The 60,948-nt window shown below is 64.3% G+C and overlaps 5 protein-coding genes across 10 annotated transcripts in view; 3 read left to right on the plus strand and 2 right to left on the minus strand.

The window, feature by feature from the left end:
- The window catches only part of RNF126 (ring finger protein 126), a 10,723-nt gene extending 2,984 nt beyond the window's left edge, over window positions 1-7,739 (minus strand). For all 3 annotated transcript variants that reach the window (XR_010886608.1, XM_067313011.1, XM_067313010.1), the window contains exons 1-4: window positions 7,664-7,739; window positions 3,048-3,106; window positions 1,441-1,504; window positions 652-893 (exon numbers count right to left, since the gene is read on the minus strand). Coding sequence is in view for 2 of the 3 variants with exons in the window: in XM_067313011.1 (XP_067169112.1) it covers window positions 652-893; window positions 1,441-1,504; window positions 3,048-3,106; window positions 7,664-7,738 (440 nt within the window). In the remaining variant the exon portion in view is untranslated. The remainder of the gene's footprint in view (window positions 1-651; window positions 894-1,440; window positions 1,505-3,047; window positions 3,107-7,663) is intronic.
- A 10,419-nt stretch (window positions 7,740-18,158) lies between these two features.
- Window positions 18,159-27,940, plus strand: FSTL3 (follistatin like 3). Its single transcript, XM_067313012.1, has 5 exons — window positions 18,159-18,281; window positions 22,121-22,306; window positions 24,969-25,184; window positions 26,354-26,581; window positions 26,758-27,940. The coding sequence occupies exons 1-5, from the start codon at window positions 18,215-18,217 to the stop codon at window positions 26,808-26,810; spliced, it is 750 nt and encodes a 249-aa protein (XP_067169113.1). The 5' UTR covers window positions 18,159-18,214; the 3' UTR covers window positions 26,811-27,940.
- Window positions 27,941-29,731: 1,791 nt separating this feature from the next.
- PRSS57 (serine protease 57) lies at window positions 29,732-32,036 on the minus strand. Its single transcript, XM_013944977.2, has 5 exons — window positions 31,958-32,036; window positions 31,470-31,623; window positions 31,104-31,248; window positions 30,293-30,553; window positions 29,732-30,188 (listed from the first exon to the last, which is right to left on the minus strand). Exons 1-5 carry the CDS (start codon window positions 32,025-32,027, stop codon window positions 30,009-30,011), a joined length of 810 nt encoding a protein of 269 aa, XP_013800431.1. The 5' UTR covers window positions 32,028-32,036; the 3' UTR covers window positions 29,732-30,008.
- Window positions 32,037-33,449: 1,413 nt separating this feature from the next.
- PALM (paralemmin) lies at window positions 33,450-48,143 on the plus strand. Of its 2 annotated transcripts, XM_067313008.1 has the most exons (9): window positions 33,450-33,531; window positions 42,255-42,303; window positions 43,633-43,713; window positions 43,806-43,936; window positions 44,752-44,884; window positions 45,237-45,258; window positions 45,446-45,508; window positions 46,533-46,664; window positions 47,575-48,143. In XM_067313008.1, exons 1-9 carry the CDS (start codon window positions 33,527-33,529, stop codon window positions 48,138-48,140), a joined length of 1,182 nt encoding a protein of 393 aa, XP_067169109.1. In that variant the 5' UTR covers window positions 33,450-33,526; the 3' UTR covers window positions 48,141-48,143. The 2 variants fall into 2 exon arrangements, with proteins under 2 accessions (XP_067169109.1, XP_067169110.1); XM_067313009.1 differs by lacking the exon at window positions 46,533-46,664.
- A 4,075-nt stretch (window positions 48,144-52,218) lies between these two features.
- Window positions 52,219-59,938, plus strand: MISP (mitotic spindle positioning). 3 transcript variants are annotated; one of them, XM_067313001.1, is made up of 5 exons: window positions 52,219-52,442; window positions 54,584-56,828; window positions 58,031-58,242; window positions 58,784-58,822; window positions 59,256-59,938. In XM_067313001.1, the coding sequence occupies exons 1-5, from the start codon at window positions 52,242-52,244 to the stop codon at window positions 59,340-59,342; spliced, it is 2,784 nt and encodes a 927-aa protein (XP_067169102.1). In that variant the 5' UTR covers window positions 52,219-52,241; the 3' UTR covers window positions 59,343-59,938. The 3 variants fall into 3 exon arrangements, with proteins under 3 accessions (XP_067169102.1, XP_067169104.1, XP_067169105.1); XM_067313004.1 differs by lacking the exon at window positions 52,219-52,442 and adding an exon at window positions 52,714-53,135; XM_067313003.1 differs by lacking the exon at window positions 58,031-58,242 and having other exon boundaries at window positions 59,256-59,339.
- The last annotated feature ends 1,010 nt before the right edge of the window (window positions 59,939-60,948 follow it).

The following is a 60,948-nucleotide window of genomic DNA, read 5'->3' on the forward strand; positions in this document are numbered from 1 at the left end:
GAATTAGCGTTTGTTAGCTCCCAGCCCAAAACCCTGACATGGAAGGAGTGGCTAAATACTGCTACATTGTCGGGGGGGAAAAAGGCAAAACAATTTCCTGTAGCAAAGGCAGCTGCATCTTACAAACTGATTATTCATTGCTAAAGATAAGTTTGAATATTTTATCCAGAAGGGGATGATTTCTGATAAAGATGGCAAATTGCCTCTCCAGCATACAATTAAAGAAATGTAAGTCTTATTCTCCAGTGTTCTCTACTATTTCCTTTCACAATTAATACAACATTTTGGTAACATCTGATCATGACCAGGGAATGCTTTCTTACTGCAGGTTTATGGGTAAAATCTCCCAGCCATACTGTAGTCTAGACCACTGTGCTCAGGTAAAATAGCCCCTACAAACTGAACACAAGAGCTTGAGCACAGCTCTAGTCCTAGCTGAAGTTTGACCATCCAGAAGCAAGAGTTCACATGGGACAAAGCTGGGCATCTATGAAGGACGGTCAGACTGGACAGCTCTGCTTGGGAGCAGCCCTTAAGAGACTAGTCCTCACACATTTGAGGAAAAGAAATGGACTGATTCCAGGCTAACTCACATCAGTGAAAAATAACTGGGCTTCTGATCCCCACAAAGACCTTGGAAGCTGTTCTCACCCTTCTAGCGTGGGAACTCCCTCGTGCCTGCCAGCGGCACGCCGTGTGGCAAGACGAGCTCGGGGCTGCCTTGCACCGTATCTATGCCGAGACTGATGCTCTCGCTCCCTCCGGTTCTCAGAGTCCCTGTTGTCTTCTGATTGCACATTGGACCCAAAAGGAAACTCAAAGCTGTCATCAAAAATCCCAAAGGCAAATTGGCCATAGCCCTGTGGCAAGGTGAATAAGTGCTGATCCACATTCTGGGAGGGAGAGAATTCAAGGAGCAGATTGTAATGAGAAGAGAAGCAGCTCTTAGCTTTTACTACTGGCATTTCACCAGCCTTCCAACAAAGATTAGTCTCTTCAGATCCCCAACAGCTCACAAACCTTGGTTAACACAGGTGATCAGTGCACACACAGAAGTAGCTTAGTGATGAACAGACAACATAGACTGAAACTACATAAGAAAGTAGGAAATAGTCACTGTCACTTCCCTGGTTTCTCTGTAGCTGCTGCATGTAACTACTGCCTTTTAAGCTGAGGCTACTGCACAGCAACACACCTAGACAGCTCACTAAATCCCAGCTTAGCCCTCTCACAACAAGAATAAGGTACAAGGGATGGTTCTATTAAAAAAATCGTACAGTAGAAATACTACATGCAGAGTTTCAAGAGTGGTATGTGGATGATATTAATATATCCTTCCCTCAAATGTTGTCAAAATCCAGGGAACATTTAAACAATCTACTAATAGAAAGTACTTCAACGGCAACAAAGAAATTATTGGAGGAGGTAGAGAGGACTTACCTCGAAAGGATGCCTGCTCTGATCGCTGGTTGATGTGGAGGAGCTGGTCTCATTGTCAGTGTTCCTGAGAAGCGTGAAGAGCATTAGTAAGCCTCAGAAGGGTACTATGGAAAGACTTTCCCAGCAGAGAGGATCAAGGGACACAATCTTGACATGAAAAGCAGGCACCATAGCAGCTCAGTTATAGCACACACTTTTACAGGAAGCGACTGATTCGTTTTTGCACAGAGCCAGGGCTAGAGGGACCTAAAAAGTCTGCCAGCCTAACTTTCTCCCCTGTGGCAGGATCAGCTCCAGCCAGTCCAGATGCTAGCCTGTCCTCAGCTGCTGATTTTTTAATTGTCCACATCAATCTTCATTTCACCTCCCTTGCAACCCTCATTTTCCTACAACTTCATCCATCTCTTCCAACCCTTTTAGATTCTGATTTCACAAAGCTACAGAGAGTTGTACAACTACAGTGTCAAGCAAGGATTCCCTGCACAATCCACCTCAAACGAATCAGCTAATCCTCTGGAACACCAGGAAGGATTTAAGGTACAAACCCTGAACCCAAACACGCTTAAGCCTAATCTTGGATCAAAGGAATTTCTTTCTTGCAAAGTCACGCAACCAGAGAAGGAAATGGGACAGATTATTAGGAAAACCCTTAATACTGTTAGGCTTCTGCTTTTGGAGAGCTGTAGGAGCATTTACTCCTCAGTATCTAGACCTATACTTTGACATTAAAGACAACAAAAAACTAAGGTTCAGAGATTAAGAGATTCTCCCATGGTTACAGCAAATGACCAGTACAGTTAGGATTAGCTAGGATTGATTTCCAGCCTCTAGTAATCAGATGAAACATCACCTTTTCAGTACAGAAACCTAAGTCTGTAAAGACTACTGCTCTCCCAGCTTTACGAATGGTTGGTAGGCAGCAACATGCATCTGATGGACATCCCACGCGGTTCAGTAAGCCCTGCACTGAGGGCGTGCCAGCCTGACCACATGCTGCTCAGCCCTCACACCATTCAGAGCCAAGGTCCAGCAAACGTGCCTGAAGCATTTTAAGACGATTTTCCTACTGCTGTCCACTCTGACACTGTTGCAGAGAGAAGCACCATTGCTGAGTCAGCAGTAAAGCACATGAACGTAGATCTCAGCTGCTTCAGTGCAGAGTCCAAAGGCTTGGTCAAAATGTAGCCCTGTTAGTACTGTAAACTAAGATATCGAATTCTACACTGACACATACGTACACTCTCCATTCTGCAGATCCTTCTTTTCAGACAGTTATCGCTACACAATAACCCAAAAGGGCTAGAGCTACCACATTCCATGTGGAAAGCCTCTCTGCCATCATTTTTTCTTTTAAATCAACCCTTTCCTCCCTGCATTTACCAGCAAAGTATGACACAGCATTCCCATAGCTGAGGTACCTATAGAGGCAAACCATGCAAATTAAGCACTACGGAACCATAGTGAAGAAAGATAAGCCAAATACTGGCCAGCAAAAGTAAGAATAGTGTATTTAGTATGTGGCACTGTCTTTTATCTAGAAGAGGAAAGAAAACAGAGCAAAGCAGACTAGGTTGCTCTAGCAATAAAATTTGGGAGCAGCACATTACCTTGGCTCTTCGGGAAGTTCTTCAATAAAACCAGATTCACACCTTGGGCAAATATAGTCCTATAGGAGAGAAAAGACTGAATGAGAAAAAAGTCTCATGTAAAAGCCACAGAGTGCCTTCAGTGTGATGGGATGGAAAAGGAGCCCTGTGGTCCATTCTCCCAATGCTACTATTAGAGAGAGCACAGTTCTGAGCACTTAAAATGATCTCCAAGAAGCCAGGCACACAGAACAACAGTTTCAGAAGAAATTCACATTGTCCCAGACTATTTCACAGATTGACTGACTGTTCCCTGAATTGAGTGGGCTTAGTTATAAATTCAGCAATAGCCTCCCTAGCTCACACCCTCCCAGAGCATGTTTCAGTTCATTAAGGCAGGTAGAAGGCTGCAGGAATTCTTAAGAAAGGAATTCAGTCCAGATGAAGATACTTCACAGAATGATTAGGTAGAGACAGAGAACCATCTGGCTTTCTCCATAGTGCAGTACAATAAGTTTTAAATCCCGCATAACGCTATTTTAAGGGTAACAGCTTGTCCACCCAGTGCAGATAGGACACCGTTACTGTAAAAATCATATTTAAAGATACTTCTATCATCTGTATTACTTAGTATAAATGGCAAGCAGAGCTTTCACAGCAGAGCCAAAAAGACCCCAAAACGCTGGTATTTGCCTTGACCAGACTGGTGAGGGAAATTATTAAGCCAGAACCTGTTTGGAACATGGCTTTAGAAAGATTTGGATAACACCAATTAATCCCCAGTATAGACAGAGCATTAGGCAACTTTTGATGTAGTTCTGGGTGAAATGAAAGCAAAACCACCAGCTTTCCCAGAAAGGTAACACTCAAATACTAGTTTTTAAATAGCTGGGTGTTTGTATGTCTCCTCCCATCCCCAAAAAAGAGGCCAGACTCTCCTAATGAAATAGCAACAAATGGAATTACAGTATGGGCTAATTACAGCATCACTGTCACTTAGGAAGAATTAAATGGAAAGCTATTACTAATAAAGTCTGGGATTCACACCACACAGACTTCAAGGAGACACAAGAGGGTCATTCTGCAACACAAAATACCAGAATTTTACACTCCCACGCTCAACGTTCATTACAGAGAGCTACTGCCATATTTCTAGCTTTTAATACTTAAGACCGTATATTTTATAATAAACAGCCTGTCTATTCAGATGCAGGAGTCCTCAAGAGTTTGCTACTGTTGCTTTTCTCACAATTCTCAACGTTAGCGAATAATTCATACTTCATGATCACACTATCATAGTGAGAAGAAACTCTGAATGCGTAAGAACACGAAAGGAAATTACTTCGCCTTTCAGCAGAGTGTGGTCATTGCACTTGACAAGAAATAATGCCGTACAGCACAGCAGCGTTGGAACAGGAACCAACATATCCTGTACCTAACTTGAACCAAAGTTAAGGTGGAACAGTTAGTGCGGGCAAAATATAACCGCCCAAACCCTGGGCAAGACACAGGACCCAATTCCGCTAAAGCTAAACTCAGTATGCTAGAGATTTAACAGCCTCTAAGAAAAACAACCCCCCCCCCCACCACCACCACCACACTGGTTCTCTTTACTATTTTTATGTTCAAGATTGTAATATGCCCTAAAACAAACTTAATGGATTCCCAGAAAGAGGACAGGATGCAAGTCACATGAGTTTACTTTGATAAGACATATGGCACTCTTCAAGCCAACGCAGTAAAAACTGATGAGCGCCAAGCAAAGCACAGTGGCACTGGTGATCCACTTGATACTGTCCCTGTCTGCCCAGGAAGATAAGGAATTAGCAAGACACCATCCAGTTATACGTCCTAGAAAAGGACTTAGGGAAGTTGCCACTCCCTCTTCCACGAAGAACTCTTTAGATTTGCAGTTGCGAAATAACTAGGTCTACAGAATTTACACAATGTTTGATTTCAAGAACATTTCTACACCATCCAAATTCCTCTCAGAGCTGGTTATTGGCGCACAAGAACAGCTGTGTAGGTTACAGAAAGTTAATTCAATTTCCTCTGCCTTTGAAATAAGCCCTTACTATTTTACTGAACATTTTAGCAGCACACCACTGGGACAAATTATTATGCTAGCCACACTCGAGAGAAATAAGTGATTTACTTCTCTCAACTCTCCTATGTGAAGGAGACTTTTTTTGCTTACAGACAACTTTGAACATAGTAATCAGCAAATTCTTTTGCAGCTGGAACAGCACAAATGTCAAAGTTTGCTGCTTCTCAAACAGTTTGAATCATTCCTTTTGCAGCATATGCCATGACTTCTCCAATATAGTAACTCAGTCTGCAATCAGTAAGTGAAACCAAACTAACTGGGTCCTAAATAAGTTCATTGACTATCAATCAACTAAACCTGAACCTACAACAAAAGTTGTTTGCTCCCTAACACAGTTCAGTACATTCGCTACCAGATGTGCTCTGCTGGCATATCCAGGTAGGGTGTTTAAACAAGGGTGAAATAAAAGAGGTTGTTCAAACAAAGATAAATGACAAATGTGTCTAGGATTCAGCCTTCAGCACCTCAGCCACTTTCTCAAGCCAGTCTGTTTATTTAGCAGGAGCATATTGACAGTTTTGTCCTCATACTTAAATACAATGTTAGATGTCGGTAGATGCTAAATACAATGTTACCATCAAGGCCTCCCCTCACCCTAAGCAGCGAAACTGATCAAGGGGGTGAAAGGAAAAATATCACGTCACAAAAACAAATTCACAGTGAAGGCTAACCAATTGCTCTGGTAGAGAGACATCTTTAACTCACAATCAAGCTATTGCTTGACTTTTAAAATGAAATAAATGATAAAATGGAAAAAATATTATGCTTTATTCTAACAAGATTCTGTCAAATATCTCAGAACAAATAAAGACTCAGAAACAAAGGCAGGGCTTGTTAACTTCATAATCAGATTTAACATCTTACAACATTTGGTAGACTAGCAACAAAATCTAGTCACGATCAACACGATCAGTTATTTTCCAACAGCCAGCGTTCCTTTTCTACACTCACCAGGAAAATATGAGTCTTTACAAGTAGGCAGCAAGGTTTTTACTCAGTGATTAAAGTAAACCTGCTCAAGCACTGCTACTAGCCTATGAAGTGCTTCTGCATTACTAGTGGAAATACTGTGCGCATATCATTTGTGTATCTGCCCATTCCTATGTCTCAGAAATTATCACTCATGAAACTTTTCTCATGTTTGTTTAAACCATAGTGAAAAATGACAAAAAAAAAGAAAACCTCTCATTATCCCACAGATTCAGTTCGTTCCACACAAGGAAGTGGATAATGGTGTTTTCTTAGTTTGGAGAACTGTCACACAGATGACCCTTTCAGTCAGCTGGAGACACACTGGATGAGAAAAGGCCACGGACTTGGATGGGGAAGGGCTGCTAGAAGCGAGTACCTTGGGAGAGGCATCCCACCAAATTTGCTTTAAGACAGCTTTTGGTTAATGGATCCATCCTTATAACAGATGCCTTTACAGCACACACTCAGTAAAACACTGCAGCCCCCAACAGCCGACAGCCCCCAGCAGACAGGCCTGGTGGGACCCCCCAGCAGCACACGCCACCCCACTGCCCTGCTCCCAGCGCGGCCCTTCCCGCTCCCTTCGTCCAGGCCTCCCCGCGGCCTTCCTGCGCACCAGGAAGAGGAAGAGGACACGGACACACACCGCCGCGCCTCCCCGCACTCCTCCAGCGCACCCCGTCTCTGGCTTCGCCGGCTGCTTTCCTTCGGCCCGAGGCCCCACGGCCCCCCACTACCCCCAGGCAGCCCCCCACAGCCCCCTCCCAACCCCGTCCTGTTCCCTACCCCCCCCATATTGCCTCACTCCAGGGCTCCCCCCTTCCCTCGCTCAGAGCCAGGAACCTGCCCTCACTCCAGAGTCCCCACCCCCGAGTCCCCCACACACTCAGAGCCCCCAACCTCTCTGAACCCCCACCCCTGAGCCCTCCAACCTCTGAGCCCCCACTCCTGAGCCCCGCACTCCCTCTGAACCCCCACTCCCGAGCCCCCCACCCCCTCTGAGCCCCTCAACCTCTCTGAACCCCCACCCCTGAGCCCCGCACTCCCTCTGAGCGCCCACCACCGAGCCCCCCACCCCCTCTGAGCCCCCAACCTCTCTGAACCCCCACCCCTGAGCTCCCCACCCCCTCTGAGCCCCCCAACCTCTCTGAACCCCCACCCCTGAGCCCCGCACGCCCTCTGAGCGCCCACCACAGAGCCTCCCACCCCCTCTGTGCCCCCCACCCCCTCTGAACACCCACCCCTGAGCCCCCCCACGCTCAGAGCCCCCCAACCCCTCCGAACACCCAGCCCAGCCCCCCGGCCCCCCCTCGCCCCCTCCTCCTCTCACCCTCAGCCCCGCCCACCTCAGACCTCACGCTCAGCCCCCCCTCGCCCCCTCAGCCCCCCCCAGCCCCCCGCCCCGCGGGCCCAGCCCCTCCCCAAGCCGCCCCCCGCCCCCTCAGGCCTCACCCCCACGTGCCCGAAGGGCCGGGCCCGACCCCGGCCCTCGCCCCCAGCCCCGGTCCCGGCCCCCCCGGGCCGCGCCGGCCGCGGACGGGCCCCCGTCCCCACTTACGGGCAGGCGCGGGGCGATTTCGGCCGAGCAGCAGTGACAGAAGAACCGTCCCGGCTGCGGGGAAGCCTCCGCCATCTTCCCACCCACCCCCCCCCCGCGCCGCCCCGCGCCGCCCCGCCCGGTGACGCACGGCGGCGGCGACGGCGGCCGAGCAGGGACGGAAAGGGCCCGCGGCGACGGAAACGCGGAAGAGAAGAGGCGGGGGAGGGCAGCGGGGGGAAGGGAGGAGGGAGCCGCTCTGGGGAGGCGGGGCGGGGGAAGGGGCGTGGCTTTGAAGGAGAGGGGCGGGGCGGGGCATGGGGGCGGGGCCAGTAGGCTATATAAGGGGGCGAGGGGGCTGTTTTGCCGCCATTTGCTCTGCCTGCAGGGCCTTGTTGCGGAGGGCTGGTGCTGCCCCGCAGACCCCTGTCCCGTGTCGTTTCCTTCCCTCCGTTCCCCCCCCCCCCCCCCCGTGCCTGGTGCTGCCCCCATGGCATCGGGGCCCTGGTGGGGTCCATGTCCACCGCGCTGTGGGGCTGGGGCTGCCCCGCAAACTGTGTGTCCCCACTGTGGGGCCTGGGCCTGCTCTCCCTACTGTGGGGGCCCAGGCGCAGGCCGGGCTGTCTGGTGGGGCCTGGAGCCGTTCCCCACACTGCTGGGGCTGTGCCGCTCGATGGAGCTGCACGGGGGAGGCCGGGCGGCCCCCGGCTCGGCTGTCCCCGGGGCTCGGGCCCCCCACGTGCCAATGGTCCCACCACAGGCCCTCCTGGGTCGGCAGGTCCGGGGCACTTCCGAGGTGACGTCAGCGAGACGGGGCAGGCGGGCTGGGGCCTGCCAGCTGCGGGACGCTCCAGCTTGAGCCCCGTTTCGGGGAGAGATTTCCAGGCAGGCTGGCATTGACGTTTAGCCCAAAGCTAAAATTCTGGGAATCCTTCAGCCGTCATTCGCTCGCCCGGGCTGGGGCTCTCTGGCAAGGGAACGCGTTCGTGTCCGGGACATGAAGCTCATGGAGTCACCTGGGAGATAAAACAGCCTTGGAAGCTTTCCAGGGAAGAGCCATGGTTGGGCCACGGCGCCTGGCTGCGCAGCCGAGGGTTGTCTGGCCTGTCCGACCCCCAGCTCTCCCTGCGCGATTCCTCATGTTTTCTTCCCAGGGGATCTTGCCTGGGTAGAGCTGGAGGACTTTGGGCGGTTGCCTGGTTTTTCCAGGCACCTCGCAGCCCAGTTGCAGCAGGATCAGCACGTATGCAACGGGCTGCCAGCGGCACGGACCGGCGTGCTCTGCCCTGGATGCCCTTTGCGCCCGCTCCGCCCGGGAAGCGGGACGGAAATCCCACGCCGTGCCAGCGATGGATGTCCTGGCGAGGGAACGGAGGATCCGCTCCGGCCTGTTTCTCCACTTTCACCCATATGCTTTTCCGTTTCCATGGCAATGGCAGATGCTGGCCTGAAACTGAATCCGGTGCTGCCATTTGAGCGATGGCCAGCGCCTGGGGTCAGGAAGCACAGGGAGGAAAATGTCACGCTGCAGTTGCTGATATTTTGCAAAGACAATTTATCAAGTGGTTGCTGTGCCCTGGGTCCCTGTGGGGAAGAACCTGTCTCTCCTGGCCTGCGTCTCTTGGGCTCGGGAGTCCCTTGTGCCAGGTGCTGCTCGCAGAGCATGAAAAGAAATTTTAGTCGCATACTCAGATCCCTGCTTCTTTAACCAATAAATCCAAAAATATTTCTGGGGCGGCTCTGAAGACCACGTGGTCTGTGAGGTTGCGGGGTTCAGGGTTGGGGGGTCTGCGAGGTTGTGGCGTTGCAGGGTTTTGGGGGTTGCAGGGTTGCGGGGTTCGAGGTTGGGGGGTTTGCGAGGTTGCAGGGTTGCGGGGTGCCCGCTGGCCCATGGCACCAGCCCTGCTTCCAGCAGATGGCATCTTCGGCCCAAGTTTGCTTTTCTTGCTTTTTTTTTAGAGGATGAGAGAAAACTGGGAGGGCGTTTTGTGAAGCAGCTCTGACTCCTGAAAAGCAAAGCTCAGGGAAACCTTCCTCCACGGATTTACTCTCTCCACATTTGTAAGTATAGGTGTAAAAGCAAGAAGCCAAGGGTCGGGGTATGAAATTTTAAACTGGAAATGGTCGTGTAACAGCTTGATAACTGGTCAGCAGTTTCTGGAACTGTTTAGTAATTGCGTAGAAACTTCGACTGCAGAACAAATTTGCAGTTGTTTAGTAACTGATCAGTGATCCCGGCTGTTGATAAGAAATGTTAGCAATGATTTGCGACCGATGAGGAAATCTGCAACTCTTTCTTCTTTGCAGGAGGTGGGTCTAGACAGTCGGACGTGGTTCAATCCCAAAGCCAGACGGAGCCGCACGGCTGCCCGCAGAGCGGAGCCCATAGCCCCAGAGGGAGCGTTTCGCACCCCGAAGGGAAGTTCCCTTTGACGCTGAGGACGTGCACTCGTTTCTCCTTGCTCTGCTTCACGGTCTGAAGACAAGTCGCCACTTGATCAAATAGATGCTTGGTGCATGTGGAATGAGGAGGGAGAGATCCGGCTTCACTGACTTTGTCCCTGTGGAATTCCCTGACGCGGGAAGTGCGGATGCCGAACAGGGCCGTGCGCGCCCGGATGCAAATGGCAGGGATCGTTAACGCACGTGGTTGTTACCAAAGGCCCAATTTCGGTGACGTGGTGACGAGGGCTCTTGCGGAGCCCCTTGGCCAGCGTCGATGAGTCCATTCAGGGCCCGGCCGTCCCAGGCAGGGGGCTGGCGTTGCGGGACTGCGTTGTCGCGGACAGGTTTTGACCCTGGAGAGGGGATCTGGCAGAAGGGCCCGTCTCTGCGGTGCCCCAGGCAGCCCCGTGCCCATCCGTCGGCTGCAGGGATCCCTCTCTGCAGGGGGACTGAGGCTGATCCGCGACGGGGCGCCTGGGGCGGGCGCACCTCTGTCTCTGCCGCAGCTCTGGGAATGGGGTTTCTGGGCTCGTGCTTGGCTCTCCCCAGCCTGCCCAGGCTCACAGGGAGCCTGGATCCAGTCAGGAGAAAATTTGAGTCACCTGAAGAAGCCAGGGGCTGGGATGACTTTCCCACGGTGCCGCAGAAAGACGCGAACTGCACCCTGTTCAGAAAGGACTGACGAAGAGGTGACACCTCCTGAGCGAGCCACGATTCATCGCCAGGCAGAGCCTCCTCCCCGGCAGCCGGGCCGGCAGCGCCAGCACCGCTCAGCCAAAGCAGCGGGGAAGGAGGGAGGGTTTTGGCTGAGGGCAGCGGAAAATACCAGGAGCCTGTTGTTGTCCGCGGGGACGGATGGGCTGAAAGGCTTCTCCGGAGGCCGTGCGTCGCGATCCCACCTGTGCCCGGCGCAGGAGGACGATGCCCGCGCCCCGCAACCGGGCTCGGGGAGAGGAGCCCCGCGGGGGGCTGGAGCTGGGGCTGGGGCAGAGCAAAGCTTTGCAGTGGGGCTCAGCATCCCGGTGCCTGTCCTAAAGCCAGTGGGAGGAGGGGAGCGGGCAGGAGTTTCACGTGGGAGCCGTCAAGGCCGCGGGTGCCCGCCAGCCCCGGGGCAGGGAGCGCCTCGCCGGCGGCACCTTCCCGGGCCCCGCTGCGGCCCGCCACCCGCCGTCGCCGCTCGCGGCCACCCGGGCCATGGGCGTTGTCGATGAGCTCATGTCCCCAGACGTTACTTAATGCAGGCGATGCCACCATGCCAGGCGGCTGGCGGGGGGCGGCCGCAGCTGCCGGGGCGGGCAGGAGCCCTGCGTGTGTGTGTGCACGAGCGCCCGCTCCGACGGGGAAGCCGCAGTGCCGCGCGGCCAGACGTGCCCCGTGGCACCGGCCCAGCGCCACGGCGCCGCGCCAGCTGCGTGGGGCCCCGTTTACGTTACGCGGAGGTGGTTAGCAGGCAGCGGAGCCCCCCCGCAGGCGCCGGGGCCTTCCCCATGCGAGCGTGCCCTGCAGGGAGTAACAAAAGCTCGGGATAAAATCCTCCCGACTCCTGGATTTGCTGACATGAGATCTGCAGTGTTTAGATAAATCCCAGACATGCAGATGTTATTCCACATAGACATCACATTGCACAGACGCGTTCCCCGTGGCGCTCCCTCCCTGTCTGCGCCACGCTCGCCGTGCTCTGCCGCAGCCCGGGGGCTCTCGCTCGTGTTCCCCATCAGCACGGAGGGACGGATGGGCAACAAGAGCCTAAAAAGAGACCCGGCTTCCCGGGGCCAGTGCAGTGAAGGCTTTCGGCAGATTCCCGGGTGCCTTTGGGTTCAGTTTCCATCTCTGCTACCAACATCCCGTGCGACGTTGGCAAGTCGTTCTCTGAAACGTCTTGGCCTCTGGGCCATTAAGTGACCCTGGGTTTCCCCCCGGCCCCTCGCGCTGGCCCGGGCTCCCCGGAGGCGATGCGTGGGCAGCTCCAAGCGCGGGCTCCGTCCCGGTTCAGCCTCCCAGTCCTTGAAAGCGCCAGCGCCTCGTGGAGCCGGAGCCTTTCCAGCGCGCCTCCCGCCAAGGGAGAATAACTGGTGCAGCTGGTCTCCCCGCTCCCCTCCACCCCAGATTACATATAATTGCCTATTTTAATTAATAAATTGGAGGCCACTCAAAGGAAAGCGGCAAGATGTGTTACACACGCTGCAGGGGTTGTCTGCCAGCCCCGAGCCAGTCATGTCACGGCGGATTTGAATCGCTCTCCCTTTGAATTCGCTCGCAGGCGGATGAGACGATTCGCACCCCCCACCCGTCTCCGGGACCGGCTGCCGGGGCGGAGGCAGGCTCGGGGCTGGCCCCCGCGGCGCTCGTGCAGCACCGGGCGCTCGGCCGCGGCGTGTGCCGGCCCGGCGGGAGCCCACCTGCCTCCGGGAGCCCGCCACTGCCGAGCCGCAGGGGGAAAGTTCCCGGTCTCGTGAAAGCGCTTTGGGGCTCCACCAAAAATTTCCCTTTTTTTTTTTTTTTTTTTTTTTGCTTTTTGGATTCCTCACTTTTCTTATGCTTAATTTAAACCATTTTTTTTCAAGAGAAATTTTAATGTGAAAAACATGTTTTGTTTTTCTACTAGCTGCAAGCCCGGGCTATGCAAGCAATCAGGCTCCTTGTCTGGGGAGAGCCCTGCCGGGGCTCTGCGGGAGGGACCCTTCGCCCCCTCCGTCCCGGTCCCGCGCCAGCCGTGGGCAGCAACAGGCCCCGGCGGCGGCTGAGCCTGCATCCCGCAGCCCTGCTCCGCCGGCGCGCTGGCCCTGCAGCGGAGCCGGGCAGCAGGCACAGCCCTTCCTCCGCCTCGCTCCCCGAGGAGCCAGAGCCGCTTTAACGACCCAGGAGGCTTTAGCGAGTTTCGGCTCCTCGGGACCCGGTTCAGCCCCACGCAATTTCATTACGTTTTACGGAGCTGCCAGCTCTTCCCTGGAGGCTTGCTTTGGTCCCGGCCTTGCGCCGCGGCAGAGGAAGCGTTTACGCTGGGGAAACCGCAGGGCCGGCCGGCCGCTGAGTCACGGCTTGTTTACACGGCGCGCCTGCGAGAGCCGCTCGGGAGCGTGTGTCATGCGGCGGGGAGCCGGCCGCGCGGTGTCGCCGCCCGCGCCGAGGTCGCCAGGCGAAGGGGAGGCCGCGCGGGGAGCAGCCCCTCGCCCGCCGCGGGGCCGGGTGATCCCGCAGGGATGCTGGGCTCCGCGGCGGTCGCTGCCGCCTGCAGCATCCTGCTCCCGCGGGGCGAAGGACCTGGCTTGCTCGAGGCGCGTCCTCCCCCCGGCCGGGACGCGCCGGCCCGTCCGTGTCATGCGCCGCCTCCGTTCCCCTGCACGCGGGTGTTTTGTCGTTAAGGCAGCCATAAATCTGCGTGTTCGCCGACGGCGGCGACGGGAACCAGAGCCAGCGGCGAGCCGCGGACGAGAGACGTCTGTTCTCGCACTCCATCGGGCGCGAGCTGCCCCTCGCCGGCAGCGAGAGCGGGGGCCGGCAGGACTTCCCCGCTGCCCCCCTCGTCCCGCTTCCGCACTGGGCTTTGGTCACCTCCGCTCCGGAGCGCCACGCTCAGCCATGTCCATCCCGCCAGGCTGGTGCTGGGTCCTTCCCAGTCCCCGTGGCCGGGCCGTGAGCGCAGCGGCACCGGCAGCCCTGCTGCCCACCAAGCCCGGACCGCTAGCTGCAGGATGCGGCGAGGTCCCGGGCTGGTGGTGGGGACACCAGCGACGGGAGAGCAACGCTCGGCTCCATGCTGGAGCGGGGACACGTCCGCTCGGCCCCCAGGAACCCGGCCCAGGACGGCCGAACGCAGAGGGATTCCCCGGGATGGCCAGACCCCCGAGCATCCCCTCTCGGACGCGGGAGAGAGCTGGGAATGCAGCACCGAGGAAAGAGGCTGCGGTGCCGGGCAAAGCACGGAGGAGCAGAGCCGCCCGGGGGCCGTCCTGGAGGAGCAGCTCGCGCCCCGGCCAAACCGGAGAGCTTCACTGATCGAATTACTGGCTGCCTTTACAGGGAGCGGGGTGCAGGCAGCAAAATAGATCGAGACGTTAATTAAGCATTTGGCACAGTGCCTCGTGAACGCTTACCCGAATAATTAATTCAAATTGCCCGAGATGTGAGCACTTCCACAACACCCTGAAATCTGGCGTGAAGATCACCAGCAAACAGCAGCATGTCAGGCTGGAGGGGGGGCTGCAGGACGCGGCACTGGGCGCCGTGTCGTTTAACCTCTTTACCGTCAGTAGTCTGGAAGCCGAGGTAAAAAGTGCATTAATTTAATGCACGGTTTATGGTGCCTTAGGAGCCCGAGCCGAGAGCCTGGCCGGGGAGAAGAGGTGCTGCAGGAAAGGTGCCTCGCTGCTCCCCAGCCGCTCGCAGGGCGCAGCCGGGGCGGGAGGGCATCAGCAGCAGGGATGTGAATTCGATCAGGAGCCAGACATGCAGCGTGATCAGATCTGGAGGGCAGGTCTTGGGAAGATATGCAGCTCCCGCCCTGCCCGCCTGCGTTTTGCAGAGATGGAAGTGTCCCGGTAACATGAAACGATTGCTTGGTGAGGAGAATCCAGCTCAGCAGTTCTTGGCATTTGTTCCCGGCTTTTCATCTTCAAAGCTCCTTGCGAACATTAGCTAACTAATCCCTGCAGCCTTCCTGGGAGATAGCGCAGGATCAAGCAGAGGAGCATTATCTCACCGCAGCAGATGGGGAAACTGAGGCACGGAGCAGTGACGCTGCTGCCCCCGGGGCGCGGGCGAAGCTGCGTGTCAGAGCTGGGGGTGGAGCGCGGCCGCCCGGGCCACGGAGGTGCGGGTGCTCGGCTCCGCCGCTCTCTCCCCAACGCCGGTGATGCAGCCATGAGCAATAAACATCTCTCTAATTCGCCCTGCTCGAGTGCTGCGGACGCAGTGCAGAAATCCAGCCCCCTGGGCAGAGCCACCGGCCGCCCCGCTGTGCCCAGGCAGACGCTGCACGCCGTGGGGCCGCGTAGCCGGCACCTCCCGCAGCACCTGTCCCTGCACCGCCCTGCACTTCACGCCCATAGCCCACAACGCGCTTTGCAGGAGGTTTGCAGAGCGGGAAAGTGAGTCCAGAGCTAACGGCAGGGCGGGAGCAGCCCGTTGCTCCTGCCGGCGCTGAGCTCTTTGCATGCACACGTGGCCGTCGTCGCCCACTGCGCCTCTGCCTTGCGGAGCCCAGGACGGTTCCCAGCCCATGCCACGCTCACTCCGGCCTTGAGCAGGAGTTTGCCCCGGTCCAGGCCTTGCTGGGTGCACGGTGGGGTTTGGTGCCCCAGTTCAAGCAGAGACCAAGCGGGCCCCATTGCACCGAGCCCGGCTCGGACCCCGGCAGTTCCTGGGTGACGATGCCGCTTCTCCCGGCCCCATCTCCATGTGCCAGCTCTGCTGCTGACCCATGGCAGGTTGGTGGCAGCGTGTTGCATCAGAGAAAATGCACCATCCTGGCCGGTTCTTGGGCTAAACCTCAGCACATTCCCCCAAAACCGTGCAGCCACATGGCCTGCCGGCTGCATCACGACAACAGCAGTCTGGAGTGGGGCTGGGTCACAACAGAGGAGCAAATTCCTGCTGCAAATCCCCCCGCTGGTGGCCTCGATCCCCCCCCGGGCACTTGCAGACACTCCTGTGGCTCTTTGCAATGTCTCCATTTGCACGGGAGAAATGCATGAGCCGGTGCGACTGGGAGCATAACGGGTTCCCGGGCCATGTTTGCTTTGCTCCGGGGGGAAACTGCAACTGAAAGATGTTAAGGGACTTGCCTGAAGCCTTCCAGCAAATCCACAGAGTCAGAGTGAAACCTCTGCTCTTTTGCCTCTGCTCTGACCCTGGGCTCTTTGAGAAACACTTCTCAATTGAAAGTCTTGTTGCAAATTGCATCTCTAATTGGTTCAGCAGAGTTTAATTAGCCTGAACTGATGGGAGACATGAGATTCGCTCCTTAAAGGAGCCCAGCAGTTTAGGAGGAAATAAAAGCAAACCGGATTGGGTGGGAGGGGGCAGTTGGCTCTTGAACCTTGGCCTGAAGCTGGGCTGCAGACCAAACTGTACCGGGAAGCTGCCTGACCCCAAGCAATGCCAGTCCCCGGCCGGGAAGGTTGGGCGTGAGGCTGCCGCTCGCAAAGAGCGGCTTTGTGCCGGCTCTGGCAGCCCAGGCCCCTCATCCCCTCCCTGCGAAGAGCTCCCGTCTGGGGGCGCGTTTGTGCCCTGAACCCGTCTGCCCTGGCACACGGAGACCAGACACGTGCCACTCTTCTGGCCTGCCAAGAACGGGCTGCGCTCGGTTTTCCCTGTGTAACTGCTGCGGGAGCAGGGCTGTTCCCTCCCGGGGTCCCAGGCTGGCTTCTCCCTGCTCTCCCACTCCTGGTGCTGCTGCTTTGGCTCATGTTTATCGCCCCGTTCGTGGGAGCAGAAGGGAGCCAGGCAGCTGGATCGCCCGCGCTCGGAGCAGACTGGTTGGTTGAGTTTCGCCCCCGACTTCGCCTGGGAACCGGCCCTGGCTGCCACCCGAGGAACCGCCGCGGGCATGTCGCTGCGCTGCCCCACACCTCGGTCTCCGCGGCAGTGCAGCGGCACTTCCCAGGGCACTTGGAGCTGGGGAAAGGGGTTCCCGGCCCCTCCGTGCAGCAGCAGCGCCCGGCCCCACTCCCCTCCCAGCTCCTCCAGCCCCGCATCGCACCAGAGTGGGCAGCCCAGCTGTGCGCACGCTTCCAGATGTGGCAGCGCTTGCTGCTCCGGAGAGCGGTACGGACCCCTTCCCCGCCAGAGCTGGCCAGTTGTGCAACGCCGCTGGCAGCCAGGGAAAATCCCTGCTTGGCCTCTGCAAAGCTCCTCCGGCAGCCTCGAGCACGTGAGCGAGCGCATCACTACCCGCTTTCTTATTGAAATCCAGCTTGAGGATTTGGCTTCCCAGCCCTCTGCCCTTACATGGGCAATTGGCTGGAGAGGACACGGAGCGAGCCAGGGTCAGCATGGCTGGGAGCACGGAGGAAGGGAACAGGAGGCCACGCTGCCCGGCCAGGTGGCCAGCAGCACCCCAAGCCAGCGCGGCCCTGCGGCTCCTGGGCCCATTCCTGCCTTCCCTGTGGTTGCAGACACTTCTCCTTCCTCCATGGCAGCACTCGGCTGCCCCGACCCCGTGCACACCCTCCATCCGGTCCGGTGGTCTCTGTCACCAAAGCCCCGTGGTTTGCACCAATGCACGCGGAGGGGAGGACATGGCAGTGCCAGCAGGGACGTTTGCTCGGTCCGTGCTCTCTGCTGGCGGCGCACGCCGCTCCTGCAACCAAAGCTGCATCCAGCTGAACCCCGTGCCAAAGCGGGCTGTCACGCTGCACAGCACCGGCCGGGAGGAAGGAGGCCGCTGCCGGACCAGCGAGGTGGCGCAGGGCCCCAGTCGGTCGGGATGGGGCCCCTCTTCTGCAAGAGCCTGGCTTGGGTCTGCGGAAAGGAGCGACCTCAGCAGAGGCCAGTGCAAAGGGCGAAGCGCTGCTCAGCGCATGCCGGCAGCATGCACGAGGCTGAGGCTGCTCCCGGTGCAGCAGCGGCAGCCGGAGCAGGGTCTGTGCCCACCCCGAGCGGGGACCGAGCCAGGCCCTGCTCTCCCTCCTCCCCTCGCGAGGCCGTGTCACACCAGGGCTCGCGCTGCTGGAGGAAACGGGACCCGTCCGTGCCTCAGTTTCCCCGATGGCAAAGCCGGTGGGAGCCGTGCAAGCGGGGCCTTCCCACAGCAGCCGCGCGCTGGGCTCGCCCCCTCGGTCACCCCTCGCCTTTGCCCGCGGTGACGTGCGCCTCGCACCCGTGCTCTGGCCCCTGCGCCCACCCCCGTGCGTACCCGCTCCCCCCCCAACTCCCCATCCTCACTCACTGTCAGTGACACCCCGCACTCGCACCCTGCTTCCCCTGCTCCCCGCGCGACCCCCGCTCCGCTCCGCGCCCCCCCGCCGCCGCCGCGGCCCGCCCGCCCGCCGCCCCGCCCGGTGATTCACGCCGCCCCGCCGCTTTATAGCGCCGCGGCCCCGCCGCCGCCGCCGCGCAGCAACAGGTCGCCGCGGCGCAGGGCCGGAGCGCCCGTCCCGGTCCGGCCCGTCGCGGCCCGTCGCGGCCATGCCGCTGCGGCTGGCGCTCTGCCTGCTCGCGCTCTGCAGCCCCGCCGCCGCCGCCGCCGCGCACGGTGAGTGCCCGGGGCCGCGGCCCGGCCCGGCGCAGGGGGGTCGGGGCCGCCGGCAGGTGCTCGCGGCGGCGGCGGCGCCCGCCCCGGTGCCGGCCCGGCCCGGCCCGTCGCGGCGGCGCTGCCCCGCTGCCGGCGGCGCGCTCCGCTCCGGTCCGCTCCGCCCCGGCTCCGGGCGGCCAAAGTCCGGCCGAGCCCCGCCGCCGCCCCCGCTGGGCTGCGCGGGTTTCGCCCCGGAGCCGGCTTCCGCGGCGGGGGAGCCCGGCACGGCCGGGGGCGGCAGCGGTCCGGGGTGCCCCCGCTCGGGAGAGCCGGGCTCGGTGTTCCGTGCCGCCCGCTCGGGGCTGGAGGCGGCGGAGCTGCCGCTCGCCTGTCGCCGCCCGCCGCGGGCTCTCCGCTGCCCTGGGGCCGCAGGGCTGCGCGCCGGCGTAGGACGGGCAGAACCGGGCTCCGTGGCCGGGTCGCGGCTTGGGTGGGGAGTTTGCAGCTCGGGCCCCTCCCGGTTCGGATGCTGGTGGCTTTCGCGGTGCTTGGGAAGCGTCCGTATTCTCCGGCAGCCGTTTTCCCGTGGGGAAGCCTGTCCCGGGCCCCTGTCCCGGCCGGAGCTCCGGCAGCCGCGTCCCACTCAGCCTGCGGAGCCATAGCAGCTGCCTGCCAGCATTGGCTTCTCCCGCAGCAGCGCTGGTTCATCTTCCCCCTTGCGTGACCGTGCTCACCTCCGTCCCGCAGGCAGGGACCGGGGCTCTGCGCTAGCAGGAGATGCCCCCAAGGGTGGCAGGGGCCCTGCCAGCCCCTCGCGGTGCTTTAACCCCTGGGATCGCGTTCAGCACTGCCCCCGCCCACAGGATTTCCGCTTGCTGCTTCCCCGGGTCGCGTGTCAGTGCTGAAGGGCCCCAGGCCTGAGCCCCCCGCGTTACCCCCAGCCGGAGCCGGTCCTTCGGGCGCTGCTGGAGGCACCAGCTCGGCGGTCTCGCTCATTGGGCTGCCAGCGCGACCAAAAGGGTGGGATCCCGGAGCCCCGTCCTGCTCGCGGGGCAGGAGAGCTCAGCCAGCCCCGGCTGGGGCAGGTCCCTCGCTCCGCGGGTCGGCCGAGGTGGCGGGGAGCCCACGCGCCGCAGGGGGACGGGCTGCGGCTGTGGGCTGCGCCGGCCCCTACAGAGCAGGGTGTCCCTGGGGGGCTCCTGCCCCTTAGGACCCCGGATCCCGTCCCCTTGTACGGGAGCCCCCTCGCTGCCAGGAGGGGAGAGCTGGGCGCCTGGAGCTGCTCAGGTCGTGTCCCCCTTCGGAACAGAAATCCTCTCTGGCAGCTTTCCCGGGAGCATCGCCTGCACGTGGAGCAGGGCTGCGCACTGCTGCACCCATTTGGGTGGGAGAAGTGCTCCTTCTGCAAACTCTCCTGCCAGGTGACTTCTGCCGAACGTTTTGGGGCTCCCTTGCAGCACTAGGCGCAGAAGGAATATGGGAATTGCCTGTTAGCATGAACCCGGGCGCTGGTGTAAAGGCAGGAGACTTCTATACGTGGCAGCGATGGGGGACTTTGTATGGTTTGAAATTTTTTTGTTTTTCTTAAAACACGCGAGCAGCTGACCCACTTTTTGTTGGCAAATGATTCTGCGAACGAAGCTATTTCAAAGTAGCCAAAGATCCCAGAAACCCCCGTTTGCATGTTATCAGACTGAAAACTATCTCCTGGGCACTGGAAGTGCCAGGGAGGCATCTGGTTCTTGCTGGGACTGAGTTTGAGCAGCATGGGAGGGCTGGCACGGCTCCATCCCGGGGCCCGGGTGGAGCAGGCTCCGCCACCCCTGGGATCCGGGCTCCGGTTTTCCTGGCACAACATGCCTCGCCATTGGGATGTCCTGGGGTGTTTTCATGGGTTTTGTGGCTCTCTGCCAGCTCTGCTCCGCAGGGCATCTCCCAGTGGGTCTCGGGCACCCGTGGGAATGCTGCGGAGAGGTTTGGGGCCGGGGTGGAGCTGCTGAGGAGGGGGGACTGCAGCCGCTCGGGGACGAGGCTGGAGTAGGGCGCTCCGGCTCGGCCGTGTGCGGCAGCCCCCGCGGGTGCTCCCGTGCCCCGAGGAAGCTGTCGGTGCAGAGGGCAGAGCGTGTCCCGACTCCCGCTTGCTGCGCAGCATGCTTCTGGGGACAGACCCAGGCGCATGGCTCGGCCCATCATTTGGGGCACTTAGCTTGCTTTTTGGATCGCCTCCCGTTTCCTCCATGCCTTGCCTCTCTGCCTCCCCTTCATCAGCATCGTTTGCAATGTTCAGCCTGTAAACGTAGCTTCTGTAACAAGCCTGTAAGAGAAACCAAGAGAGGGAAAAGCAAGAGAACAGCAAATGTTGCTGCAGAGGTCCTGGGCCTGCCCTTCATCTGGCTTAAATGGCTGTGGAAGGGGCGCGAGAGAGGACGCGGCACAGACCCAGCTCCTCGGGCAGGGCAGAGCGCAGCCCCACGCACGCCGGCATCCCTGAACGCAGGCGCCGGAGCTGGGGTTCGCACGGCGGCTGGTCTCGGCTGGGGAGGTGCATGGGGTCGGGCCCGTCCGCGGAGCGGGGCTGCTCTGTGCATGCAGCTGTGCCGTGAGTGCACGGTCCGAAAGCGGCACACAGCCCCTGGGAGCTCAGTGCAGCGGCGGAAATCGTGGCCACGGGGTATTGTGGAGGGAAAATGGGCTTGAAAGAGCAGTTAGCCAAACTCTTGGAGGATAAACCCGCGGGTGGCAGTGAGACGGGCTGGCCTGGAGGTGCCTGGACCACGGGTTCTTGAAGCCCGAAGGCGCTGGGCCGGGGAGGGCTGGCTCCATCCGCGCCTGCTCCTATGGTTTCCATAAGGAGCTGCCGCCGGCCATGGCAGGGCTGTGCTGGGAGCCCTGTGCTTTTGCCCAAACTGAAATCGGGCCCCTGGGAGGGAGGGGATGGGGGACCTGGGCTCCAAGGCTGGTGCTGACGTCGGCTTCGGAGCAGGGCAGATCCGCAGCTCGGAGAGGAGCGGCTCCGGCCCCGCGCCAGCCTGAGGGCAGGATCTGGCCCTTCCCCCATCCCTTTGCATCTTTACCCGTTTAGCAAACCTCAAATGCAGCTAATGAGAGCGTAAACCCAAATAAGCGTCACAAGAGGCTGGTTTGCAGAGGCGGAAATTGCAAAGGAATCACTCACAAAAAAAAAAAAAAAAAGAAAAAAGAAAGAAGAAATGATTTGCTCATGAGGTTAAGAAACAAACAGGCTTTTGACTCAGTGGGATCAGATGCCGATGGGCTGGCTCCGTCCCCAGGGGCCGGGTCAAGTGCCCCATTCTCACGTCAGCCGGCTCCTCGCCAGGGCGCTGCGTGCCGGGGTCCCGCGTGGGGCGGCGGGCGGCCGGTCCCGCCGGCGCTGGGGCTGCCGCAAAGCCCTCGCCCTGCAGCGAGTGCCGCCAGCCCGGCTCTGCCCCGTCCTCTCCGCGCTCCGCTCGCCTGGGCGAGGCGATAGCTGGTGCCTCCGCGCGGTCCCGGCGCAGGGGCTGGGCAGAGCTTGGGAGCCCGGTGGGCTGGGAGAAGCCGGGCGGCCCGCAGCCGGTGGCGTTGGGAAGCCGGTGAAGGGCTGCGGAGCCGCTGCGCTGCAAAACCCCGCGCTGCATCGACGGCCGGTGCAGCCGCCCGTGCGGGGCAGGTGGGAGCCGGCGCGGAGCCTCTCTCGCTTCACCCGCTCGTCCCCGCGTGGGTGTCTGCTCCAGCGGGGCCGGCAGCGGGACGCCGCTGGGGAGCACTGCAGCCGCGAAGGGGCCGCGGCCAGGGTTTTGCCGCCCCCCTCGTGCGGGGAGCGTGGTGCCGCGAGGCCGCCTCATCCTCTGCCCTCCCCGCAGGTGGGATCTGCTGGCTGCAGCAGGGCAAGGAGGCCAAATGCACCATGATCTTGAAGACGGGCGTCACGTGGGAGGAGTGCTGTGCCAACGGCAACGTGGACGTGGCCTGGTCTAACTACACCTACCCCGGCAACAAGATCAGCCTGCTGGGCTTCCTGGGGCTGGTGACCTGCCACCCTTGCAAAGGTGAGGGCTGCCGCGGCCGCGCTCCTCCCGCGGGGAGCAGGGCGCCGCGGGCCGATGCCGCGGGGCGGTGGGGCGCAGCCTTGCTCCCCGTCCCTGTCCCTGCGCACGCAGACGGGCTGCGGCGGCGCCAAGCTCGGCTCTCGGGGACGGTGCACTCGGGGACGATGCTCTGAGCCCGCGGCGGGCGGGCGGCACGGGGACGTCGCCCCGCTGGCGTTCCCGCAGCCGCAGGGCAGATGCTGCAGCAGGGCCGGGCTCGCGGGGCAGCCGCCGTCCCCAGGCGGCTCTTCGCTTTATGCGTATTTATCTGCTTATTCCCCTGCGGCGCAGAGCTGTGTGACCCGGCTCCCCGTCCCCAGTTTCCCTAGTGCCCTTCCGAGATCTGGCCAAAGGGGAGTTTCTTTATTTTTAAGGAAGAAATCTATTTCTTCCCCTCCGCTCCCCCTTCCTCCTCCCCACGTCTCCAAGCGTGTGTGTGAAATGGCTTTATATAACGGGTAGCTCCAAAAATGGAAACGCTCCAGCTGCGAGTTCCAGGCCCTCCAGATGTTCGGGAGCGCGCCAGAGGCACGGATCCCCTAGCCACACTTGCGTGGCCTTGAGAGAACATGCTCGAGGACCTGCTGACCACAGTAGTCAGGAGCAGGTCTTTGGAAGGTCACTTCGTTATTTGCTTAAAAAAAAAAAAAAAGCTCTTGGCAAAACAGCTTATTCCAGGCACTCCGCACCGCCCCGGCTGCAGCTCCGCTGGCCGCAGCTCCCCGGCGGGGCCCGGACCTGACCCTGCGGCGGGTGAAGGCCGGCGAAACCTGCCCCTGGCCTCGAGCCCCCTCCGTGTGCCAGCGCCGGGCAGCGCCAGGCCCCTTTTCCCGGGGCTGGCCGGGGTCTGTCCCGGGCCGGGGTGTGCGGGGAGCCCCGGGACAGCGTGGAGCAGAGTGGGGATACCCGCGGGAACGCTGCTGCGCTGGGCCAAGGGAGAGGCACCTCCCCGCCCTGCCTGTCCTGTCCAGATGGAGCTGGTGCTGCTCGCTCCCCGCCGGGCTCCAGCGAGCCGGAGGCCTTGGAAAAGGGCAGGGAGGATGACTTATAGCTGCGCTCGCGCTCCCGGGGCCGGGAGGGGTTACTCCGGGATAAGGCGGGCTGCAGCCACCAGCCCTCGCGCCAGCAGCCGGGTCGGCCGCGGCGCAGGGGGACGGTGCTGGCCGGGCCCTGGGGGCTCCTCTGCCGGGGAGGCGAAATTCCTGCCTCCAGCTGCCGGGGACGCGGTGTCCCCGTGGCGGGACCCGCTGGGGCAGAAGAGCCGGGCTGCCGGCGCTGGGTCCCGGCTGCGTGGACCCATGGCCTCCCTCCCTCTCCAGGACCCTGGGACGGTCCGGTCGGATCGACCCTGCTGTGCCCGGGGTGCTGGGAGGGGTTTTGCTCGGCGGGACCCCACCGTCTCCAGCAGCCCCGGGGCCGCCTGCCTCCATCCCGGGGTCTTATCCCACTGCCTCCAGCCCCGGAGCTGCCCTCTCCCAGGAGCTCGCCCCGGCTGCGCTCCCTCTCCCCTCCGACCCGCTCTGGGCAGGCCCCAGCTATGGAAATCAGGAAAGAAAGCAGGAAATAGTCTGTCTCCCACCAGGGAATTTCCCCTTGGGAATGCTGGGCCAAGCAGACGGGGAATTTCCCCTCCTACCCCCACCCCCACTGTCTCCCCAAACGACCCATCTTCTCCGGGGAAATCCCCCTTCTTGCTCTCCAGACCCCCCGCGCGCATCTTCCCAGCACACGCCCTGTCTGCGGGAATCCCTCCTGCCTCGGGGGCAAATCCCCGTCTCGGGAAGCTTCTCTGTCCTGCCCCGCTTCCACCCCACGTCGCTGTTCGTGGGGCTCCGTCCCCGACAGCCAGAGGCAGCCCCAAACCCCCGAGTCTTCGTCCTGCCCCGGGGCTTTCCTGCATCCCATCGAGCCGCTGGGGAGTTTAAGGGGCAAAGAGTCGCTCGGGGGCTTTTGGGATGCCTGCGCGCCTCCCTCCGAGGAGAGCTGCTGCTTGCACACCCGGAGCTGGGGACCGCCCAGGGAAGCCGCCCGCTCGGGGGGACGCCGGGAGCCGCCGCCACGCACCCGGCCGCTCAAGGGGCCCTTTGAAGCCCGGCGCGGGCCAAGGCCCCTGGGACAATGCGGCCGTCTGTCTCGGCCGTCTGTCTCGTCCGCCCCCCGCCCGGCAGCGGCCGGAGCTGCCGCCCGCTGTCGTGTTCGAGTCACGGAGGCCCGGAGCGAAACAGGGCTGGGTATTGTCTGATTAAAGCGGCGCTCCTGATTGCCCAGACGACTCGCAAAGCCCAGCTCCTTCTGGAGGATCTGGGGCCTTACAGAGCCGGATTTTCCATTGCATAAGAGAGAGAAATGTCTCCTTCCAAAGAATAAATACATAGAAATGAATTAGCTGGTGCCGATTCGAGGGCCAGCTCCCTGGCTGGGGTAAGTGTTGGATGACAGCTCCGAGCTGCAGCCAACGACCTGCTCCTTCGCGGAGCTGAGCAGATCCAGATGCTGCTCCGGACGGCTCGGCCTCGGCCTCAGCGGGGGCCGCGCGCCCCCAGGAGACGGCCCCGGCAGGGCGCCCCACGGCGGGGCCCCGGCGCGGCCGCGGTGCTCAGCGCCGCCGTCGCTCTGTCCCCAGAGAGCTGCGAGGGGGTGGTGTGCGGCCCCGACAAGGTGTGCAAGATGAAGCACGGGCGCCCCCAGTGCGCCTGCGCCCCCGACTGCTCCAGCCTGCCCCACAAGCTGCAGGTGTGCGGCTCCGACGGCTACACCTACCGCGACGAGTGCGACCTGCTCACCGCCAAGTGCAGAGACCACCCCGACCTCGAAGTCATGTACCAGGGCAAATGCAAAAGTAGGTTCGCGCCCGCGCCCGCCTGCTCTCGCCGCTTCCGGCTCCGCGTGGGCGCCAGCCGAGCTGCGCCCGCGTGCGACCCATCGGCAGTGACGCGCCTCCCCGAATTGCCTGCGCTCGGCGCCCTCCTGGAGCGCTGCAAGCCCCTGTGACAGCGAGAGGGAGTGCGTCGGGATGCCGACCCCGCTCCCCCCGCCCCGGGAAGCCGCCTCTCCCCGGATAACCCTGCCCCGGGCAGCCCGCTCCGGGAGTAGCGATCCCCCCGTGGCGCCTGCAGCTCCCGGAGCCGCGGCGGCGAGGCACCGCTGCAGGTGTCTTTGCAGGCTCCTCCGAGCCGCCGGCCGCGGCGTCGCCCTCGAGCAGCTCAGTGCTGGCACCGAGCTCTCGCGGCAGCCGCCGGCCTTTTCCGGGGCTCCGCGTGGCCTATCCCGGCTGCCGGGGCCGCGGGGCAGCTCTGTTGCTGGAGCCGCTCGTCAGCGTAACCCGGGTTTTAGCCTTGCTGCGGGCTGGAGAATAACAGTCCGTAAAATGTCACTTACAAACATCAAGCCCCTTTTTTTGTTGTTTTGTTAAAGAGAGCAGTAATCCTCCTTGCCCTGCCAAGAACTGTCAGAATTATTATGATTATTTTTGCCAGCCCTCCTCTCTGAAATGCTTTGCCTGTCAAGCCCTGGACTGCACAGTAAAATTTGGGGCAAGAAATGTGAGTTGCAAACTGGGAATTGCAGATGCCAAGTCTCCTTCCAGTCCGGGAGGAAAATAAGGGAAGGAGGAGGGAAGGCTTTCAAAAGTGTTTATGGCGTCCAGGGGGCAGTGGCAGGTCCGGCCGTGGGGCGCGGGGTCTGTGCCGGGCGCCGGTGTTTCCCGTGCACCGGCTGGGCTGCGCCACGTGGGCTCCCGGCCCCAGCCCGCGGGAACCCGGGGGCAGCAGCGCTGTGCAGTCCTGCAGCCCGGGCTGCGGGTCCCTGCCGGCTCCCGGCCTTGGGAACGGCAGGACGGGATGGAGCTCTGGACCTTCCCGGCTCCTCTCCCTTCCCGCTTCCCGGCAGGCAGGAGGGGCGGGCAGGGGCCAAACCTCCCCGGGCTGGCGGGGCGCCGGGGGCTCGCGGGGCTGCGGGGGCTCGGCCCCGCGCGGGGCGCTGAGCCGTGCCGCCGCCTGCGCCCCGCAGAGTCCTGCTCCAGCGTGGTGTGCCCCGGGACCCACACGTGCGTGGTGGACCAGACGGGCAGCGCGCACTGCGTGACGTGTCGGACGGCGCCCTGCCCCGAGCCCACCAGCCTGGACCATGCGCTCTGCGGCAACAACAACGTCACCTACCCCTCCGCCTGCCACCTGCGCCGGGCCACCTGCCACCTGGGCCGCTCCATCGGCGTGCGGCACTACGGGAGCTGCTCCGGTGAGTCGCGCGGCCGGGCCCACGGCACGGCACGGGATGGGATGGGATGGATGGGATGCTCAACGCCGACGGGGTCCCCTCTGCCGGGGCGCCGGAGCATCGCTCCGCGGCGGCCCTCGCCGGCCCCTTCGCTCAGCCTCTCTCTGCTTTTCCCCCTTCTCTGGCTCCGTTTCCAGCTGCGGCCAAGCTCTCCCCGGAGACGGACAACGCCGAGGAAAACTACGTGTGAATCCCTGCTTGCTGAGAGGCCGGACCCGGGAGACGAGGGCATTATGTGTATATTGTACAAACCATATACCTGATATTTATTAAGATAAAAAGATCCTTATTTATAGCTGTGTATGTTATGCAGTCGCAGGGGGCCCGATTCTCCGCTCTGCCAGCCGGGGAGGAAGGGTGGACGCTCCCGCCGCCGCCGGAGCGAGCCGGAGCCGCCACGGGGCTGCTCCCGCGCTGAGCCGCCGCCGGTGCCGCTGCCGGCGCGCGGGGAGCGGGCGTGCGCGGCGCCGCGCACCGGGCCCCCGCTGCACCACGTGTCCTTGGCCGGCAGCCCCGGGCCTATTTATTTTTGGATGGAATTCTTGGTACTCTGCTGACGTTTCTGGCCGGGCCCGCGGTGTCTAGTGGGAATCTACGCTTTATCTTTCACTGGAGGGATTCAGCCACAGCTGCCAGCAGCAGGAAACGCAGCTCAGGGCTGCATCAGATTTGAGACAGATAGATATATTTTTATATATATATATACATATATATATGTATGCTATTTTTTTCCTAAAGTTTTAACATATATATGTTGAGGCTGGTTTTAGCTTAGGTTTCCCAGGCACGTCCAAAGCCGGCTCGCACCCCTCGTGGGAGCCGATGCCCCGGGGAGGGAGCCAAGGTCCCGCGGGCCAGGCCCTGGGGGCCGGTGGTTCGGGACCGGCTCCGGGGGCTCCGCGCCGAGCCGCCTCCGTCCGTTCCCGCAGCCCGGGCGCAGCGGGGCCGGTGCGGGGCGCTGCCTGGCCCCCGCTCGCCTCCCCGAGCCCCCGCTCTGTCCGCACCGTCTGTATTTATTTTTACTCCTCTCTCATTTTGTGTGTGTTTCGCGACCTGTGTAAATACCATCTCGTCTCTGACACCAAGGAACTATTGCCTTTATATAAATACCATATATATATATATATATATATATAAAATATATATATATATAAATACTGTATTTTCTATTTTTGTATGATTGTGTTCTGATTCCTGAGGCAGACGCTATGGGGACATACGCATTTCCTACTCCACATTGTTAGGGGCATTTTACGGCTGTGTTACGATTTGGATTATAATTAAAAAAAGAATAAAAGGTGCTCTGGGTCTGCTTGTCTGGGGGCTCGTGGGGGCGCCGGCGGGTGAGCAGGTGAACGCGTCCCGGCTCGGCCGCGCCGGGCGGCACCGCAGCCCTCCAGGCCCCCGGCAAGCATCTGGTTCAGCTTTGCGCTGGGGAATTTCCACCCCGGCCAAGTCTCCTGTCTGAGCAGCGGAGAGAGAGGAAGGGGGAGAGGGGGAGAGAGAGAAAAGCCTGACAAGCGGCAATGCAAATCAAATATGTTCCTAATATCAGTGTGCCGTAAGGGTCTGGTATTTCACAAAACAATTCCTGCGATTAATTGAGTCCTGATGTGCGACGCGTCCCCGCTGGCGGAGTCGCGGGAGCCCGGGGCTCCAGCTGGGGAGCGTGCTCGGCGCTGGGGAAACTGAGGCACAGCGGCGGGGTCACTGCTGCCCTGCGGCACGGGCTGCGGCGGCTGTTCCCGAAACACCGCATGAGCCGGGCGCTTCCTTCCCTCCGGTGTCCGGGTGCTCTGGGACAAGCCAGGACACGGGCCGACTCTCCGGCTTGCTGGCCGGCGGGACGGTCGTCTGTGCAGTGTCCCCGCGGCCCGGCAGCGCCAGGTGTCCCGGCGGATGCTGTGGTCGGTGCACCGCTGCACCCCGCAGCGCGCCGGCAGCTTGCCGGTAAAGCAATGGGCGGGAGCAGGGAATGTCCCAAGGGCGACTGGGCGAGGGCCACCGCTTCCCAGCCTCAGCGCTCGCTGCTGGCCAAACCCCTGGCTGGGGTGAGCGGTCCAGCTCCCTGCTCCAGCAGGGCCGGGACTGCTCCTCGCCACCGGAGCACCGAGCGCGGGGAGGCGGGTGAGAGGCCGGGAGCCCCCACGGCCTGGCTGAGCCTCTGCCAGTGCGTGCCCGGGGATCCCCTTCGCCCCGCCAGCGTGGCCGTCAGGACGGGACGGGATGGGACTGGGCAGGATGGGATGGGGTGGGGTGGGGTGGGGTGGGCTGGGGTGGGGCAGGACGGGACAGGATGGGATGGGACTGAGCAGGATGGGATGGGATGGGACAGGACAGGGCGGGATGGGATGGGATGAGTTGGGATGGGATGAGATGGGATGGGACAGGGTGGGACGGGGAGCTTTACCCCGGTGGGAAGGCAGTCCCAGCGCTGCTGCAGATGCTTGGTAGGGTGGTGGCACTCAGATGTGGATCCCAGCTCGGGGCAGGATCCGATCTGGAGGGGGGTCTGGTGCTTCCCTCCTTCCTTCTGCCTCCCCCTGCTCCCCAGCCCAGGCCAAGCCAGCGGACCCGGCCGGGGACCAGAGCGCCAGGATGGCCGGAGAGCAGGGCCATGGTGCGGCGCTGAGCCTGCGTCCCCTCCACCACCTCCCGGGGTGGCCTGTGTCCCTTCTCCCTGTGCCAGCAGCAGGGGAACAACGGGAGGGGAAGGCTGGGAAAAACGATCCCAAGAGCCGGAGGCAGGCAGCAGCCGCCCCTGGCCGGCGAGGGGTTAAGGAGCTGCCTCAAATCAGCCCCCCCCGAGGGGGGGCAGCTGCCCACGAGGCAATTAAAGAGGGGTGAGAGCCAGGGCCTGGGCTGTGCTGGCTCCCAGGGCAGGTGGGAGAAGGGCAGGAGCAGGAGCAGGGTGTCCCGTCCTGGGGGACCTGCAGACCGGCAGGATCGGGCAGGCTGGCGCTGGGGGAGTCGCGTGTCCCTGGAGCTGGGGCTGTGCCACCTCGGAAGGGGGGGAGCGGGGCAGGAGGAGGAGGAGAGGCAAGTGGACAGGGCTCCGGGGACAAGGTTTTATTGAGCTGTTGCGGGGGGGGGGGGGGGAGCAGGGTGCCGGAGCCCCTTGGTGCAGCACGGGGGGCTTCTCCCCTCGCCAGCGGGCAGAAATCAGCCTCCTGCGTTGCCTTGCTGCACCCGGGGAAACTGAGGCAGGGAGGGGGGGCAGAAGCGACATGAGCCCTGACTGCCACTTCCCCTTGACCATGGAAACCCCTGGGGCAGGGAGGAGGGCCCCGGCGTCCTGGCCCACGCCTCAGCTGCCGGAGGCCACCAGGCAGCCGGGATGCGCTCGTGCCCGTTTGCAGCCCTGGCTCCTGCCCGCCCCGGGGCCCCGCTAATGCTTGTGCTGCCCCTTGGGGCACCGGTGCCCTCGCACGGTGCGGAGGACCCAGCTGACGTAGTTGGAGATCTTGGTGTAAACGTCGGGGTGCCTGCGGTCCCCGCACCGCTCCCCGGAGAAGGAGACGATGCCGTAGACCTTTGCCTTGAAGACCAGGGGTCCCCCGGAGTCGCCCTGCAAAGCGCCAAGGCCGGAGGGAGGGAGGGAGGCCGGGCTGCCGCGCGGGGCCCATCGGGGGGCCGCGGGGGCCATGGGGGCCGCGCCGGCCGCGCGCTCACCGTGCAGACGCCCTGCAGCGTGGTGTTGCGGCTGGCCGCGCACAGCATGTTGGGCGAGACGCGGCCTTTCCAGAGCGTGCGGCACAGGCTCCGCTTGACGATGGTGGTTTTGGTCTCCATGAGCTGGGTGGACTCGTCGCCGTAGTTGGACGTATCCCCCCAGCCCGTCACGCAGCAGACGGTGCCGGGTTTCAGGTCGACGTGCGGCAGGGGCAGGCGGATCCGCTTCACGTGCTCGTTCAGCGTGGCCGACCTGTTCAGCTGGGAAGGGAGCCGGGCCGGGGCGAGGGTGGCTGCCTCCCCGTCGGCCCGGCCCGTTCCTGACCCCCTCCGGATGCCACCACACGCGCGTCCCACCTCCCAGGTCTTGCTGAATCGCCCCAGCTCCGGCTTTGCCTCCCTAGAGGCTGGGCGCCGCTTCCCAGCCCTTCCGAACTGGTCCCAGTCGGCTCTAGAGACTGGCTGCCCCGCAGCAGCAGGAGCTGCAGACCCGGCGCGGGGTTGGCGTGTCCTCAGCTGCCTCCATCGTGGCCCCACGGCGCGTGTCCGCTTCTCCGGAGAAGCACTGACATCTAGTGTTGGCTCGCCCCGCGCCCGGCTCCGGCTCCGGCTCCGCGCCGGCGTCTCCCGCCCGCGCCGGAGAGCGGGAACCCTGCGGCAGGAGGATGCCAGCCAGCAGGACCCTCGCCAAAGCCACCCTGTCCCACCGGGCGGATGGCCCTGCCCTGAGCGGAGGGAAGCGTCCCCAGCCCTGCGGCCGGGCCGGTCCGTCCCCAGCCTGGACGGCGGCGTGCCGCGGGGGGACACTCACCCTGAGCAGGCGGATGTCGTGGTCCATCGACCGGGGGTTGTAGTGCGGGTGCGCGATGGACTCCTCGATGCTGAAGACCTGCTGGGACGCCTCGGGCTCCCCCAGATTGTGGGCACCCAGGACCACACGCACTGACGGGTTGCGCCTGCGGCGAGGGGCAGAGGGGCCGCGAGCGCGGCGGGGAGTTGGGGACTTGCACCCGGCAATGGTGGGGTTTGCTCCAGACCCATCTAACTTCCCGTGGTGGCCAAGGTAATGGCTTTTGGGTCCTTCTGCAAACGCGGGCAAAGGGAGCTGTTCCCCATCCTCGGGGGATAGGGATGGGGCTGGTGAAGGTGTGCACCCCACGGGAGGAGCACCGCTCACCTGGAAATGAAGCAGTGAGCTGCTGTCATCACCCACTTGGGCCACACCAGGAAGCCCCCGCAGACGTGCTCTCCGTCCATCTGGATGGAAGCCATGTAGGGCCGGGAGTGGGGTGCCACCGCCTTTCCCCCGATGATCCAGCTCCCTTGGGCGCCTGGTGGGTGCAGGCAGTGTTACCGACTGCCGGAGGCTTCTGGGCACAGCGCTGAGCCGTGTCGTTCCCTTCCTGGCTGCTGTGTCCTGACCACCTCGGCACTACCCGTGGAGGCCAGGGAGCGACTGAGCACCCGCTCGGGCCCAGGGAGGGCTTAGCGAGGCGATGGCAGGGCAAAGCCCCTTCCCCGTGCTGCAGCAGGCCCTCGGGGGGCACCACCGGGGTCAGAGCCCGGCTCGGCTCGGCCCTGACCATTGGGTCTCCTCTCCCTCCGCGGCCATGAGGATCAGCCCGAGCCCCCGGCCGCCCATCCCAGCCCCAGCTCCCCCGTTACCTGCCGGGGCCAGTGCCAGGAGCAGCCCGGAGCCCCCCAGGCTCAGGATGAACAGGCTGGCCGCGTCCATGCTGGCACGGAGCAGGGCTGCTGCCACCTCCTGCGGGGCCGCTCGGGGCAGGGTGGGTGTTAAATAGCCCCGGGGGTGGGAGGGCCTGCGGGCACAGCGCTCGGGTGGCTGCTGGTGGGGATCTGCCTCCTCTTCCCTCCTCTCCGGGTGTTGCTGCCTTGTGAAATCGCTCGAGGGGGGGCTCGGGCCGTGCAGCGGTGCCTGGGGGTGGGGGCGAGGGGGCTCCCGGCCCCCTGGGGGGTCGGACTCACTGTCGCACCGGCGCTGCCGCAGCCTCCCTGGGAGCAGAGAGGCTGCTTGCCGGGAGGAGAGCGGATTAAGGAAGGAAGAGAGAAAGCAGAGTAGCTTCCCGAACATCCTGGCTCCTCTTGTGCCTTAAGCTGATCAGGATGAAGCCTCTCTCCTCTTGGCACAGTGTGAGCTGGGCCCAGCCATGTCCCAGGGACATCTCCTACGATTTGGGAGGGTCCTGGGGGCCGGCCGGCGGCCTTGCTGCTGTGGGTCACGCCGGGACTGTGCTACCTTCAGACCTGCCTCTTCCCTCGGCCCCTTCCAGAGCACTGGGGACCGGCTGGCTCTGGCACCATGGCCACAAGCAGAGGGGCAGTTTGCTCCCTGTGAATCTGGATCCCTCCCTGGGGTGGAACAGGGGCTGCACAGGTGTATCGGGTCAGGGAGACGGGGGTTGATTCCCAGGGGGACGGACTCCCCCCGCAGAGCTGGCTTTGCTTCGGGGCCAGGTGAGGAGCTCTCGCCGTGGGCAGTGGGGCAGATTTCCCAATGCCGCCGGTGGTTTGAGACTCGATCCAGGCTTCCTGTGTCAGTTTGTCGGAGGAAACCATCGCATTGGGAAACAAGTGAGCGGAGAGGGGCAAACATCCAGCCTGGGCTTCCCCTTCTGCTCCTTCCTCCCCCCGGTCACGGCTCGTGCAGTGCCAGCGCTGTGGAGCGCGGGGGTCCTGGCGCGGCGGGCATGAGGAGCACGGCTCGGCAGCGGCCTTCCGCCGCGGCGGTGCCGGGAGGACAGGAGACTCCTGCTCCTGGCGAGCTGGGGAGGGGGGGGCTGTGGTGCTGAGCCCGGTGCGGGTCCCGCTTGCGTCTCGGGGCTCAGGCCTCCGGTCCCGGCGCTCACTTCCCCGGGGAGCCAGGATGCGATCCGGGGTGCTTCCCCCGCCCCCCCCCCCGTGCCCCCCGGCAGCGGCAGCGCCGAGCGCAGCAGCCGCGCCGCCCCGAGGCCGGGTGAGGGGCGGCGGCGGCGGCGGGCGGCAGTGGCGGGCGGCGCCCGGCAGACGGAGCTGTGCGGGCGGCGCGGGGAGGCGGGGAGGCACCGGCGCGGCCCCGACATCCCTGCGCATCCCGCAGCCCCGCCGGGGATGCCGCCGCCCGCCGGGCCCTGAGCGCCGGGACGCCGGCGGCCGCCGGCCCCGCTCCGCCCGCGCCTCGCCCGCGCCGCCGCCGCCTCCCCGGAGCCGCCGCCGGCCGCGGAGCCCGGCTGGAAAATGGAGTGAGTACCGGCGCCGCCCGGGGCCGCCGCCCGCCCCGGACCCCGCCGCCGGCGCCTCCCGCCCATACCGGGGGCTCCGGACCCCGATACCGGGGGGGGGGGTCGCGGCTCCGCTCCCGAGGCTCAAGCCCCCACGCCGGGGCTCGCAGCCCCCCCCCGTGCCGCGGCTCAGGCCCCCGACGCCGGGGGCTCCTAGCCCCGGGCCGGGGGCTCAGCACCCCCGTGCCGGGGGCTCGCACCCCCCCCCACCCCCGGGCCGGGCGCTGCCCCCGATGCCGCCCCCGGGTGCGGGGCTCCCCACGGCGGGGCCCCGGGTGGCAGCGCGGGGCGCAGCGGCGGAGGCCCCGCAGCAGGCGCGGGGCTGCGGGCTGCGTCCCCGCCGCGGCGGTGCGGGAGGCGGCGGCGGCGGCGGGGGGTGCACGGGTGCTCGGGTGGTTATTTTCGTGTTTTGAACCTGTTGTTGCTGCCGGGCGTGGGTGGGCGGCTGCCCCCGTCCCCCCCCCCCGGGGACCTCCCCGCGGCGGGGCCCTGGCGCTCCCCGCGCCGCCTCGTCCTTTGTGCGCTGCGGCGGGGCCCTGCCGAGGGGCCGGGGCCGAGGGGGGCGGCGGGGCCGGCGGGGGCAGCGGGGCCGGGGGAGGCCGCTGGAGGAGGCAGCCGCTGAGCACCGTCCGGCCCGCGCGCCGCTTTTGCCCCTGGGACACCGGCTGCGACGCCCCGGTGCCGGCAACGCGCCGGGAGGGCACGGGGCAGGTTTGCTGCTCGATTGGCCGGTGGCTCTGTTTCACCTAGGCCTTTCCTCCCCTCCGTGCGGCTCGTGTCCCTGCCGCGGCACACGAGGGCCCCTCCGGCGCCCGCCGGCATCTCCCAGGTTCAGCACCAGGCACCGGGGGGTCCATGGGCTTCCCGGGGTGTCTGTCCAGCAGCACCCGGGGGCAGCGACTGCCTCTGGATCACAGGCACCTCGCACCAATTCGCTGGCCATGCGGTCGCCCAACACCGGGAATGCAACAGGTCCCGCCGCCTGCTCCGGTTTGGGGGCGCCCCGCGGAGGTGCAGGGTGCAGGACCAGGGAGGGGTGGCTGGGCTCTGCACGTCAGTGCTGCCTCGGTTCCCTGTGAGCTGAGTGGTGCAGGGAGGCACCGGCACGGGCCTGCGGACGCCTTCGGAGAGCGGCCGCGGTGCCTGGGAAGGGCAGGAGCACAACGGGCTCCCCTCGCGGTGCAGCGGCTTTGCTGTGCCAGCGCTCACCCGGGCAGGCCAGCGGTTTTGGGGAGCTCCTTGGTACGTCGATCCCTTCTGAAAAGTGACTCTCTTCAGGAGGAAAAGCTTGGAGATGATTTGCCGAAAAACAGAGGCAAATGCCGGAGTGGAGGGTCATGACGTTGCCTGGGGAAAAGGGTGGAAAAACTGTCCAGGGCTGGATGTGGGGGCTCGCGCCAGGGCAGGGGGATCAGAAGTTGTGGTTACAGGGGGTTCGGGTCCATTCCTAGGCCAGATGGCAACGCGAGGCAGGATGATGGCTCCTGCGCCCCGTCTCTGCAGGAGGCTTCAGCATTTCCCCGGCTCTGCTCCTCTTTCCTGAGCTCCTCCGACGGCCGGGGCTGCGGGCTGGACCCTCGCGAGAGCTGGTGCGTCGCGGCTGAGAGGCGCTTGCCTGGACTGCGTGTTGTTCCTCGAAGGTGCTGGGTCTCCCAGCACCGCTCTGCGCTGGCTGGGCCACCCGCGCTGGCTGATGTCCCGGTGGGGAGCAGCCGCCGGAGCAAGCCCTGCGGCGCGGGGCCCGGGAGGGGCCGTGGCGCTTTTGTTCCGGCCGCGCTTTGCGCTCTGGGAAGACCCGGTTGTTCTTTGTTTGGCTGAAAACCCCGCGAGTGCAACGTGCCCCAGAGGTGAGGGCTTCGCTGCTCTGGTGCGCGCGCGGGAAGCAGCTTGCTCCCCGGTGCCGGCTCTGCGAGTGTGTGGGTGAGCCGAAAAGCGAAGCCACAGCGCACGTGGCCTCCGTTTGGGCAGCTTCAGTGCAAACCCATCCAATCTCTCCGTGGGTTTTGGCTCTTCTGGAGATGGATCTTGAGATTTTGGGCGGGAATAAACGTGCAGAAGTTGGTGGTGTTTAAAGCACCAAAACATGTGCTTCCCCTGGGCAGGTCCAGCTTTACGGAGCAACCGGGAACTCCCAGGGTCCTGCCCCAGTTTGGGCGAGGGTCAGTCTTGCTTCATAAGCTCCAGAGCCTCTTTGCCGGGATGAAGTGTAGGAAGGTCCCGGGGGCAATGGGACTCGGCCCAAAGGGCCCAGGGAAGTGCTCTCCTAGCTTAGGCCTGGCTCTGCGGTGGCTAATGTGCTCTGGGGAGCCGCGTTCCCAGGCTTGGACTGGCTCTTGCTTTTCCTTGGCCTTGGCGGCAGCAGGAGAAAAGTCCTGGCTGCCCTGCGCTGCTGCTGCCAAGGGAAAGGTCTGGCTAAAAGCTCCCAGCTCTTATAAAAGCTGGTCCTTTCAGGGCTGCTTTCCTCTCCTCTCCTCCCACTGCGATGGATGCTGTTGAGTAGCTGGAGATGTTGCATCTCCGCTTCCGAGTGCTCTGATGTTTCGTCTTGGTGTCTTGCTGTTCCTCCCCTCCGGGTTTCTGATCTCCGCGGGAAGCGGGTGCTCTCTTGGTCGGGCCCTCGTGATGGTTCCCGTCTCTGATCTGATGGTCTCGTAGTGGGGAAGGAGGGAGGTTTCTGCCTTTCGGGTAACCTGGGGGCGCCGTCCTTTGGGAAGGGACTTGGGGCCCCCCTCTATGTGCCTCCATGGGGAAGCAGAGCCCAGCTAACCCGGGGTCCGAGGATCCAAGGGTCGGATCTGCCCCTCTCCCGTGTGCAAAGCCAAGGTAGAAGCCACGGGGCTGGGCAAGGGGAGCTGGTGCGTCTCCGGCCGTCGCCGTTCCCAGATGTTCCGGAAGAAGCCATGGAGCCCTTCCGCAGCCCGCGGCATAGCAGCGGCCCCCGCGAGGGAGCCTGCTCGGGGTTCCCGGGGCCAGCGTGTCCCAGGATCCGGAGTTCAGCCCACCGCCACGGCACGGGGAGCCGCTCCGAGCCGGACCTGGCAGCGCAGGCATCTCAAGTGCCCAGGCCTGGGCAGGAACCGGAGCAAGAGCAGGTTTCCTGGAGACACTGCTGCTGCTGGCATTCCTGGTTCCTGGCCCGAAATAGCCCCCGTCCCCCAGGGCCGGGCAGGGGCCACGGTGCGTGCGGGGCCGGGGTTGCAACTTGCCCGTCCGGATGGGATCTGGTGGGCACCCGTCTCCAGCAGCTCCGGGGCTGCAGCGGGGCAGCACTGCAGGATCGGGGCTGCTCCTGCCAGGGGAACGGGATGGCCGGCGGGGCTCTGCCGGGAAAACCTTTCCTGCCCCGCGCCGAAGGGAGCTGGGAAGAGCAGCGCCGGGGAAGGCCAGGGCAGGGTCTGGTGGAAGCGGAGAGCTCGGGGCCGGAGGCTGGCGTGGTTAGGGGCAGCCTGATTTTCTGCGTCTGCCTGTGCTCAGTGCTCGCGCCGGCCTGGGAGGCGAGGAATCCCTGGGGCCGCAGGCAGGCGCAGCCGCCGGGGAGCAGGCCGTGTCCTCGGGCAGCCCCGGAGCTGCCGCCGGGGCGAGGAGCCCGGCTGGTTCTGCTCCAGGCAGGTGTTTCCTGGAGCGGGACACGGGCTGAGCCGCGGCTCCCGGCTCGGGCTCTGAGGACAGATCTCCCTGCAGGCCATCGGCATCCGCAGGCGCCCAGCTCTCGGCTGGGTAACTGCTGCCGAAAGTTTGTGCAAGGTGCGGCTGCCGCCGGCTGCTCGGAGCCTTCGTCCTCGTGTCCAGCGCGGGAAGGCAGCTCTTCCTCGCTGTGAACGGGAGCCGGGGCTGGAGGCGAAGGGACGCAGCCGGGACGGCTCTGCCCGTGCCGGGGAGCCGAGCCCTGCACGGCCGGGCTGGCGCTGGCACTGGTGCCGCCGGCCATCCCCGGTCCCAGCCGAGCGGGTTTCCCGGGCGTGGGGAGAGGCAGGCGCTGCTCATTCATAAATCGTGTGGGTGTTTCCGAGTGCAGCCCTGCTCCTCTAACTGGAAGGGAGCTGGAAACCCAAGTGTTTGGAGGGCACTTGAGCCATTGTTTGAAAGATCTGTAATTTTCCAATCAAACTCCCTCCCCAAGCCTCTGTTCATCAAATATTCATAGGATCCATTTTCTCCCAGCACTCCCAGCCCACGTCTCAGCCCGGAGAATCAATCAGGCAGCTCCACTCCGCTCTAATGCGTCCTGCGTTTTCGGGCACCTGGGGCTGCCGGCCGCTGCTCCCGCTCGCCCCCGCGTCCCCCTCGGTGCCCCCGTCCTCCGCGGCGGCCGCTTGGGACGGGGCTGCGGGGCCGCGGTCGGCGGAGCGGGGCCGGCTCCTCGCTGGGCACGCGCAGGAGCCGGCGTTTCTGCCTGTTCTCCCCCCATCCCGCCGGCCGCTGGTTTATCCGCCCCCGCGGGCGACGACGGCCAGCGGGCGCAGGCGCTCGATACCAGCCCTGCTGCTAATGGCTTCGTGGCATCGGCTTTCCAGGCTGCGCCGCGGCCGCCGGCCCCGGAGCCGCGTCACGCTCCCGGCCTCCCGGTTTTCCTCTGGCTCGGATGGGGGTGGAAAGGGAGCGGAGGTCGGGAGAGCGGAGCAGCAGCTTGAAACGGCTCTTCGCACATTTGGATGAGCTAAGGGGAAAAAACAGAGGAAGGCAAATAAACATTATTGTTTCATGTCAGGCGGGGAGGAGACGAAAGGTCACGGGCTTCCCTTGCGCTGGGAGGAAACGGCGGCAGCAGCAGGGCGGGAAAGAGCCGGAGCGGCCGGGGCAGCGGCGGGCGCGGGCGCACGCACGTCCACACGCGTGTGCAGGGTCACGCGCGTGCGCTCGCCCGCGGTCGGCGGCTGCTCCCCCGGGAGCTCCGGGGGCCGCCGGCACCGAGGCAGGAGTCGGGGCGAAGGGGGGGGGTTTCCCGTTCCCTCCTCCGCCCTCGAGGCCCCGGGGCGCCCGGCCGCGGCGGGTCCGCAGCCCCTCCGCTCCGCTCCCCCCGCGGCGCGAGGCCTTTCCGGGCCCGGCGCGTCGCCCGGCGCCGCTGCGCATCGCCCGGTCCCGGTGCCTGGCTGATCCGCGTTGCCATGGCGCCGTTGCCAGGGCGCCCGCCTCCCGCTCCCGCAGCCATGCATCAGCCGGGAAGCAGCCAGCCGGAGCCCCCCGCCCGCCCCGCGGCGGAGGCGGCGGGGGGCCGGCGAGGGGCGGCGCGGCCCCGGCCCCTTCCCCATCCCTGTTCCCGGGGGGCCGGCTCGGCTCAGGCGTCTTGGTTTTCCCACCCGGCCGCTGGGGTCCGGCCAGGAGAGGGTGGCTGGGAGGAAGAGGAGGGTGCGACAGCCCCGGCCCCTCGTCTCCGTGACCTCCCTGTGTGGGGCTCGTGGGGTTGGGGCGTCCTCCCGGCCGCAGCGGTCCCTGCCTCCCCAGGGCAGGAGCATCCCCTGTCCCGTGGCGGATCCAGTTCTGCTTTGCTCCCCCGCATTGGGCATCCAGACCCCCCCCCCCCCGGGCTCGTGGCCAGAGCGGGAGTGCGGGTTGGATCACGGATGTCTCCTGGCAGCAGTGCTCGGCTGGACCGAGAAAAGGAATCGGCTCTGCCCAGGGATGTTGGAGCCCTGGACCCGTCCTCGGGCTCTGCGTCCCAGCCCGGTGGCAGGAACCCTGGATCGTGCCAGGCTCGGCCCCCCCGTCCCGTCTCCTTCTCCCCCTCGGGGTGTCGGAGGCGCCGGGGGAATCTCGGAGGCGGGGGGCGGCGGGGCCGGGCGGCGGCGAGGGCATCCGGCTGCGCTGCGGCTCTCCCTGGGCCAGGAGGATTCCTGGCTGTCGACCCGGGAATGCAGAGCCTGCAGCAAATAATGGAAAATGGAGAGGATGGAGGAGGGGGGGAAGGCAGGAATAGAACGTTTCAGGAACGCTGCAAAAGTTTGGATCCATCGAACGGGGCAGGGTCCGGGAGAGGAGCAGGCCCCGGGCCAGAGCCTGGGAGCCCGGGATGCCGGGACGGAGGGCGGCCGGGAGGGGAGCGGGGCGGGCGGCTGCTCCGTCCCTCCGGCTTTTGCGCGTGACCCCTGTTTGCGCGGGGACGCGGCGCGGCCGCCTGGCTCTGCAGCCGCTCGGCCCGGGCAGGGAGCCGCGGCGAAACGAGCAGGGGGCTCGCAGCCGCTCCAGCTCCGTTTGGGCTTTTAGTTATTGAATTTTCCGGCTTGGACGCGGTATCGGGACGGCAGGCGGGTTGCCAGCGTGACAAACAGGCGGTGGCTGACAGCGGGTGTGCGCACGCGTGCGTGTGCAGAACAGTCGCAGCATCGCCTCGAACGGCACAAAAATAACTCCTCCAGAGGCGGCACCTTCCCGATTCGTTTTTGAGCGCGTCCGCGTCGCGGGGACACTGAGCGCGCGGCGCTGTCCCCTCCCGCGGCCCCCGCCGGCGCACGTGCACCCGCGTCGTGCGAGGGCAGCGCCCAGCGGGGCCGCGCGCCCGCCGCGCATGCGCATCCCTGCGTGTGAAACCCTCTTTGGGGAAAAAAAAATCCTTAGTGGGAGCACGCGAGCAAACCTCTCCTCCGCGCATCCTCCCGGCTGCAGAGCGCGCGTTATGCAGCAGCGGGGGCCGGGGGAGGGTTGGGGCAAAACACCACAGCGCGAGGGTGGGCACTGCTCTGCCGGCGGCCCCGGGGACCCCGCCGCCCCGGGAAGCGTGCCCGAAGCCGGGCAGGGGGCCCGGGAGCCCGGGGCGGCTCGCAAGGGAGCGCGGCCCCCGCTCGGCCGCAGCGCTGGGCTCCGGTCCGGCCGCAAGGGCGCTGCCAGTGGCGCGGGAAGGTCGCCCCAGGCATTGCGCTCTCCATGGCCCCTTCGGAAAACGTCCCCGTTGCTGTTTTGCCGGGACTTGCCGGAAAGCCGGAAGATTTCACGTGCTGTGAAAACGTTTTGCATGGGGCGGGGACACGGGAAACGGCCCGAGAGCTGGAGGAGAGGGGACGAGCCGACGGGCGCCGAGGGGGCTCCTGCCCCTCCGCGGGCTCCCGCCCGGCTGCCGCCCGCTCCCAGGGCGCTTTGCCCCGGCGTGAAGGCGATGGGCGCGGGAGCGTCGCACGATGCCCCAGGAGCCTCCGGCAGTGGCACCTGCCACCAGGGCAGGAGCTCTTGGGACCTGTGGAAATGGATATGCACTTAACCGCCGGCATAAAGTAAGGCTGAGGGCTCTCCGCCTCCGGTAGCGCCTCTCGCGCTCTTCCTTCCTCCCGCCCTGGCCCCGGCATCCGCCAGCTGCAGAAACGCTCCGCACTGGAGCTGGAGCTGGAGCCGGGCTCCGGGCCGGGTGTGAGGCCCTGCGGCCCCGCTTCCCTCCCTTGCTCACGCCAGAGCAGTGCCGGGCTCAGCGCTACGGATGGGGAAGGGGAAGGGCCCAGCGCCCGAATCCGCTGGCGTTTCCCCCGTGCCAGCCGCAGGCAGGAGCAGGAGCCACCGGCTTCTCCACGCGCGCTGCTGCTCCAGGCTCCGCTCCCTTCGCTGCAGCCCCAGCGCTGCCACCAGCGCCGTTATTCCCTGCTCCGGGAAGTAAATGGCAATGATCCATCTCCTTACGATACCTCCGTGCCTCCCACCCTAATTACCGTCACAGCTAAGCGCTTCGTTAGCGTGGCCTGGCGCGCCGCCAGCCGGCTCCCCGGAGGTGCCGGCACGGCCCCGCGCCGCAGCCGGGCCCTGCTCCCGAGCTGCACCTGGTGCTTGGCGGCAGGTGGGCTCTGCCCGCGGCGCCGGCCGTGTGCCGGGAGAGCTGCATCGAGGCCAGCGAGGCCAACACCGCCGCCGGCGTCTGCCTGTGTGTTTGCCCTCGGCATGGCCAGGCCTGGGAGCATAAAGTGGAGCTGAGCCTGTTGCTGTGCAGGCATGTGTGTGTGTGCATGCACGTTCGTGTGTGTGTCTGCACGAGTGCATTCGTGTGTGTGCATGCGTGTTTGCATGTGGGTGCACAGGTGCATTCGTGTGTGTGCATGCGTGTTTGCATGTGGGTGCACGAGTGCATTCGTGTGTGTGCATGCGTGTTTGCATGTGGGTGCACAGGTGCATTCATGTGTGTGCATGCGTGTTTGCATGTGGGTGCACAGGTGCATTCGTGTGTGTGCATGCGTGTTTGCATGTGGGTGCACAGGTGCATTCGTGTGTGTGCATGCGTGTTTGCATGTGGGTGCACAGGTGCATTCGTGTGTGTGCATGCGTGTTTGCATGTGGGTGCACAGGTGCATTCGTGTGTGTGCATGCGTGTTTGCATGTGGGTGCACAGGTGCATTCGTGTGTGTGCATGCGTGTTTGCATGTGGGTGCACGAGTGCATTCGTGTGTGTGCATGCGTGTTTGCATGTGGGTGCACAGGTGCATTCGTGTGTGTGCATGCGTGTTTGCATGTGGGTGCACAGGTGCATTCGTGTGTGTGCATGCGTGTTTGCATGTGGGTGCACAGGTGCATTCGTGTGTGTGCCCTGCAAGGCCACAACCCCCAGCCCGGAAAGGCCACCGTCCGGAAAGGTGTCAGCAGCCAAGAAATGGGCTGGAAGGGCCGGGGCGAGCCAAGGTTAATAGCAGGGGTGGCCAGAGCGCTGCTCTCCAGCCCCTCTGCCGCCACGTCTCCATCCGGCGCTCTGCTCACGGCCGCGCTGTGCTCTCTTGCAGGGCGGTCGAGGCCAGCACCCTTCAGCAGGAGAGGCTGCAGGCCATCGCGGTAAGTTCCCTCCGCGCTGGGGAGCAGCGACGTGCCCCGAGCAGGAGCCGGGCCGCAGCTTTCGCTCCGTCCTCCAGCCTGGAAAGCTCCTTCGGTGGCGGTGCTGGTGCACAGCGGGCAGCAGGGGGTTGGAGGCTCCTCGCGGGCGATTCAGCCCCGTGCAGGGAGGTTTTCCGGCGGCTGCCGTGTCCCGCCGCCCAGCCCCGAGCTTTTGGCGAACACGGGACGCGGCCCCAGGCGCCTTCGCCCTGCCCGGCGCCGGGCTCCGGCCGCCGCTCCGGCAGGGCCAGACTTTCCCTGCCGCTGCTTCCCGGCTGCTCGGCGCGTGCCAGCGCGGGCTGCCAGCGCCGGTGCCGCTCGCTATCGGGCCGATCTGCGCTGCACAAAGGGCAGATTGTTCTGCGCCGGAGCGGAAAAAAACGGGTGATGCTTTCTGGGAGCAGGACGTGGCCGGACGGACTCTGCCAGAACAACCCGGCAGCCCCCGGGGCGAGCGGGGGGGGGGGGTGCAAGCCGGGTCCCAGCACCCTGCGTGCCTCAGTTTCCCCCGGCGAGGGCACGGACCCTACGTCGGGCTGCTGAGCTCCCGGCTGTGCTCCCAGCTGGAAGGCAGCACAGAAAACAGGGGAAATGCTGCGGTTACAGGACTCCCGGCTTCTAGATTTGGCTGTGCTGCAGACCTCGGGCAGTCCCATACCCTGCACCCCACATCCCGCACCCCAAATCCTGCACACTGCACCCCAAATCCTGCACGCTGCACCCTGTATCCCAAATCCCACACCCTGCACCCCACATCCCGCACCCTGCACCCCTATCCTGCACGCTGCACCCCATATCCCAAATCCTGCACCCCACATCCTGCACGCTGCACCCCGTATCCAAAATCCCACGCCCTGCATCCCACATCCCACACCCTGCACCCCTATCCTGCACACTACACCCCAAATCCTGCACGCTGCACCCCGTATCCCAAATCCCACACCCTGCACCCCACATCCCGTACCCTGCACCCCTATCCTGCACGCTGCACCCCAAATCCTGTGCCCTGCACCCCGCATCCCAAATCCTGCCGCCCTATCCCGCGCCCAGCCCCTGCTCCCTGCCTTGGTCCCTCCTGCCGTGGGTCCCTGGGCTGGCGAGTGCTGACGCTCCGGCCGGGACGTGGCCGCAGCCGGGGTCCCTGCGGCTCTGCCCGGGCATGGAGCTCACCGTTCCCGCCGGGGGAGCCCGCGGGCCCCGCAGCCGGGCTCTGCCCGCCGCTCCTCGCCGGGGCGGGATGCTCGGCCTCCCCGCGCCGACGCCGGCTCTGCCGCGGTCTCGTCCCGCCAGGAGAAGCGGAAGCGCCAGACGGAGATCGAGAACAAGCGGCGGCAGCTCGAGGACGACCGGCGGCAGCTGCAGCACCTCAAGGTGAGGGCGGGCGAGGGCCCGCGGGGATGAGCTCCGGCCCCAGCTCCGGCCCCGGCTCCGGCACGGCTGTCGCTGACCCCTCTGCTCCCCAGTCCAAGGCTCTGCGGGAGCGATGGCTGCTGGAGGGGGCCCCGGCCTCCGCCTCCGAGGAGGACGAGGCCATGAAGAAGCAAATGCAGGAGGATGAGGTGAAGACCAAGGAGCTGGAGGAAACCATCCAGAGGTAACGGGGGCGATGGGGGGGCTCACCTGCAAGCGCTCGTTTTTGGAGCTGAGCGGCCCGGCTGGTTCTGGGAGGCGGCAGGGGACGGATGGGGATCGGCTTTCCCGGGATCAGGCGCGGACGTGCATCCCCGTCCCCGAGGCTCAGCAGGGAAGGGGCAGGAGAGGGAATGCTCGCGGAGCATCCCGGCTGCGCGCAGGGAGGCCGCCTGTCGCTCGCTGAGCCCCTTAATTACGGCGCGATGGCACCGCGAACGCTCCAGCGGCCGGAGCGGGAACGGGCGCTGTGCAGAGAGATGGGAACCACCAGGACGGGGACGCGCCGGGCAGGAGCGCTCCGGTTCGCAGGGGCGCCGCCGTGACGCTGCTGGGAAGCGTCTCCCGCCACGGTGAGGGGAAGCGCTCGGCTCGCTGGAGCCTGGCTGCAGGGCAAGGACGGCGTCCGCTGCGTTTGCTCCCGCAGACGTTGCTCCTCTCCCCCAAAAAGGCGCGGCGGCAGCAAAGGCGGGGATCTCGCGGGTCCCCTGCCCAGCGGCCGTTGCATCGGACGGGCGCGCATCTGCCGCGGCTGGGGGGGCAGCGGCGACGTCCTCGCAGCAGCAAGGGGGTTTTGCTGGGTTTTGTCGTGTTTTCAAGGCGGCAGAAGGCCCCCCGGCGCGGGCTCGGCGGGGTTCGGAGCCCTGCACGAGCCGGCGGCTGCGAGGTGTGAGCCGGGGCCGGAGCTGCCCGGGTGCTGCTGCTGCTGCTCCCGCTCCCGGCCCCACCACGGCCGCCCGCGCAGGCTCCCTGCAGCCTCACGGCCCCGATTCCCCCCAGGCTGGAGAAGGAGCTGGAGACGCTGGAGAACGGCAGCTCGGTGGCTTCCACCAGGGAGAACCTGGCGGAGGTGGCGGCGGCGGCAGTGCTGGTGAAGGAGGAGAAGGCAGAGGCCATTCCCAACACGGAGAAGGTGAGGGGGCGCGGGCACCGCGGCCGGAACTTCCCTGCCCCAGATCCGACCTCCGCCGGGCTCCCCCGACTGTGCCGTGCCGCTGCTGCGGGGCGCAGGGGGGGCTGGTGCGCGGGGGAGACGGGGGCGCAGGGGGGGCTGCGCTCGCTGCATCCCGCTGCTCCGGCCCTGCTGGCCGCCCGGAGCGGGGAATTGCCGGGGTGAGCGGCGGCTGCGGCTGGTGGGACCCTTCCCTCCCACTCCCACCCTGGCAGCGCCAACGGAGGCACCGGCCGGGGACCAGCAGCGCGGGGCAGCGCCGGGTACCCGGCGGCTCCCGCCCGGCTTGTAACCTCCCTCTTCCGTTTTGCAGAGTCCCCTGGGCACCGTCAAGGGTAGGTGATGCCCGGCGTCCCCCACCGCGCTCCCTCGTGCCGCCCGGCGCCGGGGCTGGGTCGGCCCCGGCAAGCGCCCGGCTCCTGTGCCGGGGGGACGAGGGGCCGCGGGGCTGGGGGATCCCCCCCGTCCCGAGCCGGGGCGACCCCCGCTCCGACAGGCGTTTCTCCCGCTCTCCGTCCGCAGCCGAGAAGAAGGTCTCCAGCAGCCCCATGAAGGCGGTGGAAGGCACCGACATGATGAAGGCAGGTAGGTGCCCGCTCGCCTGGGGCAGCAACGCTCCCCCGGGGTCGCTGCCTCCGCCGCCCCGGCGCCGTGCGGCGCTGCCTCCGCGCACAGCCCTGCCGCCAGCCCTCCATGCCGCTCGAGGAGCTCCCGAGGCCGCGGCGGGAGATGCTGCTTTCCTCGGACCGCAGGGTTCGCTCCGCCTCCAGCCCCTGCTCTGCTCGTCGATGCCCCTCCATCCCTCTCCGCTCCCGTTTCATTTTTCCGCTCCGGTTTCGTTCTTGGCCTCCTGCTCTGTTTGCGGCTTCGTGGCGCAAGGGAGACGCGCACCTGCTCCCGGCTTGGCTGAGCCCGCGGCGAGCGCTCACGGGCCCCACGTGGCCCCGCCGGCCGGCTCACCGCGGCGGCTTGCAGGGCGCTGGGAGCGCGGGTGCACGGGGCTGCCGCCGGCTCCGCTCCTGCAGGGCTTCGCTCCATCTCCGGGAAAGACGGCTCAGCCTGGGCTGCGGTGCCGGGCATCCGGACAGAGCACGGCTTGGGGTCCGCGGAGCTGCAGGCACCGGGCAAAGGCCACCCTGGTGCTAACGGACACTGGGCTGGGAGCAGACGGACAGACGCTGAGCATCGTCGGTGCCCCGGCTCAGGAGGCGCCCAGCCCGCGCGAGCATCCTCCGGCAGCAGGCTGCATCCCGCCAGCCACCTTTGCCAGGGGCGAACCTGGCTCCAAGCCGGGGCTCTGTGGCTGGCACCGCTCGCCGGCTGGACAGATGGACGTGGCAGCCGCCTGCCACGGTGCATCACGGGGCCCGGCCGGCGCTCAGCCCGCGGCTGGCGGGGTCCCCTCGGAGGGATGCACTGGGATGTCACGCTGCCGCTCGCTCCTCACCGCAGCCCGCCGCCTCGCTACGGCCCGCGAGCACCACGCTGCCGCCGCACCGCTGCCACTGCTGCACCGCTGCCACCGCACTGCCCCGCTGCCGGCCGCCGAGCACCGCTGGGGAGGGGGCCGGGGCCGCCGCTAACCCTCGCTGTCCTCTTTGTGTCCCAGCCATGTACTCGGTGGAGATCACGGTGGAGAAGGACAGAGTGACTGGGGAGACCAAGGTCCTATCCAGCACCACCCTTCTCCCCCAGAACCACTGTCTGCAGGGGGTCAAGGTGTACGAGGATGAGCTCAGAGGTACGGCCCCGTCCGCGCCTCCCGCAGGGCGCGGGGCCGCCGGCGCCGGCCAGGATGGGGCGGCCACACGGCCAGCGCGGCGCGGGACCCAACACGGCACCGACGCGTCCGACGGCCCGGCCGGCCCGGCCCGCACGCCGCGTCCCTGCGCCGCCGGAGCGCGGAGGAGAGGAGGATCCGCCCCGGCCGAAGACTCGGGAGCGCGTCCCGCAGATGGGAAGGGGGCGCCGGCACCCACGTGGCCCCCGGCGCCTGCTGGCGCCTGGCTCAGCGCAGCAGGACCCCCCCCGGCCCCAGGAGCTCCGCAGGGATCCGTCCTGGCCGAGCCGACCCCGCGGAGCTGCTGCCGTTCGCTGCTCCATTGACTGGTCGTTGCGGCCGTTGCACTGATCATCACATGACGCGGCAGCTCGAGCGGAAAATGCGATGCGCTGGCGGCGGTGCGCGCCGGCACAGCGGGGCCGCGGCGCTCGCCTCCTGCCGCCTCCCTCCCAGCGCCGCGCGTGCCAGAGCCACCTTCCCGCCCCGCCGCTGAGCCGAGCGGAGCCGAGCGGAGCGGGCAACGGCACGGCCGGGGCCATCCGGCACCGCAGCCCCACAGCATGGGGGGCTCGCGGCAGCGGCTCACGCAGGGCTCGCCGGCTCCGGCAGTGCCGAGGGCCCGGAGCGCCGCCTCGGCTCGTGCTTCTGTTCGAGTCGCCGGTGTCTGCCGCGCCGCGGGGGGATGCTGGCGCGGGGGGCCGAGGCGGCTCCGAGCAAGGGGGGAGCCGCGGCGCCAGGGGCAGCCGGGTCGGGGCCGGCTGCGGGAGCTGCTCCGAGCGCTTTCCGCGGGGGCCGGCTGCGGCCGCTCCCTGCCCGCGCCGTGCTGGCGCTGCGGCCGCCCCTCACCGGCTGCCTCTTGTCCCCGCAGTGGTGCACGCGGTGAGCGCCGAGGACGGCGCCCTGGCCGACGGCGCCCAGCCGCTGAGCTCCTCCGAGGTCGACGAGCTCCTGCACAAGGCCGACGAGGTGACCCTGAGCGACGTCTCCGAGCGGGAGCCGGCGGGTGCGGAGGGCCCGCGCGGGGCGCCCGGCAGCGCCCCGTCCAGCCGGCAGCCGACGCCGCGGCGGGAGATCACGGGGCTGCAGGCGGCGGCGCGGGAGAGCGCCGCGGGCCAGGGCGCCGAGCAGCCCGTCACCATGATCTTCATGGGCTACCAGAACGTGGAGGATGAGGACGAGACCAAGAAGGTGCTGGGGCTGGAGGGCACCATCAAAGCGGAGCTGGTGGTGATCGAGGACGCCGAGAGCAAGCCGGCGGCGGCGGCGCCCTGCAAGGAGCACGCGCCGCCCAACGGCACGGCGCTGGAGCCCGCGGCCGCCCCGCCGCCCCTGGAGGAGGGCCCGCAGCCGGGCGCCAACGCCACGGACCCCAAGGAGGCCGAGCAGGACACGGACGCGAAGAAGCAGCGCTGCAAATGCTGCACGGTGATGTGAGGTCCCGCCGAGAGCAACCACCGCCCAGGCTGCCCTTCCCCGCGCGCCCTCTCCCGCCCCGGCCCTCCCCGCTCTCCCGGTCTGCGGCCCCGCCGGACACAGGGTTTTACTTACTGACCAGACACAGCTCCAATCTGTCGGGTTTTTTTTTTTTTCCTTAAGACCTGGGGAAATCCAACGCGGCGTTTGTAAAGCGTACAAAAAGCAGCACCGCCTGGAGGCTGCGGCATCGCCCGCCTGCGCCCGCCCCACGCACCGCCCCGCCGGCGCTGCCTGCTGCGCTGCGTAGAGACCCCGTCGCCCCGTGCTCGCCCGCCCGGCTCGGCCCGGGAGCGCTTCCCTGCGTTCGCTGGCAGCTCCCGCTGGTGCCGAATGCCGGGAGGGGGGTCGGAGGACGGCGCCGCGTCTTTAGATGATTCCTCGCGAGCCGGCAGGACCCGCGTTTCGGGAAGGGCGCGGGGGTGACCCCTGCGCCGGCCCCGCTCGCCGCCTCCCGCGACAGCTCCAGTGCCAGCCCCAGCGCGCCGGGGTCTCCGCGCACCGAAGCTCCCGGCCGGCAGGAGCGCGGGCGGGCGGTGGAGGAGGCGTCGAGGGCAGCATCCGCAGTGGCTGCGGGGAGCCGGCAGCGGGGGAAGGTTTGCTGGTCCCGGGCTCCCCCCCTGCACGTGGAGCCCCTCGGCCCCACGCCAGCCCTGCTCCCTGCTGCCGCCTCGCTGCGTTGCAGAGCCGCTTCCCGGGGATGCCCGGTCCCGGTGAGGCCGGCGGAGCAGTCCGCGTGTCCCAGGGCCGCAGCTCCCGCACCAGCGTCCCCCTCCCTCCGCCCGGATCTCACCAGCAGCAGCAGCGTTTCGTCCCCTCCAAGGCCGCGGAGCAGGAGGGGCCGGGGGCTCTCGTCTCCCGCTGCCCCGGCGTTGGCTCCGCCAGGTGCCAGGATGGGGCAGCTTTGGGCGCCTCGGGATTTTGCATCCCGCCTCTGCGGCTCGTGCAGAGCGAAGGGATCCGGCGCGGCCGGGCAGCTCCCACCTCCGCAGGCGGCAGCACCGCCGGCGCCTCCCTCCCAGCTCCGGGTGCAGAGGGTCCCGCTGGGACCTGGCGCCCGGGGTGGCAGAGCAGCGAGCGATGGAGCATCCCCCGCTCTGGGACCTTCCCCACCTCCCCGCCCCTCGTGTGAGCAGTGCCCCCCCCTCCCCCGTTGCCACCAGTTGCCCCCAGTTAGCACCGAGCCCGTGGCTTTGCCCACGCGCGTGTCTGCAGGGAGCGGGGCGCAGCGGACGGGCTCAGCAGGGACACGTGCCACCGCCGGCCACCCCTCGGGGAGCATCGCCCCGGGCCCCAGCATCGCCCCGGCCGGCTGCCCTGGGGCCAGGCCCGTCGTGCGCCCCGGCTCCCGCGATCCCACCTTGTCCCGGACCGGGGCCCCTCTGGATCCCATGATCCCATCTCATCCTGGACCGGGGTCCCCCACGGATGCCACGATCCCATCTCATCCCGGACCAGACCCCCCCCCCCCCCCCAGATCCTGCAATTCCCACCCCATCCCGGACTGGCCCCCCTCCTCGCGGCCCCCCGGCCCCCTCGCCTGCCGGCAGAGCCCCAGCCGCTCCGTCGGCTCTGGACCCGGAGCCAGCCCCAGGCCCGGCCGGAGCAGGATCATGCCGTTCCCGGCGGGAGGCGCCGCAGCCCCCGCGCCCGCCCCGGCCGCCCGCCTGGCTCAGCCCAAGTGCACTTCCCGCGCTCCCGTGCTTTTGGTTTGTGACGAAGCCGTCTGAAGCCCCCCGGCCCCGGCCCCCCCCGTTGTTTGTAAGACACCCGAACCGAGCAAATAAACGTGTGAATAACCAGCCCGGCGCCTCCGCCTCTGCTTCGGGACGGGCCCGGGGGCGCCGGGCACGCGGGAGGGGGCCAGCACTGCCGGCGGCACCAGAGCTTCCCGGGAGCCGCCGCGGGGCGTCCTGCCGCCGCTGTCACTCCTGCCCTCGTGCCCCGGCCGCGCTGGCGCGGTGCCCGTGGGGAGCGGCGAAGCGGGCGGCTGGCAGGGCGCCAGGGCCAGCAGGTCTCTGCTCCCGCGCCCGCCCGCAGAATAAATCCCCCCGCTTCCTCCTGCGCTGCCAGCCGGCGCGGCGGCTCATCACGGCCACGGCACCTGCGCCCCCACCTGCCCCCGGGCCCTGGGGTGCCGCGCTGCACCGCACTGCACCGTGCCACACCGCGTCGTGGGGACGATGTTCAAGTACACGCCGCCGTGGCAGGTCCTGTGCGCCACCCTGGAGCCCAGGGCGCCGGTAAGAGCTGCGCGGGGGGCCGGGCACCGGTGGGGAGGACGAGGAGGATGAGGAGGATGAAGGCCCGGGGCAGCAGGAGGAGAGGGATGCCGCGGGATGCAGGACACTGCTCCCAACCCGCTACGCGGCACAGAGCTGAAGGGGACACGGCCGCCCGGGCGCCGGGGTCCGCCCGTGCCGGGGGACGTCGCTCGTGGCCCCCGTTCCCAGGCCGTTGGAGCCCCGGCAGCGGCCGGGCCCGGCTCTGCCCGCTAGCCGGTGGCAGAGGTGCCCGGTGCCAAGCCGGAGCGCCGCGCACCCGCACACCCACCGCGGGGTGTGGTGCTCACCCTGCGCCTCCTCCATCCGCCCCGGACTTTGTCTCACAGCCTGGCGGAACAGACTCGGCCGCACCAAAACCGCTGTCGCCTCGGCAGGCAGGTGCCGCGCTCGCCGCCGGAGGCTGCCGCCCCGAGAGCGGGACCTGGGGGCCGGGGTAAGTGGGATTTCCCGGGCTCACGGCATGGGGCAGCTGGGGTCGTGCACTGCAGGTGAGGCGCTCCGGCGGCGCGATGGCCCCGGCACGGGCACTGGGGCCTGGCAGGGCCGGTCTGCCCCGCTGCCTCCCCCTGCCCCGGCGAGGGAGCGGACCTGCCCCCCTGGGGCTGTGGGAGCAGGAGGAAGGGATGCGGGATGGGGCCGTGGGAGCAGCCCCCGGCTGGAGCCGGCCCCGCGAAGGGCAGAGCGTCGTGGCCCCGGCGGGCGTTGCACGACCCCGCTGTGAGCGGCGCCGGGTGCCGCATCTCCGCCGGCAGCGCTGGCACCGGCCCCGGCGCTGCCTCCTGCCCATGGGCCCAGCGGAGCTGCCCGGCGCGGGGGCCGTGGGCAGAGCCGGGCCGGCTCCGCAGGCAAGCCCTGCCACCACGCCAGCGAGGGCAGCGGCCCAGCGCGGCGTGTGCAAACACAGGGTTATCGGGCAGCTGGCACGGGCGAAAGCCGGCCGGGGAGAGGCCCCTCGGCGCAAACAGGAGAGTGCTGGCTCCCGAGCGGCTGTGCCCGGCGTGTTTGCTTAGGACGCGCTCCCTCCCCGCGGCTCCCCAGCAGGATCCCGCGCCTTGGCCCCGTGCTTCGGGCTCGACGGGCTGCGCTGCTGCAGCGCCTGCCCCGGGCCGTTCCGCTCCGCTCTGTCTCCCACAGGGTGACCGCAGCTGGAGCCAGCTCACAGAGCCACAAGGATGCTGGTGGCATTGTACCCCAGCGCCTCCGCCCTGGGCGCTGCCTGCCCCTGGGGAAGCACCGCCGGCTCTTCCCACAGCAGACTCTGTCCGTGCTGCTCCGTGGGGAGAACCGAGGCACCGAGCTGGGGGTGCGGCTGCCCCGAGGCGCGGGGGCGGAGAAGAGCCCAGACACCCTGGCTCTCCTCCATGGCCATCACCGCAGCACCATCCGTGAATAGGCAGAGCGTGCCCGGGGGAGGGGGTGTTGGTGCATTGGCACATTGGTGTGTTGGTGCGCTGATGCATTGGTGCACTAGTACATTGGTGCATTGGTGCGCTGATGCATTGGTGCACTAGTGCATTGGTGCATTGGCGCCTTGGTGAGTGCCCCACACTGCAGGCCATGGGCAGCCCCCAGCAGCCGGCGCAAGGCCGAGCCGCGGAGCACTGTGGAGCGCCGCGGAGCGCCGCAGGCAGCAGCAAGCCCTGACAGCGGTGCCGTGGCTCCGCTGGGTGCAGAGGCTCGCCAGGCGCAGGCACAGGAACCAGCTGCGGCGAGGGCAACGCGGGGTGGCGTGGGGCGGAGGGGGTGGGGAAGCGAGTCATTAACCGCGAGGCCAGCGATGAGCCAGGCTGAATTCTTGGAATTCCTCCACCGGTGCAGCAGGGAGCTTATCAGGGCCCCACAGTCCCGGGGCCGTCCCTCGGCAGCCCTGCGCCCCACCACCACCCCGGCCACGCCACTCCCTGGCAGACGTGGCCCGGCCGGGTCCCGCGGCGGCCTCCCGCGGACGGGCACCCCGCACCAGCAGCTCCCTTCCACCGTAAGTGCGCTCCGTGCGGGGCAGGAGCGGGGCTGCGCGGGGCGCTCGGGGCGGCCGGCGGCTGCGGAGACCGATCCCCGCGCAGGGCCCGTCTGCAGCAAGCTGGGTGCCGGGGCGCGCGCTGGTGCCTATCTGGGATTGGCAGGCGGTGGGGGACATTTTCCGGCGCGCCAGCCCGCCGGTGCACATTTGCACACAGTTTGACAGGTGTGCGAGCACCTGCGGCCGTTTGCAACGGGCAACCCCGGAAAACACCCTAAAATCGGCAGGCGGGAGGCCCAGAGCGGCCGGCAGGCGCTGCGGGGCTGCAGCTCTCGGCGCGGCTGTGGCACTGGGGGGACGATTCCCGATCCCCCTCCGCGCTCCCGCAGTGCCAGTGTTACCAAAGGCCGATTTCGGCGACACCAGGGCCCGGCGGATGGGAAGACGTCGGCGGCTTTTGGACACTGGCTGCCGCGGCGCTCGGGGAGGTGCCCCATCGCGTGCTGCCAGCTGGGAGCCTCTGACGCAGCCCTGATAACAGCCCTGTTTGTGTCATTGTCCCCACGTCCCTTCTGCTGCCACCAGCCAGTGTGGCCCAGGTCACTCCCAGCAAGGACTTCTGACCCCTCCAGAGAAGACGAACTGCGGACAGGCAGCAAGTTTCGTTATTGGGCTCACCGGGGGCTATTAAAGAGCAATAATATATTGCCGGTAGGAGAAACGGAGTGGTTACGGGAATCCAGCCGGGAACGGCAGTTCCCAGCAGAACCCAGCTCAGCTCCTGCTCAAGGCTGAAACGCGCAAGGTCGCTGCACGTGGCAGCGTCCCGCCGGGCCGGGTGCCGCGGGGTCGGCTCGGCCTCCCCGCGTGCCTCGGGCGTGTCGGGGCTGCATGGCCCCGGCGCTCTGCTCCCGAAATCGCCCTCCCTCCCGACGGAGGGCAGCCAGAGGAAGGCGCCGTGAGCAGCCTCAGTGCGGGAAAGAGGCACGGCCGGAGCACAGCTCCCCGGGCGGAGGATGCGCCGGGCTGCAGCCGCGGAGGGCGCGGGGCTCTTGGGGACGGGGAGAGCGGCGCCGCGGGTGCGAGCCTTCCTTCGGGGGCACCTCCGCCTGCGCCGTGCACGCGGCCCCGCCGGAGCCGGAGCGCACCTGCAGACGGCGGCGAGCTCCCTGGGGAAGCGGTGCAGAGCGCCCCGGTGCCCGGCGGAGCCTCCCTCCTCCCGCGAGCCTGGCCGGCTCTGACTTGCGCCGGCCCAGCCCGAGGAAGCGGCAGTGGGATTGCGGCTACGCCTCGGCAAACACCGGCAAAGGCCGTGCGGCTCGCCCGCGGCACACCCTGCTCCCCGCCAGGGTTACGCACGTCCGCCGGGCGCAGCAGGGAGGCCGGGACCGGCACTGGGGACGCTCCGCTCCGCTCCGCTCCGCCAGGACCCACCTGTGCTGCCCCTCCCTCACCCGGCATCCACTTTCGTTATCAAGCTGCAGCCCAATTACCGGCAGGAGGCATCGACGCCAAGGTCGGAGGCAGGCGTTTACTCCTGCTTTGCACGATACGTGGGTTAAAGTCCCCCGCTTGTTATAAGCCGTGAAACCAGTTTTATGGTCTCCGCTGTTTCGATAACCTCGGCTACCTGGGGCCTCCTTCCCATAACGGCACCGGGAGGAATTCCAGGCAGGAGTACGTGGCGCTGACGTCGGCTCCTCGTGGCCGCCAGCCCGTTCTGCCGGTGCCGCCTGCGGGCGACGGTGCCTCCCCGTCCCACGCGCCCCGCAGGCGCACGGGCTGCGCGGGGCCGGCCGCGCTGGGCTAGGCGAGAGCTCCCGGGGCGCTCCAAGGGCCGGGCCGGGGCTCGGGGCAGCGGCCGGGGCTGCGGGTGCCGCTGAGCAGGCGGACGCTGGCTTCTGGGCAGAGTTGCCTGGGGAAACGTCGCCTCGCGTGCCGTTTGACTGCCTCTGCCCAAGAACTGGCATTTCTGAGTAAATCAAGCGTGTTATTTTAAAGACAGCAGGAAGCTGACACGTGTGAGCACAGGTATCTCCTGGAGGTCCCAGAGGTGCCGCCGGGGCTAGGACAGGAGTGTGGGGCTGGGACGGGAGCCACCATCCTCTGACTTCTCCTTGTGCGTCTCCTAACAGCTTTTCTTCTCCTCCTGCTTGCAGGGCCAGCAAGATCCTGCCTTTTGCTCGGGAGGTCTTCAGGTGAGCCAGGAGCCTGAAGGTAACCTCAAAACTGACCTGTGCCCCCGAGTCCAAGCAAAGGCTGACAGAGAATTGAACACTGACTCTTCCCAGGAGATGGACAGAGTCACCCGGCACCTCGTCTTCCAGCTCCCTCAGCCGACTCACAAACACGACTATAACGAAGTCTACCAAGCCAGCTCGTCTGCGGAGCAGAGGGCTGATGGCGACGACGATGTGTTTGGCTCCTCTCGACACAGCAGCCAGAAAGTGGAAAATGGCTATGAGTGGAAATTCAGGTCCAAATCACCCTCAAATTTCCTAGATGGTGGAAAAGATGTCTGGACCCCCTCCCCAGACAGAGACTCCAAGCTGGAGGTGGTAAGGTCGGGAAGCCTGTATGACCTCAGGGCGTACAGAGGCGAGAGAAAGCCGTCGAAGCTTTATGAAGAGGATGAGGTGGAACAGCGCAGGGTCCTTCCACCAAATATCTCACCCGAGAAGGCAAAGGAGCTTGAAGACGAGAGGAGGGAGGTCATCCGGAGCCAGGTGATGAGGAAGAGCTCCACCATGGCCGAGAAGTGGAGCTCCATGGATGAGCTGAGCTCTATAAACACGGGCTCGGGTGGCCAGGGGGAAGGCAGGCACAAAGGCAGCTTCACCACCAGCTTCGCTGTTTGCTTTGACAAGCCTTCCCCAGGGAGGGCGGCGACGCCTGTTGACCCTGAAAATATAGACACGGAGCAGATCAACTTCTCCGCTGCCCGGCAACAGTTCCTGATGCTGGAAAAGACCAGCCCAGGCTCTCTTTTCAGCCCCAGGCAGCAAGCAGTGTCTCCAAAGCCAGAGTCAATGACAAAAATCTCTGTGCAAGAGTGGCACAGTCCTGAGACTGCCACAAAAGCTACGAAGGGTTACAGCAGTCTCGCTGCGCCCAGCCAGAGCAGGACAGACAAGACCGTTCATCAGGTTTATAGCATGTCCTACAAGGCACCTGCAAAGGAGGAGGTTTATGTTCCCAGAAGGGCTGATACTGAAAGATCGTATAGCACTGGGAGACCATCCAGCTTTACCAAAGCGTCTTCCAGAGAGGACCTGGACTCCGGCTTGGGTGAAATGTATACTGAAGCCAATGCAGGCTACGTCAGCGACGGAAGCACGACCAACGAGGTCTTCGACACGCTCGTGGAATCGAGGGCTGACAGTAATGGCCCAGACAAAGAGATGAAGACCAGCAATGAGACACCCATCGAGCGGGAAATCCGCATGGCGATGGAGAGGGAGGAGAACCTCTGGAAAGAGAGGGGGATCCAGAGGCTGACCTCCAGCAGCGAGCTGGTGGAAATCCAGACCAAGCCTTTCCTCTCAGTGGCTGTATCTCCCCTTCCAGCCAGGAAAGGGAAGGACAAAGGCCGCACTTCCTTTTACGTCCAGAGGGAAATAGAGCAGGAAACTAAGCGTGAAGAAGATCTGAAGAGGGAAGGGAGGCTGCTGGGGATGTACGACAGGGGGACGCAGCAGGAACTGGACGAGCGCAAGAAGGTATTTCAGCAGGAGGAAACCCCCCTGACCCCGCAGCAGACAGCCTCCCCTGGGAAGGCAGATGAGCACAGGAGGAGCTGGATTAACGGGTTTGCGGCAGAGCAGTCCACAAGTCACAGCTTCAGCCCCACAGAAGATACCCGGGGTGGGAAAAAAACCCCGAGCTACACAGTGAATCTGACACACTTCCAGGCATACCAGCCGCGCTTCGCAGCAGCCGCCAGCGAGAAGAGCAGGGATGAGCTGCTGATGTATGACCATGCTTCCGCCAGCACCAGCAAATGGGCGAGTGAGGATTCCCGGGGAGGAAGGCTTCCCAGCGCCGCGCAGAGGTCCGGCTCCACCCTGAGCCCCGTAGACACGGGCGTCCTGCGTAAAGAGTACTTCTCCTTGCCCTTCTGGAAGCCCAAGATCTCCTTTGTGGACAACATGGGGACACAAAGCCCACTGAGGAGGGAGAAGGGGCCGGAGGGGGAGGACAGCCGGGAGGAGCAGTACACGCTGCGGACGTGGAAGCCCCAGACATCGGTGCTGATTGAGGAGGAGATCCGGAGCGACTTGCAGAGGGAAGAGGAGCTGCAGGAGCTGCGGAGAAGGAGGCAGCTGATAGATGGCTACTCCCTGGTCAGCAACGACAGCTTTCCCAAGGAGGGCTCCCACTCACGGCTTTCCTCGCAGAGTTCAGGTAAGGGGGGGGGGGGGGGAAGGAATTGCAGGCTTGGGACAGAGCCAGGATGGGCATCAGTCCTGCCCTCTAATTCTTTGTGACTCTGAGTCTCTAAGGGACCCGTCAGAGGGTAGGAATGGCACCATGAAGTTCCTGCTACCACGCTCAAGAGACCTTCCTGCACAGAGCGCATACAGCTGGCATAAAGCCCGAGGAATATACCCCTCCCAAGTGAGAAAAGTAATTAAGAAGAAAGCTCTTAAGCCCAGTGTTAGCAGTCTGCATGAGACGAACCATTCTCTTTCATAGCTGGCAGCCACAGGTGACCTCACCCTATGCTGGAGGTGGGAAGGGGAGTCCAAACTGGGGCCAGACCTGAGCTTTTCTCTCTTCCCATGGCTGTGCTCCGGGAAGCTGCGGACCGGCTGCAGGTGTTCGGTTCACAGCCCTTGCCCCAAACCTCCGTGAGGAGTTCTCTGAACCCAAACTGTGCAGGTGTTCTTCAGGATGTGGTTCTTCCACACCTCTTCCACATTCCTGGGCCTTCTGTAAGAGAGAGAGTGGTCATGGCAGGGATTGAAGCGAACAGCAAACAGTTACAGGTTGAAAGCACCAAGTCCCTGCCCAGAAGAGCCTCAAAAAGCAGGACAGGCTACAGGGTTAGGAGTAGAAATTCCTCCCCGCAAGGATTTGCTCACATGCCGACAAGGACCTGTGTGTGTTGGTAGCAAAATGTCCCATGAGAAATAATCCTCTAGACACAGATTTTGTGGTCAGCAAGCAAAAGGGCTCAATCTGAAGCTGGCTGGACTCAGCCCAGACTGCCTGCAGGGAGCAGATGTGAAGGAGCTGGTGCGAGCAGATGCAGAGGAAATGATGATGATGAGGGATGGGCTTAGTAGAGTGGCACTCAGGACTCCTTTTGATTCCAGGGCTGCTCAGATTTTGATAAACTTCCACGTCAAATTTCCACATCAGATTCCCCACAGAAAACAGTGCTGGAAGGGCCAAGAAGTGCTCAGTTCATGCATTTCCCCTTCCTTGCCTCTGAAAATCTCAGGTTGGCACCCAGGCACAGGGTCCCCAACTGTGACCAAGCCTGCTAGACCTTCCAAGGAGGTCCCGTTCTGGGGCAGGACCCTTGCTCTATTCTGTGGGCACCTCCGGCCTCTAAGAGGGTCCTTGCAGCCTTCACACCCCAATGGCTCTTTCTCTCGAAGCTGCCTCAGGTGTCAGTGGCAGCTACTCCGTGTCTGGGTCTCCAGTCTTTGCTCCTGCCTCGCACCAGACGGGAATCCTGGGACTGGTATCGTCATTTACTCCGCTGAGAGTGGCTAGTCCCTCTCAGGGCAGCATGGAGAGCCTCACCCTCGAATCGGCTCGTTCCAGTCCCTTCGATGAGAGGAGGAGGAGGGTGAAGGAAGATGGAAAGGTGAATGCTCCAGCCCTGCCTGTCGCAGGGCAGCATGTGTTCAAGCGGTTCTAGCACGGGAGAAATCTGGGGGCCGCCGAGCTACCCTGGGGCTAAAGGCAGCGGTCTCTCACAGCATGCCACCCTGCTTTGGTCTGGAAGCTCAGCTGCTCAGCTCAGGGGGAAGACTGGGCTACGGCAGACATCTGCCAGGTCCCAGGCATTAGCTGGTCCCCTTTTCCCCCCCCTCTTCCTGAGGATGGCACTCTTCCCATGCCATGCCCCAAGGAGCAGTGCCCTTCTGACCAGTGGTGCTAGAGCCTGGGTGGGACTGTGCAGATGAGCAACCACATCCTCCGGGGAAGGAAGTGTGTCCTAGCCCAAACCTTCCCCCGGGCTCTGGGAAAATGAGCTGTGTGCCATGCTTGTGCTGTCTAACCTTGAATTTTCTCTGCCGTGCATCCCATGCAAGCTGACCCCCCCGTGGCCTGTATCTAGCTACCTCCACGTATTTCTCTACTGGGTTGCTGTTATCTGACCATTTTTTCCCCCTTTTTCACAGTATGCAGGCATTGAACCCGTTGACAAAATCAACACAGAGGTAAAGTCTTTTCCATACTTGATGGCTCTGTTTGAGCGACACTGACTTCTCACTCCCCCAGGATCTCCACTGGGACACTTCTCTTGCTCCTATTTTCTGGGAGCTGATTAGATGGGCAAAACTCTGCAAGTGGTGGTGGGGGAAGCAGTCCAAGGGATTGAATCAGACTTATTTTCATGGTGCCTTAATTCTCCGGCATCCTGGACTGAGCATGAGCAAAGATGCAAGGGAGCTGCAGCTGCTTGGATCTGCTTCGAGTCAGCTCAGAGGCGCCTCAAGGCAGGCAAGATGTGTAGTGATTGCTGTCAAGCATATTTAACCTAAAGACTGGGGATTTCTGACTGGGAGGGCAAGTTGTGCAAAAAAAGAAAAGATTCTTTATAAAAGCAGATCTTTTTTATTTTTTTTTAAATGTGCTTTTTGGTTTCTTTAGGTTGTGGAAAGCACCAGAGTGATTCGTCACAAGAGTGCCATGGCCAAACGCTGGGAGGCAGGGCAATATGTCAAAGACGATGACTGATGCAGTTCTCATGGCCCAGGGAAGAACAGTGACCGCTAGACTTTGCTCTGTATTTATCCTTTTTTGGATGCAATCGACACATTCAAAATATCCGATCAGTTCAACTGCTGGTGATCACGAGAATCAGAGACTTCTAAATTGCAAATTCCACCTGTTCTTCACCTAACCGATGATCACTCCAATGCATTAAATGTGCTCATTTGCTTTTCCCCCCTTCCCTTTGAGGGAACACTTTTTTTGTAAAGAGGGGAAAAAGCAGATCGCTTGCTTTTAATCACTTCTGCAAGGAGATAGTAAATTAACAGAAATCATACGGTAATTTAACTCCTTTCTCCTTGGAAGCTGCGTCTCTGGCTTACAAAGAAGAGGTTTTATTTCTGAGTGGCTTTAGGTTTTTAGGTACCGCAGTATCAGGCATCACCTAAGAAGGTACCTAGACTGATGCATACCTTTGGATCAATATGAACATCAAACAGGGAAATCAAGGTTTTTGATTTAAGTCATATGATCTGTTGAGACGCAGTGATATATAACATAAATATTTTAATGCTGTTGTTTATTTTGCTAATTTATTAAAGAGTCATTATTCTCCCTCATTCTTTCCAGCCTGTTTTGTTTGTCTGAATGTTCACTTGATTTTGCAGCACGAGTTTATAATGAATGCGTATATTTAAGGAGAATGGGGACAGAGGAAGCAAAAGCATGTCTGATTATGTGACTGCTGCGATAGGAACGAGTTTGCCTCTTATCTGAGCCCAGAACCAATCTTTGCTGACACAGAAAGGGGCGAAGCATCCCTGGAGTTCTCCTTACATTTCCAGTCATGGAAGAAGAGCTGAGCTCCTGCCCACGCTGAGTAAGCAAAAGGAAACGTGGGAGACACTGCAGATCTGCCTGTCCTCCCCTCGCTCGCACCCCGCAGCGCGAGCGCCATGTGGCGCCGGCTCCCGCGGGCCGTGCGGTGTCCCTGTCGCTAGATGGCTCCCGGAGAGCGGCGCAGGCACAGCGCGAGGCCCTGGGAACACCCAGATGAGGGTGTTCAGACGGGAAGTTCCAGGTCTGCACGCAAACCCGGCCTTGCGCAGAGCAAAGCTCGCTCTTGCAGGCGACATCCAGGTGTCGTCAGCAGTTGCGTTACTTCGCATGTAAATGATGGCACAAGGGAAAGGTCAGCGGTAAATGGCACCTCTGAAACTACTGCCAGTCTGCTGCTGGAAGGCAGAGGAGCAGGATCTCCAGAGGATTACAGCTGTGACCTCAAAAAGGTCATATAATCCATCTTCCTGCCTCAAAGAACCTAAACAATTCCTTCCTGGCAACAGATCTCTCATTAACTCTGTGGCTCTTCTCTGCTGAAGAGGCAGCTGCACATCCTGCTTGGACTAAACTCTGAAATGCTAAGTGAGCGCATTGCCTTTATCCCAACAATTTATTCAAAATAGTGCTCCTAAGCGTAAAAGCAGATCAGAACCTGAACCTGGACTTGAGTTACTTGGGAGCTTTGGAAGATGAATCCTAAGATAGGAGTGAAGCCAACAGGACAAGATCATTCTGACCAGTCGCTGAATATCACAGCTCCAGTATCTGCTGCAATGGTGCCTCCGTT

The sequence above is a fragment of the Apteryx mantelli genome, chromosome 30, assembly GCF_036417845.1.
Source record: "Apteryx mantelli isolate bAptMan1 chromosome 30, bAptMan1.hap1, whole genome shotgun sequence".
Taxonomy (NCBI): Eukaryota; Metazoa; Chordata; class Aves; order Apterygiformes; family Apterygidae; genus Apteryx; species Apteryx mantelli.

Excerpts from the sequence above, each read along its gene's own strand:
- FSTL3 (XM_067313012.1), top strand. The coding sequence starts at position 18,215 with ATGCCGCTGCGGCTGGCGCTCTGCCTGCTCGCGCTCTGCAGCCCCGCC. Across the intron at positions 18,282-22,120 it reads CGCCGCCGCCGCCGCGCACG|GTGGGATCTGCTGGCTGCAG; the intron begins GTGAGTGCCCGG and ends CCCTCCCCGCAG. Across the intron at positions 26,582-26,757 it reads GCACTACGGGAGCTGCTCCG|CTGCGGCCAAGCTCTCCCCG; the intron begins GTGAGTCGCGCG and ends CTCCGTTTCCAG.
- PALM (XM_067313008.1), top strand. Across the intron at positions 45,509-46,532 it reads CACCGACATGATGAAGGCAG|CCATGTACTCGGTGGAGATC; the intron begins GTAGGTGCCCGC and ends TTTGTGTCCCAG. Across the intron at positions 46,665-47,574 it reads GTACGAGGATGAGCTCAGAG|TGGTGCACGCGGTGAGCGCC; the intron begins GTACGGCCCCGT and ends TTGTCCCCGCAG.
- PRSS57 (XM_013944977.2), bottom strand. The coding sequence starts at position 32,027 with ATGGACGCGGCCAGCCTGTTCATCCTGAGCCTGGGGGGCTCCGGGCTG. Across the intron at positions 31,624-31,957 it reads CCTGGCACTGGCCCCGGCAG|GCGCCCAAGGGAGCTGGATC; the intron begins GTAACGGGGGAG and ends TGCACCCACCAG. Across the intron at positions 30,554-31,103 it reads ACGACATCCGCCTGCTCAGG|CTGAACAGGTCGGCCACGCT; the intron begins GTGAGTGTCCCC and ends CTCCCTTCCCAG.
- MISP (XM_067313001.1), top strand. The coding sequence starts at position 52,242 with ATGAGCCAGGCTGAATTCTTGGAATTCCTCCACCGGTGCAGCAGGGAG. Across the intron at positions 52,443-54,583 it reads ACCAGCAGCTCCCTTCCACC|GGCCAGCAAGATCCTGCCTT; the intron begins GTAAGTGCGCTC and ends TCCTGCTTGCAG. Across the intron at positions 58,823-59,255 it reads TTGACAAAATCAACACAGAG|GTTGTGGAAAGCACCAGAGT; the intron begins GTAAAGTCTTTT and ends TGGTTTCTTTAG.